This window comes from Pan paniscus, chromosome 7 (genome assembly GCF_029289425.2).
Source record: "Pan paniscus chromosome 7, NHGRI_mPanPan1-v2.0_pri, whole genome shotgun sequence".
Classification (NCBI taxonomy): domain Eukaryota; kingdom Metazoa; phylum Chordata; class Mammalia; order Primates; family Hominidae; genus Pan; species Pan paniscus.
Window position 1 is genome coordinate 162565612 of NC_073256.2, and position 70391 is coordinate 162636002.

The 70391-nt window shown below is 52.3% G+C and overlaps 2 protein-coding genes, 3 long non-coding RNA genes and 1 pseudogene across 5 annotated transcripts in view; all 6 read left to right on the forward strand.

Annotated features, from left to right (window-relative positions):
• The window catches only part of C7H8orf33 (chromosome 7 C8orf33 homolog), a 16631-nt gene extending 15141 nt beyond the window's left edge, over nt 1–1490 (forward strand). Inside the window, exon 6 of the mRNA XM_034966973.3 lies at nt 1–1490. This exon is cut by the window's left edge and continues 163 nt beyond it. The gene's annotated coding sequence lies outside the window, so the exon portion shown is untranslated.
• Nucleotides 1491–20724: 19234 nt separating this feature from the next.
• Nucleotides 20725–23450, forward strand: LOC129398496 (forkhead box protein D4-like 1; annotated as a pseudogene).
• A 135-nt stretch (nt 23451–23585) lies between these two features.
• LOC134730838 (fibrous sheath CABYR-binding protein-like) lies at nt 23586–30852 on the forward strand. The gene is made up of 2 exons (XM_063606515.1): nt 23586–25084; nt 25524–30852. Exon 2 carries the CDS (start codon nt 25572–25574, stop codon nt 27213–27215), a length of 1644 nt encoding a protein of 547 aa, XP_063462585.1. The 5' UTR covers nt 23586–25084; nt 25524–25571; the 3' UTR covers nt 27216–30852.
• Nucleotides 30853–41922: 11070 nt separating this feature from the next.
• Nucleotides 41923–45642, forward strand: LOC134730841 (uncharacterized). The gene is made up of 3 exons (XR_010112857.1): nt 41923–43199; nt 43980–44203; nt 45228–45642. It is a non-coding gene; the product is annotated as an uncharacterized LOC134730841 (long non-coding RNA).
• A 328-nt stretch (nt 45643–45970) lies between these two features.
• LOC134730842 (uncharacterized) lies at nt 45971–49499 on the forward strand. Its single transcript, XR_010112860.1, has 3 exons — nt 45971–47078; nt 47859–48082; nt 49084–49499. It is a non-coding gene; the product is annotated as an uncharacterized LOC134730842 (long non-coding RNA).
• Nucleotides 49500–62189: 12690 nt separating this feature from the next.
• LOC129397842 (uncharacterized) lies at nt 62190–65262 on the forward strand. Its single transcript, XR_008625498.2, has 3 exons — nt 62190–62826; nt 63607–63830; nt 64832–65262. It is a non-coding gene; the product is annotated as an uncharacterized LOC129397842 (long non-coding RNA).
• The last annotated feature ends 5129 nt before the right edge of the window (nt 65263–70391 follow it).

Here is a 70391-nt window from a genome sequence, read left to right on the forward strand (position 1 = left end):
ACGCTCCTGTAGGTGTCTGGAGACCCCTGTTGGGAGGTCTTGCCCAGTCAGGAGGAACAGGATAAGGGACTGCTTAAAGAAGCAGTCTGGCCGCCCTTTGGCAGAGCAGGTGTGCTGTGGTGACTGCCAGGATTCTCCAGAGCCAGCAGGCTGGAAAGGCTTAGTCGGCTGAACTGGGAAGACAGCAGCTACCCCTCTCCCTGGGGACTTCATGCCAGGGAGAAATCAGAGTTCTGTCCATAGAACTCTGGCTGGAGTTGCTAAAATTCCGATGGGGAGGCCCTGTCCGGTGAGGAGGGATGGATTTCGGTCTCACTTGAAGCAGCCTGGCCACGATCAGTCACAGCAGCTGTGCTGTGTTATGGGGGACCCCTCCTGGTCCCTGGTGCCAGCAGGCTAGAGCGGCCAACTCAAACCACAGATAGAGCGGCTGCCCTCCCCCGGGAACTCGGTCCATCTCCGGCTGTCTCCAGCCTGCTGCCGCTGGTCAGCTGGAATTCCAAGCCAATGGGACTTGTGAGGTGCTGTGGGAGTGGGGCCTCAGAATGATGTCACTTGGCTCCCTGGATTCAGCCCCCTTCCTAGGGGAATGCACGGATATATCTCCCGCTTTGCTGGAATTCTCGGGGCAGAGGATGCAAAACTCCTGGGCTTTCACGCATGCCCCAGTGAGCCAGCGAGCATTCCGCCGAGACTCCACACAGCTCTGTGCTTCAGACCCAAGGCCATGGCTGAGCTCACCAGGGGACCTCCCGATCTGCAGGTTGCAAAGATCCGTGGGAGAAGCATGGTTTCCCGGGCAGAGTCGCACAATCACTCACCGCCTCCCTTGGCTGCGAGTGGGGGCTCCCCTAGCTCCGTGCCACACCTGGGTGGGCCATCGCCCCACTTGCTTTTCCTCACTCCCCGTGGGTCGAGCTGTCTGGCTAGTCAGTCCCAATGCAAGAACCTGGATACCTCAACTGAAGGTGCAGAATTCACTCGCAGTTTTCACTGCTCTCCGTGAGAGCCGCAGGCCACAGCTGCTTCTAAGAGGCCAGCTTGGCCCCATCTAAAGTATGATTTCTTAATACATGAGATGTTTTAAATACATAACAATATTTATCACAAATAATATTTTGTCTCAATGTGATATAAAAATTGCTAATAAATCAATTCTTTTTTGGTTACCACAAAGCTATCTGGAAATGTAACATCTGCCATTTAGAAAATTTTTGTAGAGTTAACAGAACTTTACCTGAAGGGAGGCTGGCAATATGCATCATGATTTCAAATATTGTATTAATTGTTTTGTAATTTTGTGTTTTTTAAAACTAAACTTATTAAATTGGTTGTATATTACTTTAGGTAGCACTATTTGGTGATGAGAGAATAATAATTTGCAAAATATAAGAGTTCCTTATTATAAAAATGTCCTCTGTTTTATATTACTACCACTTCCTCTGAAAGTTTAAAATTGTAATTTTCTAATTAAAATATATATTCACAAATGTGACTTGTAAATGTGAATATTTATAATTTTAGGGTTTTTTTTTGCATTTGGTAGGGACAGGGTTTTCTGGTGTCTATTCTTCTTCAAAATAAAAGGTAGAGAGAATGGAATCAGGAAAGGTTAAAACACAAAGGAACACAATGATGATGATAGAGATTATTCATTTGCGGCTGGCCAGGGCCTAAAAATATCAAGAAGAAACATGATCAATAGAAAACCTGCATGTCCTTGAACATTATAGAATTTTTAATTTCTCTTAAAATTATTCATGATAAAAATCTCTGTACTTTGCACATTTAAGAGAGATAAAATCAGAGGGCAGAGGCCTCCCTGATCCTGATAAGAGCGCCCAAAGCACAAAGGATGTGTCTTTATCTCCTCCCAACTCCACGGTGGAAACAGTCTTTCTGGTTATCTTATCGCAGTGATGCACAGAGACATGATGGTCAAAGAGCTTGCACACTTTAAAAAAGAAATGTTGGCTGGGCGCGGTGGCTCACATCTGTTATCCCAGCACTTTGGGAGGCCGAGCCGGTGGATCACGAGGTCGGGAGTTTAAGACCAGCCTAGTCAAAATGGTGAAACCCCGTCTCTACTAAAAATACAAAAATTAGCTAGGCACGGTGGCAGGAACATGTAATCCCAGTTACTTGGGAGGCTGAGGCAGAGGAATCGCTTGAACCAGGGTGGTGGAGGTTGCAGTGAGCCAAGATCTAGCCACTGCATTCCAGCCTGGGCGACAGAGTGAGACTGTCTCAACAAAAAAAAAAGTTATATTATGTTGAGCTTAAAAAAATAAATGACATGATTTGTCTACAGATCTTTATTACTCTACCTCAATTACATTAAATTTATGAACAACTTAAATAATAACACACAGGGCTTCTATTGTTATTGTGATAATTTCTTTGTCAACATCATTTTTACCATATTGTATAAACAGCATTGTAAGACCTGTGACTGGTCATTGACAATATATACAATATGTGTATATTTGTACACAGGATCTAGCTCTGTCATTCTTGCTGGAGTGCAGTGGCACAATCACTGATCACTCCAGATTCAAACACCTAAGGTCAAGCCATTCTCCCACCTCATCCTCCCTAGTGGCTGGGACTACAGGCATATGCTGCCACAGTCGGCTGGTTTAAAAAGAAATTGTAGAGACAGGGTCTTGCTATGTTGCCCAGGCTAGTCTTGATCTCCTGGCCTCAAGCGATCCTCCAACACTGGCCTCCCAAAGTGCTGGGATTACAGGTTTGAGCCACCATGCCCTGCCTGCTCATATATTCTTCAATAGTGAGATAAGAAAAACCTATCACCAGGCAGGATTTTTAGAGGTTTCCAAAATTGGAACATATGACTTGTGATCAAGCCCTTCCATTGTTTTCTGTCTTTTATTTCTGCAATAACAGTTCTACTACTGTTTTTCTCAATGAGCTAAGAATTAAATGTCTCGAGATCATAAATGTCTATGTTTGTAAACATCATGATTCTGGCTGTACCCTGCATTAAGTTAAATTGTCAGAGAAATTGAGATGTATTTTAGTTATTTGGTTATTATAATTATTCTTTTGGCATTTCTGCATTTCACAAGGTTCTTTTCATGGAAATATCTAGTTAGAAAGAATAATACTTTTCTAAAATTGTGAGCTCAGTTTCTCAGGTTGCCAACTATTGCCACTGCACTAACCAACCTTCCTTCATCTGTCACATGAAACTCTCATAATCACTTTATGTTGTTGATAACCAGTCACAGGTCTTACAGTGCCGTTTATAGAATATGATCAAAGTAGTGTTGACTAAGAAATTATCAATATAATAATAAAACAGCCCAGTATTTTATTATATAAGTTGTATATATATTTAATTTAAGCCAGAGTACAAAGATCTGTAGACAAATCGTGCCATTTAAAAAAAATCTCAACAAATTTGACATTATTATGAAGATGAAGAAACAGATTTATCAAGCTCTCTTTTCTTTAAATTTTTTTTTATTATACTCTCTTTTATTATATTATTTATGCTCTTTTATTATACTCACGTCCTCAGGTGCAGGTGCTGGGCCCTCCTCCAACAGTGATCTCCGGCTCCCTCCCCACTCAGGGGCCACTCTGCTCTGGTACGGGCTCTGATGCCGGCCTGCAGCTCCCCTGCTCTTGGTTTCTGCCTGGTGTCACTTTCTTCCACGACACCCAGTCCCAGGATGACTGACGCCCAGGGAGATCTGTCGCCTCTCCACAGAGACCACGCGTGTTCACCCTCGGCAGCAACACGCTGCTCCTTCCTCAAGGCATCCTGAGGCATTGTGCATTTTCACCGTTTCTGGGATGTAAAGAAGGAGGAATATTTGTCAGATAGAGAGAATACTGATTCAGATGGTTGGTGGCTCAGATAGAGGTGGGGTTTGTTCCAGCCAGCAGCCCGTCCTGAGAACCAGGCTGGAAGAAACACCCTTCCCTGTGGCACCACAACACCTACACCGAGGTGTCTGTGCTGCCTGGAAAGCACAGCGGGTCTCCCCAGTGCTGGAGTCATCCGGAGAGCCAAGCACCTTCCAGGGGGGCCTTGAAGTGGGGGCGCCGGCCCCCCAGGGTGCCCAGGCCAGACCACCTCCTCTCAGGTGGTTCAGCAAGAGCTTCCTTCTGCCTCAGATCCTTCCAGGGTGTGGACTTTCTTTTCCTATGATTCTTTTCTGACTTCACCTTACGTTACTCCTCTCCATACCTAGATGGTAAGCCCGGTGAGGGCAGGGACCCAGCCTCCCTCATTTGCAAAGCAACCACAGTCCCTGCCTTTGAGCTGGGCTGTGGGTGCCAAGCTGGAGAGCATTTCGCCCTCTCCCACTGCTGCTGAACAGAAACCACAAATTTAGTGGTTTAAAATAGCACAGATTTCTTCTCTTGTAGAGCTGGAGGTCAGAAGTCCGAAATGAGTTTCACTGAGCCAAAGCCAGGGAGTCAGCGGGGCTGGTCCCTCTGGAGGCTGCAGAACACCTGCTCTGCACCTCCTCCGACCTCTGCAGCTACTCGGCACCCAGGACAGCTGTGCGGCCTCTGCTGTGTCTGAGCTGCTGTTGTTCCATGGCCCTCTCTGTGAGCTTGCTGCCTCCCTCTCATAAGTCATCTGGATGACCCAGAACAACCTCCCAATCTCTAGACACTTATCCCGACTCCATCCATAGAGCGCCTGCTGCATGTAAGGTAACGTGCACACGGGTTTGTGGGATTAGGATGTGCACACCTTTGGGGGCCTGATGTAGCTGACCATGCCCACATCTGGTGGGAACCCACCTTCAGGGTTTCTTCTCCTTGGACACAGGCTACAGCCCAAGCCAAATGTCCCAGAGCCTGGAGCAGGGCCCCCCTCCCCCACTTTCCCCAAAGAGGCTGGCGTGGGAACAAAGCCCCTGTGTGGTCAGGAGCTGGGAGGGCAAGATGACAGGACAACAGGACAAGAGGACAACAGAACAACAGGGCAACAGGGCTACAGCCATCCCAGCTGGAGAAGATTCTCAGGGCTGAGGTGGAGGAGGTCGGGCCTCAGCCGGGCTCAGAGTGGACCTGCTGGCCCTCCTGTCACAGGAGGGAGGGGCGGTGGGACGGGAAGAGAGGGCCTTGAGATCAAGCCGTGCCCTGCTGAAGCCTGGCGGAGGGGCTGTGCCTCTGGGCAGCTGGTGTGAGCTGTCGTCTCGTGCAGCTGGTCTAGGATGGGGCAGAGGCTCTGCCTTGACCTCTCCCACCCCTGGTGCCGTTTGCCCCTCCACTCCAGGTGAGCACAGCTGGAGCAGCAGCTACCTCGAGGATTGGTGGCCTTTGAGGTTTTCCCGATGGACTTTTCAGGCTTCTACCAGCGGGGCCCCGTGACTGCACTGCCTCCTGGGAGCTGCTACTGGGAGAGGCAGCGGTACAATCCCCCCTGCCTAGAGTCGACAAGGGGCTTCCCCCACTGAGCTGAGACAAGGCCTTCTGTCTGCATCATGAAGCTGCGATCGCAGCTTCCTACAGCTATGAAACTCCCAGCTCAACCCACCCAGACTCAGTTCTGTTCCCTGAGACCTTCGGTCACAATGGCACACCTCGCCTGGGGTGGAACCTCCTGCTGTTTACAGCGATGAGCCCAGGGTGAGCAGAGACAAAGCACCAAGACACGCTCGTCAGAGAAGGGCTGGGCAGGACAGACACAGGCGGACAGGGTGGCCAGAGAGGCCGTGAGAAACGGGCAAAACAGAGGGGGTGCATTTATCATCCCTTCCTCAGCACCTGACGCCAGGCAGGCCCTGTGCCTCCCCAGTCCAACTCTTCCAGGCATGGCAGATGCTTGATAATTCCTGCGACTGACCCAAAGGCTTCACAGGTCAGATTCCAGCCAGGCCGAGCCTGTGAAAAGACTTTCTTCAGAAAGTCCAGACCATGGTGATCATGGCCATTACGGCTGGAAATGTTGGAAGACCTGCAGGGCACTGGGCTTGTACCTTGGCCTCTTGGACATGCCCCCTCCTCCCTCGTCTCTCCCCAGGGAGAGTCAGTGATGGTTCACCTGGTGCCAGGCTGTTCCCCATCCAGCAGGAGCCATTAGGGAGGAGCAGGTGGGCTGGGCCCCACAGACTGAGAGAGTCAGGTCCCCAGCCCTGGAGAAGAGGGCACTTTAATGAGTGTATTTGGCCAATGGCCAGTCACTGAGGCTGTGGTCCTCCCCTGTCTCCGAGAAGCCCCAACATGGAAGGCTCAGGATAGAATATCCCCACAACCCTGCTCACCACCCTTCCCATGAGGCTCTGTCATGGGAGGCTGGATGCAGTGTGTCTTTAAAATGGTCTGCCCATCTCAGTCTCAAACTTTGGAAAGGGTTAACATAGCATTCCATGACCAGGATGCTGGGACTTTGAAGTTTCCCCTGCTAAACAGGACAGAGCCTCAAAAGAGCTCTTCCTCAAGCTGATTTAACCAGTCATTGGGTGGCACAGGCCATCAGCACTGAAGGCCGGCAGCAGAGAGATAAAGGGATGCAGCATCATTTATGCAAAAGCAGAATAAGATATTACCCCTTGCAGATGGCTTCTGGCATTTACCTTGTTGGATCTCATGTTAGCAACGACCGCCAACACTTCTGAACGGCAACACTTAACGAGAGTCTTTTCATTCTCCATGAAAAGAGTTGTCACAGAAAAATTTAAAGGGAAAGTGGCTTTAAACTGCCCATATCAAGTAGGAGTCTCTGGGGCTTGGCTGAGCCGGCGTTCCTCCTTTTAACTCTTCCATGTCGTTAGAGAGCCAGAGTTTGAAAGCCCTGGGACAGAAGAGGAGGAAGAAAGGGAAGACGAGGAGGACAAGGGGGAGGGAGAGGACAAGGAGGAGGCAGAGGAGGAGAATTAGGAAGAGGAGGAGGGGGATGAGGAGGAGGAAGAAGAAGACAAGGAGGAGGAGAGGGAGGAGGTGAAGGAGGAGGGGTCGGGGAGAAGGAGGAGGAGTCGGGGAGAAGGAGGAGGAGTCGGGGAGAAGGAGGAGAATGAGGAGGACAAGGAAGAGAATGAGGAGGGGGAGAAGGAGGAGGAGGAGGACTAGGAGGAAGAGGAGAATGACAAGAAGGAGGACAAGGAGGACAATGGATGAGGAGGAGGGAGAGGAGTAGGAGGGGTGGGAGAAGGAGAAGGGGGACAAGGGGGAGAAGAAGGAGTGGGGGAGATGGAGGGGCCAGAGGAGGAGGCAGCCGTGGTGGCTTGGGTGAGGCGTTGGATCCAGGGTGTCCTTGGCTGTTGCCTCCCTCTAGACCTCAGTCTCCTGTCCTGTGAAATGGGCAGGCACTGAGGACCCTGTAGCATCCCCAGCCCATGAGTGCTCACCCCCTTGATGAGCAGCATCACTAGCATGTAGAAATACGTTGGATTTAAGATATTTCCAAGCCATGGTCCTAAGTGGTGGCCACATTCCAGGCTCTCCCCAGAGGCGATGAGGAGCCAGTTGCTTGGCATAAGCCTCACTGTCGTGTTGTCAGCCTTTCCGCCTGCACCCTGGCGGGCGTGCAGGGCGTCCCGCTGAGATTTTCAGTTGCACTTCCTGATCACTACGAGGCTGAGCAGCTTTTCTCAAACTCATCAGCTATTTGTGTATCTTCCAAAGTGTTTGCTCAAGTTTTTGCCCATTTTTTAGCATTGGGCAGTAGTCTGTTGATTGCTGGGTTTCCAGAGTTGCTTACACATTCTTCATGGAGGTCTTTCATCAGGTGTCCCTGTTGTGTGTATTTTCACCCAATGACTTCCATTTTCTTGAGGTCCAATTTATCAATCTCCCTCCTTCCCCTGTGGCTGGTTTTTTTAAATGAAGTTTTTTTTATTTTAGAGCCATTTTGAGTTTACAGAATTGTTATAAAGATAGTGCCAGGTTCCCATATACTTCACACAGTTTCCTTATTATTAATGCCTTACATTATAATGGTACATTTGTCAGAATTAGCGAACAAACGTTGCTACATAATCATTGACTAAAGCCCACAGTTCATTTGGTTTGTTCTCGGGTGGCCGTTTTGTGGGCCGGGATCCCATCCAGGATCCCGTGTGACATTTGCTTGTCACATCTCCCTAGGGTCCTCTGGGCCGTGACAGTTTCTCAGACCTTCCTTGTTTTCTGTGATCTTGAAAGTTCTGAGAAGCTGGGCTCAGGCATTTAGGGGAGTGTCTGTCTGCCGGGATTCGTGTGAAGTCTTTTTTTCATGATCAGATTCCGGCTGTGGGCTCCTTGGAGGAAGAGCAGAGGTGAGGCGCTTCTCATCCCACCACATCAGGGGTCCTGCCTCGGCCCGGCTCGCTGCTGATGTTGACCTCGGCTACCTGGCAGAGTGTGCTGGCCAGGTTTCTCCAGCATGAAGTCACTCTCATTTCCCTCGTAAGTTATACTCTAGTTTATCAATCTTCTAGTTTATGGCTTGTGTCTTCTCTATGAAACCCTTGCCTAACCTCTCAGTTTCGAAGGTATGAGAAGGAGGAGTCAAGATTCTTTTTTCTTTTCATGTGGATATCCAGTTTTGTTTTATTTATTTATATATTTTATATTTTAGAGACAGGATCTCACTCTATTGCCCAAGCTGCGATCACAGCTTACTGCAGCCTAAAACCCCTGGGCTCAAGGGATCCTCGTGCCTCAGTGTGCACCTCCGTGCCTGGCCTACATCTCTGTGTAGAGACACAGAGTCTTATGACGTTGCCCACACTGGTCTCAAACTTCTGGGCCCAAGCAACCCTCCCACCTTGGCATCCCAAAGTCCTGGGACTACAGGCATGAGCCCCACTACGCCTGGCCTGATATCCAGTTATTTCAGTACCATGTTTCCCCCTGTGGTTTTGGTTTGCTTGTTGAAAATCATGGGATGGTGCCTGTCAGCCTATTTCTGGACTCTCTGCTCTATGCCAGTGAGCTATTTCTTTATGGCCTTACTGGTGCAAGATTTGACAACTCTTCTGATGGTGCTGTTCCTTTCCAGATGGCTGTGGCTGCCCTTAGACCTTCACTTCTCTATGAAATTCTAAATCATCCTGTTAATTTAGAGGAAAAGTCCACAGGGACTCCAACTGAGATTTCATTGAATGATTAGATCAATTTGTGAAGAATTAGACATGGTATATTTAGAGATATATCTCTCAGATAATTTTTGGTGTAGAGTTTTTCACATATATTGTGAAATTTATCCCTAAGTATTTGATTTTACTATTATAGATAGTATTTTTTACTTCATTTTAAATTAGTCATCAGCAGTATATAGAAATACAACCTATCTTTATATGTTGACCTGGTGTCCTGTGATGTTTTAAATTAGTCATCAGTACTATATAGAAATACAACTGATCTTTACATATTGACTTGGTGTCCTGTGATGTTGCAGAATTCACTTATTGGTTCAAGTTGATTTTTTGTGGATCCCTTAGGATTTGCTACCTCATTTCACCTGTAAATGAGGATAGTTTTACTTATTTCTTTCCAATATTTATACTTTTCTTTTCCTCATCTCTTTGCACTGGCTGGAACCTCCCAGCCCAATGCTCACTAGAAGAGATGAAAACAAAAACAGAAACCCTTCCCTTTCTCCCCGTTTTAGGGGGAGTTATTGAGTATTTCATCATTTGTTATGATGTTGGCTATAGAAAAAAAAAGTCTGTTTTAACAGTGCTAGCCACTGGGAGAGTAAGCACCTGCCCTTATCTGAAGGCAGGGACTTCTGAAGGCCTCTGTGCTGAGTTCCGAATGACTTCCAGGTCACAATTAGCTCCTGGATGTTTACAGATAGAGTTGCAGAGACGTTCCTGGGTCCCATGACCCTTGTTGCACCCCAGGCATGCAGAGGAGAAAGCAGCATCCTCAGGCCCAGCCCAGGTGAGTGTCCTGCCTCTCTCACTGTCAGGGACACCAGGAACTTGCAGCAATGGTCCTAACCTCTCCCTGCTCCTTCTCCACTTTATGGTCCTTACGACTAGGTGATCCCCTGCTCCAGGATCTCAACCATAAAGGGTAGAGAAGCATCTGCGTGAGGCAAAGGTGGACCTGAAAGCCAGGCCAGTGTTCGTCCCCACTCGGCCTTGTTGCTCCATCTCCTCCAGGCTAGGACCTGCATGTGTCAGGGAAGCAGCTGGCTGAGCTCATGGGGGCAGAGAACCACCAATGAGGTGGGGGAAGAAGGGCCATGCTTCATTTAGAGGGGCACACAGTGCAGAGGAGGCCAAGCCTAGCCAGGCAAGATGTGCATCCTGAGTGAGGCGGGTGAGACCACCTGCATTCAATGTGCCCTCTGTGTCTCCCCACTTCTCAACTCTTGTCACACACTGGATAAGCAGAGACAGGAGAGAATCACTCCATGTCATTGAATAAACCAGCTTAGAGCTCTGTCTGATAAAACCACAGTGAACAGAGAGGAAAAGAGCCTTCACGTTTTCATGTGTGGCCGGCCTGGGTGCAGCCTTCTGAGGGATCCCTGGAAGCCTCAAAGCTGTTTCATCTCGGGCCAGGTTTGGGGTCCTCTGATATTTGTTGATTCTCTACCATATGGGAGACCTAAAGGCTCAGAACATGAAAAATGTTGGGAGCTTTAAACTACTATCTTCTCTTTTCCTTTGGTATAATGCACGAGAGCAAAATGTACAAACGGATCGCCGTATATTCAAGGTACAGACCAAGGAATGAAACCCAGGGAGCAAAAGGCACGGCAGACAGCAGCAGGGCCAGGGCTGTGTCCAGTCCTCTGAAGACTGTGGGGTCTGCATAAAGGAGGCCCTGTCTCTTCCCCTTGGGCTGCTCGAACCGCACAAGCTGATGTCAGGAGTGACTAAATCTACCCTAATTAATAGACCATTTGACTCAAGTCCGAGCTAGGAAGCAAACACACAAAAGGGGTTCCTATAAAAACACCAGCAGAGGCGTGGAGCCGTTTTGGCGTGCCGTGGAGAGAGCTGACTCCTGGGTGCTGATCTCTTGAGGCCACATGAGGGCTCCATCCCTGGCTTGGCCACCCACACCTCCCGTGGGCCGGCACCTTCTTATCTGGATGAAAACAATTCCCACCTCACGGGAAAGTTTTAGGCAACATTGTTTATTGCCTGCAAATCTCCCTGTGTGGTCTTGCTGAGGGATCAGCAAAAGCAAGTTGCTTCTGCTCTCTGTTGACTTTGGCCAGAGCATCTTTTGATCGAGATTTGACCGAATCACCACCGTCTGACAGTTATGAAGGATTTGATTTATTCTGGACACTGGCCTTCTCCAAGCTGGCGGCTAATAAGGTCCTATAAATGTTGTTAGCTGTTGACTGTGGACCACATAATTTCTCAGAAATTCTGCACCTCTTTGGAGCACTAGCTGGGCGCTGCCTAGAGGAACTTTCTGATGGTGGAAATGTCAACAGATGTTTAGATGTTCAGGGGCACCCCATCCACCAGGCAAGCTCAAAGCAAATGTCCTTCTGGAGTGAGTGCATGAGTCCAGGAAGGCCAGGCGTGTCATTGTGTAGGGCCATGAGTCCACGAGGAAATAAGGTGCCAGTCCCCCTGCTCCTCACAGGGATGGACCGGGACTCACTTCCGACCAGTTAATTCATGGACTAGAGACTTGTGACCCACCTGAGGACGAAGTCCTCGCAGGACACTGGGTAGAATGGTAAAGACAAGCAGTGGCATGACCTCTAATGCCAGAGTAGGAACGTGTGCCCCATGCCCACCCGGGTCGCTAGGCCTTTACTGCAGCCGAGGCACTGCCTCTGTCTGGTCTTGGGTGCTGAGAGGCCGGGACCTGCTGCGGCCTGTTGGATGCAGCTCATGCTCCCTCCCGAGTCCGTGGCAGACAGCAGTAGGGGCTCAGGGCAGCAGAAGGTCCAGGGAGAGGAGGGGGTCCTCCCTGTCCAGGTGAAAGCCTTTGACCATCCCAAGAACCAGGGTGCCCAGTCGCCCTTCAGCACTGGGCCTTCCAGTGGGCCAAGGGAGACACTATCAGAACCTCATCATAGGCTGTTTAAGGCTTAAGTGAGGTTGACAGGTGAAATGCTGAGAACAGTGGCCCCTTGCAAGCGTTTTATAGAGGTAGTGTATTCTCTGTGTGGATGCAGGTGGGGAGAATTGGAAGGAAGGACACACGAGAGCCAGCCTGTGACACCTAAGGACAGAAACACCTCCCTCAGCCCAGCCGGCTGCTGACTCCATGCGAAGAGGGACACCGACCCTTACAATCTCACAGTGTCCTGCCCCTGCCCCTGCCCCTGTGAGGTGGGAATCATTATGCTTATTTCACAGACGCAGAAACTCAGAGGGCTTAAGGGTGATTGAAGGTTGCTCCAGGCCTGGACTCGAATCTGTGTCTTTGCCTCCTAGGGCGATGCTCCTTCCATCAAAACCAGAGTGTCCCAGCTCTAGATTCCCCACCCAATCCCCATGGCCCCCACTCACCACCTCCTGTGGCTGCCTCAGCACCTCCGTCGTGAATCCGTGCATCCCTTCAGACGACTGCCTTCCGATGCGGCCCCTGACCTGCACCCCCTCCCATCACTGAATAGGACTCCTTTTCTCCTGGGTTTCCTGTAGGAAGTTTCAAAATGCTCTCCAGGTTTTCTGTGGGTGGATTCTCTCTCTGGATCTTTCTGAGTCCTGTGTTTCACCACAGCTCCCCCCACACAGTTGAGCAGCTGTACCGTGGGGAGGCTTGGTCCTCTTGCCCCATTTGTGTGATGTCTATTGTAGTCATGCCAGGGTCCTGACGTCAGAGCTCCACCCTGACATGTGCTCATGCCGGTTTACAAACCCTCCCAGGACCAGGCCCCCATCCCTCTTCCAGGACAGGCTCTGGAGCTCCAGCTATTAACAGAAACATTCCAGCCAGCATCCCCAGTGACCCTCAGCCTCCCACGCCGCTGTGTCTTCATGACCACAGCCTGGCCACCACACAGCTCCCCCTTGAGGACTGTGACCACTTCCAGCCATTGTCTCTTTGGGCCATGCGGGATATATTCCCATTTCCCCATTCAGCTGGGAGATTTTACCAAGGGATTTTTCTCTCCTGGCTCCAATGCCAGCAAGACCATGAACAGCTGTGTCATTTTCACTTTCAAGCCTTAGCTTTTGTACATAAAAGAATACAGTTAATAATGATTTCCTCCTCCTGAGTTGCTATCGAATGAAATGAGGTTATGCACACACACGGCAAGGACCTGCGTCTGGCAGGAACAACATCTCGTTCATCGTCACGAGTGCTTCCCCTTGTGTCTTCCCTCCTGTGTGTGAGATGGGGGCTCCCAGGCCTCCCCAACAAAATACACTTTTCCAGCTTTTAGAGGCCAGCATTCCTAACTCCTTGCAATAAATCCCTATCACAGTACAAATGTAAACACATCATGGTATAACTCAAATCAACTGCCCCTGATTTTGCCATGTTTCAACCTTTTGTTGCCATCGGCCTCCTAAACAATGGCTTTAATGGAAACACAGGTATGTAAGCTTGGAAGCTGCTCAAACATCTCAGTCATTCAGAAATAAAACACTTGTTGAGCAGCTAGTCTGTGCCAGTTGTATTAGAGTTCTCCATAGAAACAGAACCAATAGGATGTACACAGAGAGAGGGATGAGCAGGGATTTTTCATGTGACTTGGCTCATGTGATTATGGAGGATGAGAAGTCCTGCTGCCATCTACAAGCTGGAGAACCAGGGAAGTTGCTTGTGTACGTCCCGGAGTCCAAAGGCCTGAGAACCCCGAGTTCTGATGTTTGGGGGCAGGAGAAAATGGATGTCTCAGATCCAGAATAAGGAAAGAATTCACCCATCCTCTGCCTTTTTGTTCTATCTGGGCCCTCAGCACTTTGGGGAGCGTGGATTTTCCCACTCACTCCCCTGATTCAAATGCTGATCTCTTCTGGAAACGCCCTCTCAGGCGCACTTAGAAAGCATGTTTTATCAGCTATCTGGGTTTTCCTCAGCCTAGTCAAGTTGACACCTAAAATTAACCAACCACTAGGCAATGCACTACCTAGGAATACAGAGCCAAGGAGGGTGGGATCTTCCCAGGCCTCAAGGTCTCTCATCTGCTGAGCAGACAGGCATGAGGCAGACTCTCACAAGTAATGAGGTTGGTGGCAAGGGCTACAAAAGAGAAAGACCTCTGCCGAATGCAAAGTTGCACTAAGTGCAAAGGTAAAGCCAAATCTGAACTGCAGAATTGTGGGCTGTGATGTTCACCCACACCCAAGTGGCTATGTTGCCACATCGGCTGCAAACACACGTGAATTTGGGCTGGGTATCAGGAAATGAAGTCATTCTGGGAATGGAAATGTAAGTTTCTTTAGGGAACTGTGAAAATCTGCATTGGAAAACAGATACTGCGAGAGAACAGGTTCTGCAGACCAGCAAACAGTCCAGACACTGGATTTCTTCCCTGCTCGCTGTCTGGCCGCAGCAGGGGACAGACAGGCAGAGCAGGAGTGTGTCAGAAGGTGTTTTCTAGGGGAAAGAAGGAATAAAAGAAGACCCAGAGGAGATGCAGTGACATTGGGAGGTTCAATAATTTCCCTGCAGTTGAGGGCCCCTGGACCACTGTTTCCCCAGCAGAGACAAGGTGGTGGCTGGCATGGAGGGAGCTTCCTTAGAAGAACCCAGAACCCATGTATTTCCCTGAGAAGCATCATGAAACCTCTCAGATCTCTAATCCCTGCACTGCCCTGGAGCATCAAGGCCCAGCGCTGCTGTTGAATATTGTGAATGTGGTTTTTCCTGACTCACCATAGAGTCAATAATTTCCAGTTTAAACGAGTTTGTTAAATATCCTTCCAGATTATGCCATTATCCAAGAAAGTCTTAGCTGGCTAAACTGGAGCAAGCAATTCTTTTAGGAATTTGGAGAGCAAGTTTATTGTCAGAATCTTGCAGCTGTGACAGACAAATGTCCACAGAGAGAAGAGATGCCTTTGAGAGGTAGTGAGCCTGATAACTGAGCACCAGGAGGGCTGCAGAGCCGGACAGCTCAGCCTCGGGATCCAGCCCAGCCTCTCCTTCCCCACAGTGAGCTCCTGCCAGACCGCAATACCCTCCAGCATTCCTGACATGAATCTGACCTGCGGGGAGGATCCGGGAGAGACCCAGCGCGGTGGAGCATCTCGGATGCCATGAGTTTCCCGGTAAGCAGCACCCAGGGGCAGCACCAGGGGGAGCAGCTTCTCAAGCTTCCAAGGGAGCATGTGGATCGATGAACAGCAGCCTCCTCTGACTTCTTCCTGGTGATCTGGGGAAGGAAGAGGCAGCGTCGGCGCTTGGCCGCATTGATATATGACACCTTGTCCCTCCTTTTCATCGCCCCCTTTTCTCCAAATCAGGATCGTAAGGCCCATTAACTAACTTCTACAGATTGCCACAAGCTCAAAACATAGTAATTGAGGGAAAGAACAGCATTGCTGATGTTATTCCTTCAATCATAACACAAAAATTCTGAGTGTGTGCCAGGAAATGTCCTACCCAATGGAGATTAAAATTTTAGAGGGAGGAGACACGCAATAAACACCTAAATAATTAAAACATGCAGTGTGCAAGGCAATGATAAGGGCTTTGAAGAAAAGTAAAGCAGAAAAGGGGTAGACAATGTGAAAGCAGGAAGCAAGTTCAAAGGTATGGCCAGGGCTTCCCAAGAGGTTGTCACCTGCACAGAGACTGAGACAGGCGAGGGCCAGGCGAGCTGGGCCTGGGAGAAGTGGGAGCACACCCGGATCATTCCAGGAGCAGGGAGGCCAGTGAGAACCATGAGCTGTGGAAGATGGAGTTGAGAGGCAATGGGGCAGGGCCGGCGGGGCCTTGCAGGCCACTTGGAGGCGTGGACAAGTTCCTGGATGTTTGGAGCAGAAAGCTGGCATTCCCCGACCTGTTTTAACAGGAACATTTTGGCCAATGTATTGGCCACAGATCCACGCTGTAGGCCTGATGAACAGAAGTCTGACTCATGTCACCACAATAGAGAGTCACAGCATCTCAATTCTCAGACTTAAACCAGTTTACAGACCCAGAGCCCCTGGAGGAAGGGCCCACCACACTGCCACCTGGTGAAACCATAGAGGCTTCACCTTCCTCCCAGCCTTCCCTGAAGACGCTGTGGCCGCTGTCTCCACTGTGGAAGGGAACTGATCAGACTCTCCAAGCGTTACTGGACACTAGCTCTGAAATGACACCAACTCCTGGAAACCCCAAATGTCACTGTGGTTCACAGTCAGGGTGGGGACTTTTGGGTCAGCAGAGTTTTGGCTCAGGTTTGATGCATAGTGGGGCCCACTGCGCCCACCCTGTGGTTATTTCCCCAGTTCCCAAATTCATGACTTGAACTGACATATTCAACAATGGGCAAAATCCTCACATTGGCTCTCCGGGCCACAGAGCAAGAGCTGTTATTGTCAGAAAGGCCAAACAGAGGCCGCTGGAACTGCGTCTTCCTATGAAAATAGCAAACTAAATGCAATACCATATCCCTGGAGGACTGCAGAGATGAGGGCCACCATCACAGACTTGAGGAGGCAGGGGTGGGATTCCTACCCCATCTCTGTACAGCTCACCTACTCGGCCCACACAGAAGGGAGACAGCTCTTGGAGAAGGACTGAGGATTATCATAAACTTAACCGGGGTCACTCTAGTTGCAGCTGCTGGTCCAGATTCAGTTTTGTTCCTGTTTTAAATCAACCAGTCCTCTGGCTCCTGGTCTGTAATGTGTATTGGTCACCCCAGGGGTGGATGAGCCTTGGCTGTTGGTTCTAATTCAGAAATTCCCAAGGAAGGTTCGTGGTTGGCCCAGTGTGGGGCAGACCCTCCCAAGAACCAATTGTCCTTGGAGAGGGTAGCAGAGCACTTTCCCCGGTTGAGGCCAGTGTGGGGCTCAGAGGATGTTTCAAAGGAGCACTTTGAAAGTCTTGGAAGAGGTGTGTGAAATCAAGAGCAGGGCTTCAGCCCACCGGCCCTCCACTGCTCAGTGCAGCTCATGCCCCATGACCTCCCAGGAAACGAGAAATGCCCATCCCAGGAGATCCCGTGCTCCACCGTAGTCAGAGCAGAGGAAGGCGCCTTCTGTGGCCAGGCCAGTTCACAACCAGCAGATTCCCCGAGTGCACAGGCAGGAGAGGGGCTGGCCGCTGCCTTCGCTCTCTTCTGAGCAGCACTGCCGTCTGAAGAGTCCAGCCCCCACACAGCTGAGGTGAGGGATGGTGCTTATGCGGAATGTCAAGTGAGATGCATTTGTTTTCAGCTTGGAAGACGCTGTTTACTGTTAATTTGACCAAGTGTTAGAGCGCATCTTGGAGAGAAGATAAGACATGGTCAGAGATGTAAAATGATACTCATTGTGCCTGTAGAGGCTGGGCTCAGGGCCCTGGTGCTTCTCCCAGCTCTGGGTGACCGTCTGCAATGGAGGGAGTGTGTGGGCTGGTTTGCCAATGGAGAGATTTGCCTCACGTCACCAGGAGCCTGGCCGAGCACCATGGTGACCGTGGCCGGGTAGAAGGAGATGGACGCCCACTTGTGCAATTTGCTTCCCTTCTTTCTCCAGGGGCCATTTCAGAATAAAATGTAATGGCCCTTTCTTGTTCAGTGTGGTCTCAAATGGAAGTTTCTTGCTTTGGATGCAGTTTCCATGGGAGGAGAGAGTGAAGGGTGCCACCCATGGTTCTTGTGTGGGAACAGGCTCTGTCTGGGCCTGGATCCCTGAGTCTCCCCAGGCCCCTGGATGGCCCCTAGCCTCCCTCAAACAGAGGGCATGAATGATGCTGCTTCCCCAGCAATTTGTCTGTTTTCTGAAAGTTGCTGGTGATTCTGCACAGTGCTTGGAAGTCCTCTCTGTGCTCAGAAGCACTTATGACTCAATGCAGCAGTGACCTGTCTCAGGGCACCAGCACAGCAGGGAGAGAAACTGAGGTGGTCAGGGTGGGGGGACCTCACCAGCGAGTCAGCAGGGTTGGTTCAGGCCAGAGTGTGGGGAAAGGCTCAAGGAATTAGAATTCTCACCTGATTGTGCCCCCAGCTGTGGACAGTGCCCTCAGCTTCCTTTTCTCTATGATGACACAGTTGGGAAAGCTGCTCTCCAGGGTCCCCTGGCAGCTCTGATGGCCGGGAACACCCACAGACTGGCCCCAATCAGAGACAGTCAGCAAGGTCACGCCGGCAGGGCTCAAAGAACCTCAGAGCTGAAGGGTAACACTGCACACTGTAACAGCTGCTTCCCCAGATGGTGACTAACGGCAGCTTCCAAGATCATTGCCTCACTGGTCTCAGCCCCGTAATAGGGAAATCCTCCTGCAAGCATGTGACTGTCCCCACCTGAGGAATGGGGGATGTTTATTAACCCCCATCATATAAGGAAGTGTTCATATTACAGACAGAAATGCCACATCTTGGCTAAAGGACGTGTCCGTTGAATCCCTTAAGTCTCCTGTGTTGCCGTCACTTACTGGGAGGTGTTCAGGTGGGACCTTGGGTCATGGCCCCTTGCTCTTTTGTTGCCACTCTTGATTTTTAAAAGCATCGTCTTGTTCAGTTAGTACACCTGAAATCTGCTTTTATACAAACGAATTAAAGCTCAGCCTTAGCCGTGGTCCAGTGGGGCCTGGGGAGCGCCTCTGCACGAGATGCATGGGGCAGACCCCACAGCACCTGGCAGGCCAGCACCCGGGGCCCAGCGGCCTAGTTTGGCCACAGCAGGGAACATGCTGCCTCCACCCCTTACCCGGCTGGACCACAGAGACCTAGATGGTAACTAAGCAGAGACTCATGTCCTTGCTGTCTTTCATGGCGTGATTAAAGGGCCCTGCCCCACCGGGCGCTGAGAGCTCTGAGAGGAATGTCTGCTCCTGGCTTCTCTGGAAGGTGGGGCCCAAGTGAGGCTGAGCTGTGTGCACCCTGCAGGACAAGCAAGCTCAGAGTGGTGGGGACAAAGCAAGGACAGAGCCTCACGACAACGGAGCAGGTTACAGAGCTGGCTGTGACTTCAGACGAGTCACGTGAGGCTGGCATGGCTCTGCTCCCTTGGGCCTGCAGTCTCCCAAGAAGCAGCAGGAAGAATCCACCCTTCAGAACAGCCTGCAAGGGAGAGCACCCTCCCTGCCTGCTCCTCTGTCCAGAAAGCTGCCTCCCCACCCTTCAGCAGTTCCAGGAGGGGCGACTCCTCCAGGCCTGAACTGAAGGGACTGGGAGTATGGAGCACTGAGCAAGAAGAAGGGAGGGGGGCTGAGAGGAGGGGGCAGTGCACATGTCTGTGCTCTCAGAAATGGTGGAAAGTGACAGCCCTGGCCCCTAGATGTCCAGAATTTAAGAAAGATTCTTGGAATTCACACACACAAGCACAGAAATGCACACCCAACACCCCTTAGCCCCTGCTGGTCATGAGACTTATTATTGGATACCTGGGAGTCTGCATGTGTCAGATCCCAGGGGTGACAAACCCGCTGGGCCCCCTTCCCATCACTCACTGTCCCCAGGACAGAGGCATCACCAGGCCTTTGTCCCTCTGCTGGGGCAGCTGGGTTGGTGGGGAATAGAGGGGCAAGGGAGAGACCTGGGGCTTCTTTTCTCCAGCGTCACTATGGGGGGATGAACATACTATGCATTTCTCCTCCTGTGATAATCAGGCCCCCAGGCCTGCCCCTGCACTGCAGCTCCCACCTGGTGCCTGGCTGCCTCAAGCCAGCAAGATGCCTCAGCCTCTGGAGGTGAAGAGGAAAGCTAGCTGTGCCCCCTCGTGGAGAGCTGCTGGTTTATTCCTTAGTGATGGGTCCTGAGCATTGGCCTGATTATTTTATAACAGACTGATATCTTTCTGGAGCCCCTGAAAACACAATTTGCTGCCATGAAGCATGCTGTTTCCTTGCTAAAACAGTAAGTTGTTTTCCCCAGCAATTCTAACAGGCAGAAAACCCCATGTCAGCACATCAGCATCCCTTCCCTTCCCCAGGAAGGTAAGAGGGCTGCAGGAGGAGGAAGGAAATGCTGGAAAGTGGCTCTTCCCCGGGTAGCAGTGGTCAGTCAGTCTGCATCCTCCTGGGAGCCTGGTTCCTGCAGTTCCCACGGCCGCGCTGGGTAAAGCTGGCAGGGAAGACAGACCTCTACCGGGGCAGGGCCCTGCAACTTCTTTCTCCTGTGTTAAACTGTTCTCAATGACAGAGGCTGCCATGATGGTGACACTGAAGAGCACTGGCAAACGCACTAGCTGAGTAACAGACACTGTAACCAGCTGGCTGCAGCATTCGGAGTGGGCAGGTGCTGCCTGACTGCATGGGCAGAGGGCCACCTGTCTTCTCTACACCTTCCTGGCATTTCAGAGCCCTGGCCGGAGCCTGCCTTCCTGGCCATGGTTGTGAGCAGGGAGGCCTGGGTGTACACGTGTCCATGTGTGGATCAGCAGAGGGGTAGAATGGGGCCTGTGTTTTTTTACCCCATCCCACCCGATGGCCTACACCGGAAAGTCATGTAGGAATGAGGAAGGTGACGAGGGTTCTTGCAGCTGACACCAGGCTGCCCAGCTTAGGTTGGGCCTGACCTCAGGACTGAGCCCAGCCCCCAGGGTAGCCCCAGTGCTCACCGTCATACCCCATGATGCCCTACTGTGTTCACAGGGGAATGAGGCAGCTCCCCACACACAGAGGGCTCCCAGGACAGGTCCTGCCAAGGGTGTGACTGATGACCTGCTCCCCGAGTCCAAAGTCCTGGCTGAGGTCCAGGCAGCTGTGTCAGGGAGGGTCACATGGCACAGGCCAGAAAGCCCCTGCCCATGGGGCTAGCATTTACCATCCACGAACGCGCTCCCTTTCAGGGTGCCTGATAGTGGTGAGGGTCAGATCGGGGATGATGGAAGTCATGGCCAGGGCAGGAGGTAAAGAGGATGCATGGCCTCCTGGCCTCGGAGAGTTTGCAAAGTGCCCCTCGGATCTGACACGGGCTGGAGAGCAGAGCACGCGGTCACTGCGCTTGGTGGCTCCTACCTGTGGGGGCTCCTCGCCGCTGGACCAGAGACAGCTTTCTGGGGGGCCTTCTGCTGCTCACTGATATCATAGAATGTTGAGTATCATACTTTCCTACCTCGCTTTTATTTGCGCGGGTTTAAATGCGCCTTAACAGAACCCGTGCAAAGGCTTGCCAACTGTCTGGCTGCACCGGATGAGTAGAGCATCTTCCTTGGTGGCAGGTGGGTGCGAGGAGGAGGGGGCTGGGCTTTTCTCCGGACGGGTGTTTGCCCAGAAGACCATCATCCCTGGACTACGTTAGGAGGAAGTGGCACCGCTCCGAGGTACGGGAAGAAGGGTTATAAAGGGGGGAGTCCACCACACATGGTCTTGAAGAAGCTTTTATAAAAGGCAAAGGCATCTTTGCCGGACGTTGTTGCAAAGGAGTAGAAACAAGCAGACGAAAACATCCCAAAGGGTAACCACTAGCGTTCCTGCTTCTTGCAACATTCATCCCAGGCTTCCAGCTCAGCCCGCCCCAGGCCAGGTGATCGGCCGCCACATCCCCTGCGACTGAAGCACCTGCTCCGCCATGAACTTGCCAAGAGCTGAGCGCCTTCGCTCCACACCGCAGCGCAGCCTCCGGGACTCCGATGGGGAAGACGGTAAAATCGATGTCCTGGGAGAGGAGGAAGATGAAGACGAGGTGGAAGACGAGGAGGAGGAGGCGAGCCAGCAGTTTCTAGAGCAGTGGCTCCAGCCGGGGCTGCAGGTGGCCCGGTGGGGCGGGGTTGCGCTTCCCCGAGAGCACATCGAGGGCGGCGGCGGCCCGAGCGACCCCTCAGAGTTTGGCACCAAGTTCAGGGCACCCCCAAGGTCTGCGGCGGCCTCTGAAGATGCCCGGCAGCCGGCAAAGCCCCCCTACTCGTACATCGCGCTCATCACCATGGCCATCCTGCAAAACCCGCACAAGCGCCTCACGCTCAGCGGCATCTGCGCCTTCATTAGTGGCCGCTTCCCCTACTACCGCCGCAAGTTCCCCGCCTGGCAGAACAGCATCCGCCACAACTTCTCGCTGAACGACTGCTTCGTTAAGATCCCCCGCGAGCCGGGCCACCCAGGCAAGGGCAACTACTGGAGCCTGGACCCCGCCTCCCAGGACATGTTCGACAATGGCAGCTTTCTCCGGCGTAGGAAGCGTTTCAAGCGCCACCAACTGACCCCGGGAGCCCACCTGCCCCACCCCTTCCCTCTACCTGCTGCACACGCCGCCCTGCACAACCCCCGCCCAGGCCCTCTGCTTGGGGCCCCTGCCCCGCCGCAGCCAGTCCTGGGGGCCTACCCCAACACCGCCCCCGGGAGACGCCCTTACACTCTGCTGCACCCGCATCCTCTTCGCTACCTACTGCTCTCGGCCCCCGTCTATGCCGGGGCACCGAAGAAAGCAGAAGGCGCGGACCTGGCGACCCCGGCACCCTTCCCGTGCTGCAGCCCTCACTTGGTCCTCAGCCTTGGGAGGAGGGCAAGGGTCTGGCGTCGCCACCGGGAGGCGGATGCATCTCTTTCAGCATTGAGAGTATTATGCAAGGGGTCAGGGGAGTGGGTACAGGGGCTGCGCAGAGTTTGTCCCCGACCGCGTGGAGCTACTGCCACCTGCTCCAGCGACCATCAAGCCTGTTGCATCCCCAGGCCGCTGCCCCTTTGCTGCAAGTGTCCGCCGCCGCCGCTGCTCGGACAATTTTGCAGCAATAGCAGCAGCATCAGGAGGAGGACTGCGCCAACGGCTGCGCTCCCACCAAGGGCGCGGTGCTGGGCGGGCACCTGTCGGCCGCGTCGGCGCTGCTGAGGTATCAGGCAGTGGCAGAGGGCTCTAGGCTGACATCGCTGGCTGCCCCTTTGGGCGGAGAGGGGACCTCACCAGTTTTTTTAGTATCGCCCACGCCCAGTTCCCTGGCCAAGTCCGCAGGGCCCTCCTAGAGCCAGGTGGGAGTGGGGAGCGACCCGCAGCTGCTCACTCCACCTTGCGCGGCCCATACTGGGCGTGTGCATCTGAATCCCGCTGGAGAGCAAACACGAACTTCTGTTCGCTGCAAAATGGTTAGAAAGAAACAGCTGGATTACGTTCCTCTAAAAACCACCTGAACGTAACCTTCGCAGGGCGTCAAGTCATCTTTTCTTGCCTTCGGTTGTGGCTTCTATGGCTTTCCCGATTTGCACATTTCCTGGGGTACTATGAACGTGAGTGGGGTATTTTGTTCTGGCATTAAAAGAAAAAGAAGCAAGCAAACAAAAACACAGCCTCCGATGCCAAACATGTTCCCCCTTCTTCACTTCCTTGGAACTGGAAGTATTATTCCTAAGTCTAGTGCAAAATGCTTCTACTCTCTGTGTCTTCCTGATAGGGATGTTTAATGTAAGTAGGATATTAATTTCAGAACATTGATTTCTTATCTGTGTGTCTGACGTGCCATCTTTAATGTTAAAATTAAGGTGTTAAAATTAAGCCTAGTTATATAGACGAAATAAAATGCTAAGTCACTACACTACATCGTTTATTTTCTATTATGTCTCATTCTTCCCTTTCTAAATGGAACTTTTTAAAACCTACATTATTTCCCCTCAAACAATTTATTTTCACAATTCATATTTATTATAGATAGCAGAAGTAATCCATTTTAATATGGCCTTTAAAAATTCCAAATATTTGAGGTTGAAAATGTCCTGGCTTTTAAAATAGGAAATTTACTATTTATGAGACTTCTAAAAGAAAAGAATAGGAGGGCATGTAAATATATTCTCCATTTATTTTTCATCACCCCCCAACAAGCTGGAAAACCATTTGAGATCAATTTGGAATGTAGTGGCCAACATGTACTCAGGGAAAATAAAAGGCTATATATATATATATATATATATATGTATATATATATGTATATATATATTTTAAGCACTAGAATTTTCAAAACTTATTTCTTAAAAAAAAAAAAACTCTGAAAAGACTTTGCAACTAGAAAGGTTTAAGTGTTACTCGGCGTCAGGGGACGGAGTGGGGGGAAACCAGACAAGAACGCCCATCATGAATTGCTCCCCACAAAGAAAACAAATTTCTAGGAACTTGGCCGTTTTCCCCTGTCCTGAGTGGGGTTCCCGATTCCGTGCCGCTTTGAGGGAAGCTGCTCTGTGAATGTGAGAAAGTTTTTCCCCCAGCCCCCATCTACTCCCCACCCCCAGCTATGAATTTCTTATTTCAGGAGGGAGGACAAACATGGAGACACACATTTTTACAGTAGTCTAATTGGCCGATTTTTCTCCCGCTTCTCTTCTCCATCCCGTCTCTTGGAATTTCTTGGCATGCCCTACCTGAGATCCCCTACGGGAGATTTCCTCTTGGCTCCTGCGGTTCTGAGGACGTTCTGAAAAGTTCCCAAGCCCCACCTTTGGTAGCTGCCCAGACCCCAGCTTCCAATTCTTCCCTCTTCTTTGCATGGGTAGCCGTCAGCCCCATAGCACCACCAGCGTCCAAAAGAGACCACTTTTAGCAAATCCGGCAGCGCTGGGGCAGTCTAAGAGTTTGGAAACAAACTGAGAATAGAGGGGTCCTATTTCATGCCAGGTTCTCGCTGGTTTACGTTCCAACTCCCCTCTGTCCGTTGTGCGAAAACGTCTCCAGGCCGACCTTCCTTCATTTATTGTCAACAAACGTCCTGGGAGAGCGGCTACGGCCGCTGAACCCAGAAGGGACTTTCTCTAGGCTTTCTTGGCACCCTCCCAATTATCTTCCTTCTCTTGCCCGAGGGCAGACCAACACAGCTACGAACATGGGTGACTGAGGGTCAGACCCCTTCCCGGAACTGCCTCCAAGCTCCTAATTTTTGCCTAATGTTAAACCATATCCAAAGATGAATATTTAAACCATCAATTCAGTGGCGGAGTAAATTAAACGTTATTCTCCGATCAAACAGGAGCTTCGGGTCCACCTGTTTGGAAGCACCCAGGCGGCTTGGAGAGGTCCGGCCTTCGGGTGCGACCCGCAGGGGTTGCCTTGCCCGGCTCGCGGAACGGACGTTTACCTGTCGCAGCTACGAACCCACCAACGACACCAAGCACTTGCCGGGCAGACCAGGCGTCGTGGAGGCGCCCCAGCCCCCCCACCGCCCCGCAACGACGCGTCCCAGAGGTGCGTAGTGCTTGGCGCGGTGACCAGACCTGGCCGCCTTCCTGACTGCACAGAGCGAGAGGCCACACTCTGGATCCCAGGCCGGGTCCCTGCGGTTCTGGGAGGGAGGTCCCGGACGCCTCCCAGATCTCGGGCTTCCGTAACCCTGAGGCTGGGTTTTAAAATCACGGCTCTTCCAAGTTACACGAAGAGTCCATGGTCAAGGGTCAGGGGTGGTCTTCGACCCTCGGGATCGTCTTCTTGAGAAATGGCTGAGAGCTAAGCCTAGAGCTGCCCAGGGAAGGAAGCCAAAGAGCTGGAGCCGAGCGCGAAGGGCTGGGAGGCGCGGGGAGGCCCCTTACCCCCGACCCCCCACCACACACACTGTCCTGCCCGCTAATAACGCTGATAATAGTAACAGTATCGGCCAACTCTTTCCCCCCTGCTCCTGGTCTGCCAGGCACCGGATCCTCCTTCAGCACTCCCAGCACTCCCTGAAGAAGACACTATGGAATTCTCCGTTTTCCAGACTAGAAATAAGGAACTCGGAGAAATTAAGAAACTCGCCCGACGACCCTCAGGCAGTAGCACCTGGCCAGGTTTGCTTTCTGAACCACTAACTCCACTCGCGCGCGCCACCTTTCCTGCCTGGGCCTCTTGCGGGTCACAGGGGTGGAAGCCTGACCTGGGCCAGGGCCCGGATTTCTTCCTCCTGGCCTCTGTGCCACCGCCCCCGGTGCCAGGAAGCGCTTTTCTCTCGCCGAGACCCAGACGCGCCGAAAGACTCGCGCGGTCAGTTCCCCGCCCCACGCCCTGGGCTGTGCGTGTTCTTGTCGCGCGGTCAGTTCCCCACGCCCCGGGCTGTGCGTGTTCTTGTCGCGCGGTCAGTTCCCCGCCCCACGCCCTGGGCTGTGCGTGTTCTTGTCGCGCGGTCAGTTCCCCGCCCCACGCCCTGGGCTGTGCGTGTTCTTGTCGCGCGGTCAGTTCCCCGCCCCACGCCCTGGGCTGTGCGTTTTCTTGTCGCGCGGTCAGTTCCCCGCCCCACGCCCCGGGCTGTGCGTTTTCTTGTCGCGCGGTCAGTTCCCCGCCCCACGCCCTGGGCTGTGCGTGTTCTTGTCGCGCGGTCAGTTCCCCGCCCCACGCCCTGGGCTGTGCGTGTTCTTGTCGCGCGGTCAGTTCCCCGCCCCACGCCCTGGGCTGTGCGTTTTCTTGTCGCGCGGTCAGTTCCCCGCCCCACGCCCTGGGCTGTGCGTGTTCTTGTCGCGCGGTCAGTTCCCCGCCCCGCGCCCTGGGCTGTGCGTGTTCTTGTCGCGCGGTCAGTTCCCCGCCCCGCGCCCTGGGCTGTGCGTGTTCTTGTCGCGCGGTCAGTTCCCCGCCCCGCGCCCTGGGCTGTGCGTTTTCTTGTCGCGCGGTCCGTTCCCCGCCCCACGCCCTGGGCTGTGCGTTTTCTTGTCGCGCGGTCCGTTCCCCGCCCCACGCCCTGGGCTGTGCGTTTTCTTGTCGCGCGGTCCGTTCCCCGCCCCACGCCCTGGGCTGTGCGTTTTCTTGTCGCGCGGTCCGTTCCCCGCCCCACGCCCTGGGCTGTGCGTTTTCTTGTCGCGCGGTCCGTTCCCCGCCCCACGCCCTGGGCTGTGCGTGTTCTTGTCGCGCGGTCAGTTCCCCGCCCCACGCCCTGGGCTGTGCGTTTTCTTGTCACGCGGTCCGTTCCCCGCCCCACGCGCTGGGCTGTGCGTTTTCTTGTCGCGCGGTCAGTTCCCCGCCCCACGCCCTGGGCTGTGCGTGTTCTTGTCGCGCGGTCCGTTCCCCGCCCCACGCCCTGGGCTGTGCGTGTTCTTGTCGCGCGGTCCGTTCCCCGCCCCACGCCCTGGGCTGTGCGTTTTCTTCTCGCGCGGTCCGTTCCCCGCCCCACGCCCTGGGCTGTGCGTTTTCTTCTCGCGCGGTCCGTTCCCCGCCCCACGCCCTGGGCTGTGCGTTTTCTTGTCGCGCGGTCCGTTCCCCTCCCCACGCCCTGGGCTGTGCGTTTTCTTGCCAGCCTCTGCCGCGTGCGGGCAACGGCGCCGCCAGACTCCCCCAGACCGCGCTCCGGCCCACGCCTGACCAGAGCACCTGCTCCACAGGGGAGCGTTCCGCGCGTCCTTCCTCCCTGGTGTGATTTTCGTTCTTTTTCCTCTCGTGGTCCCCAAGAACCCAGGCACCCCTCGACGTCGGTGCCGGCGGTACCGGGAATCCCTCCCCCGGACTCCCTGCGGGCCCGAAGCCACCTTCTAATCCCAGCCGCCTTCCCCGGGCGGCGGAGGTGGGCAGCTCCGGGCTCCGCGCCGCCCCGCGAAGCCGGAATCTCTCTTCGGAGTCTCGCTGCAGCTCTCCACTTCGTCGCCCCGCACTGGATCCTGGTAGCGTGAACCTTGCCCGGGACGCGGGCTGCGCTGGCCTGGGGGGAAGGTCCAAGAGACGCGGGGGCCGGGACGCGGGGCTGTCGCAACGACTGGCCCTCTGCGAACCCTCGGGCCGGCAGGTTCGGGACTAGCGGGGTGGGAGTGGAGGCGGTGGCCGCTGGAGAGTAGAGAGAACGTCCAGGAACCGGTGGACTAGGGGTCCCCGGCGGCCGGCCGAGAGTCGCAAGCAGAGGGGACTGTCGGTTGCCAGCAAGTCCCGAGCAGATGCCTTCTGGCAGGGCAGTCACATCCTACAGTGCCGATTCTGTGGACATTGAGTATCCAAAATGAATAAAATCTGTTTATACATTGGAAGGTAGCTTATGATTCCAAAATCTCATCTCCAGGCTGCCTAGATCACACGGCCCCGTTTCATTCATTTTTACTTAATAACGGTCGTTAGACAATTGAGAGAAACAGCAGAAACCACGAGAAAAATAATGGAATCCAACGGCGGTAAGGACTGACAAGGCTGGCGGGGAGATTTAGCAAATGGTGGCTTCTGAGAGTTTGCACCAGTGCTTCACCACGTTTTATTGGAAGTGTGGAGAGTCATGATTCTCATTCCTCCCCAGCCTTCCGGAAAAACGCTCAGAAATTTCTTTCCACATTGACATCTGATTACAGTCTAAATAGTAACCTTATTCTGATTGTTAATGTAACCTTCTCATAATCTCTACAAAAATACTTTAGTTTTTCTAGCTGTGTTTTCATGTAATCACTGAAATTATTTTTAATTGGTTTTAAGCATTCATTGATTCCATATACACCACCTGCAAAAAAGTTACATAGGTGATCGCTAACAATACTAGAATTCGCCCCATCCAAAGGAAACATTAGAGTAGAAAAAGAAAAAGGATTTGAGAATCCAGTATGAAATTCAGTTAATCATTACTTCCCTGTTACTCAACTACCTTAACATTGTCAGGTTTACCTGAACATAAACTTCATTTTCTTAATTGTTCTTAGAACGAAGGGATATGTTTATTGAAATCAGTAATTAAGAATATTTTGGGACAATTATGATTTACTTAGCCAGTGAAGCAGTTTCTATTCCCAAATCCAGGCAAAGAGAACAATAAGATTAAACGTAGCCTAAGAGATTTCCTTTTTGTCAAATAATGTGATTTTGCTATGTATAGAGGAGATGTCTATATGTAAGGGCATATTTATGACCAGTAGTTCCTAAAATTAAGGGGACTATTATTGTGTTACTCAAGGTATCAGTTGTATAGGATGCATTATGTCATATTTCAAACAATGTTTATAAAGAGTTTAGTATAATTAACCTGTATGTACTTCTCCTCTGGGCCAACCTTGTGTCTTCTTTATCTGCTGACAGTCCTCTCCCCACTGAATTATTTTGAATCAAATCCCAGATAGTCTATCATTGTATTGTATTTTTGAATATTTCTCTAAAAGATAATAATTCCATCAATGAGACTGAGTGCAGTGGCTCCTCCCTGTAATCCCAGCTCTTTGGGAGGCAGAGGTTGGAGGATCACTTTAGGCCAGGAGTTCAAGACCACCCTGAGCAACATAGCAAGACCCCATTTATAAAAAAGAAGATTCCCATCAATGTAACCACAATACCATTATCACACCTAAATAATCCATTAATAGCATCGGTTTATCCAGGCAATATTTAAATATCTTCAATTGTGTAAAAACTTTTTGTTTAGTTGGTTGGTTTGAATTAGAATGCTAATAAGGGTTACGTATTGTGTTTGGTTGATATGGGCTATTATATCTCTTTTAGATTTCCTCAATCCTCTTTTTTTGTTTCCCTTGCATTTTTTATGGGAGAAACTGAACTGTTTGTTCTGAAGAAGTTGACATTCTGGACTTTGTAGCTGCAGGTAATAGTTTTTTGGCAAGATATTCCCAGGGATAAGGTCGTTTATTCAGACTTTTGAATATTGGCAAATAATAATATTGTTTGTAGAGGGAGAAGGATTAGTCAAGATATTTTGAAGAATCAACTATTGGAAAAACAAATTTTTATCAGAGTAAGCATGGATCTGGTAAAGATCATATGAAATTTTCCTAAATGCAAATACAATCTAAAATTGTAATGTCTTACAATTAAAAAATAGATTATTTTCCATATATTTATAGAAATATAAATGATCAATCAACTATTTCATTGACAATTTTAAATCTAGTTTTATCTTGAGGGGAATAAAGTTTTTTATATCTTTAGTATTTTAGTTGAAGATCCAAAGACATTTTTGTTAAAACTTTAGGTTTTATATTGTTTTGTGTTTTAAAACATAAAATCTAAAATGTGGTAATATCCATGAGGTGCAGATAGAATAATAGCACAAATTCTATGTTCATGAAAATTCATTTTAGGATAACTTAATTAAAAGGACTCAGGATTTGAATGATATTAGATTAGACAGAAAAAAGTTCACTTGAGTGTAAGACATAAGTAATAAAAACCAAAGGTAGCTAACTTTTTTAGGCTTCTTCTTTCTTTAAAGAGTATGTATATGAAATAAAATTTCCATGTCCATGTCCAATTTTCCATGGTACATAGGGCTTCTATAATTTCATCTATTTCATCCTGCAGTTATTTTCACGGGTTTCTGTGTCCACCACTATCTGGAATCTCTGAGATGGTGAAAACGAAATCTTATTCTTCTTTATATTTCAAACAATTCCTAGCACATTATCAAAAATACCTGATAAAATTTATTGTGTCTGTAATACTGGTAAGCATGTAAAAGGGTGGTAAATATATAGGCTTTAAGTTTAGATAGATCTAAATATTATTAAAATTACCAAATTATTGTTTTTAAAAAGTATTAGTTTCCTAGGACAAATAGAGATTTTTAGATAAGGCTGGATTTGTAATACTTTAAGCAACAGGTCACAGTGCTTAAGTATTTAATGCCGATTTGGCAAGCAGCTGATGTTTTACATAATGCTGTCGGGTATTTTATATTTGCGTGTATTTTCTGGTGCACTGGATCCAGCACTTCATGTCACGTCATATATCTGTTTATAATGTATACAAATGTATTTTCATATATATTTGATGTTTGATGGCTTTGAAACTTTAATCTTGAAATAGATTTTAAATTTTTATTAAAACTATTTAAATAATTACCGTAAGGAAAGAGCTCTTATTAGTTGAAAGAAAATGTAGATTCATGTTTCCTTGGAGACTAGTCTAGTTTCCAAGGATAGACGGCAGTGGGGAGTTGGGTATCTAGATGGAATTTCTGTTGGTTTGGATTCCAGCTCTGCTGCTTACCAGCTTTGTGACCTCAGGCAAACAACTTAACCTCTCCAAGCCTCAATTTCCCCATCTATATAATGGTGATATTTATAAGTTTCACCTTATAGGGCCATGGTGGGGATCCCATGAAATAGTGAATGTGAAGTGCTTAGCACAGTGCCTGGCACATACTCAATGCTCTATGCATGTCAGCTAGTACTTAATGATGCTAATAAACATGTTATGTCCCAAAGCACGGGCGGGATCTTGCCTGACGTCCTTCTCTCTGCGTCCTGGTCAGTCTCCACATGGTGGGCATCCTTTATTTCTGGTCACACACGGGTAGTACACAGAGCATGCTGTTTCTTTCCTGCCAGAAGGTTCCTGCTGCAGCTCTCCTGCTAGTTTAGCTTAGCCTTCTGGTTTGAGGGATGAGTCACATGTACCATCACTTCCCAGGACTAACAGGACCTTTCAGGAAAGCTATCCCTGCTTACACAGAGAATTGCCCTTGCCTAACACTGAAGCCTGGCAGAGTAACATGAAATAACCACAGCAATTCTAAAATTAGAATTAGCATGCCTAGAATAACAGGTATAACCTTCTCTTGTACTTTACCACTTGCTTCATTTCTGCTCAGCCTAATTTTCACTTGATGTGTAGATTTATTTTTTGTTCACCCATCCAGAAAATGTTGACTGAGGAATTACTCTGTGTTAGGTGCTGTTGTAGGAGCAAGGGATACAATGATGATCAAGGCAGATGCAGCCGTTACCTTCAGGTTGTGGAGTCCGGATACAGACTGGAGGCAGGCAGCTGTAAGATGTGCGACAAATGCTGCGCTGGATCAGCCCATGGTATTAGGAGAGCAGGTAAGGAAGGGTGGGGACGGGAGCGGACAACCTGGAGGAAGAGGCACCTAAGCAGAGTCCGGAAGGCTGAGGAGGAGTCAGCAAGGAAAAGAGAGGGGAATCATGACATGCCATCTCAACTGTAGGGCACGGCTAGCTGGCTGACTTAGCTGCTGTAACACCGGATTTTTGCAAGACTCCCTGAGTATTTCTCGTGGACTTGCGAACAAATCTGAGCAAGAAAACCACGTAATTTCTTTTATGCCCTGCCCAAGAAAGCCACCTGGAGGGGCAAGGGGACCTTAGCAGAAAGAAGCTGGAGGTGGGGGGAGAGCAGGGTGATATTACTCTCCATATGGTGGGGGGTGGACACCTCCCTGTCATATGGCTCGTAATATCCAGCGGGGGAGAGGGGGTTGACTTTCCCCTACGCTATTGGTAATATCACCCCCCTCTCTCCCGCTAAATATTAAGTACAATATCACAGGTGGGGTGTACACCCCCGGCGATGTTTGAAGTAATATCAACTTCTCCCCCTCTGGATGTTAGAAACAATATCACGGGGGTGTACACCCCCCTGCGATCCTGGGAGTAACATCATCCTCTTTCCCCCGGATATTAGGAACAATATCACGGGGAGGGGTGTGCACACCCCCCTGCGATCCTGGGAGTAACATCATCCTCTTTCCCCCGGATATTAGGAACAATATCACGGGGAGGGAGGTGCACACCCCCTGCGACATTGAAAGTCATATCATCTTCTTTCTCCCCGGATATTAGGAACAATATCACAGAAGGTGTTTACAACTTTTGCAATGTTGGGAGTAATATCATCCTCTCTCACCCTAGATATTCAGAACAACATCACATGGGAATTGTACCCTTCTGTTTATTGAGAGTAATATCATCCTCTCCCTTTCTGTATATTAGTAACAATATCACAGAGGGCTGTGTACACCCCCAGGAATGCTTTGAGTAATATTATCCTCTCTCTGCCTGGATATTTGGAACAATATGACAGGAGTTGTGTACACCCACTGTGATATTCGGTTTAATATCAACTTCTATCCCCTGGATATTGGGAGTAATATCTATCTTTAGCCCCTGGATACTAGGGACAATATCACAGGAGGGCTGTATACACACGGCGCTATTGGGAGTAATATCATTTTCTCCACCCCTTGATATTAGGTACAATATAACAGTGGGGATGTGTACCCCCTGGGATATTGGGAGTAATATTAATCTCTTCCCCTGTGGATATTTAGAACAATATCACAGGGGCAGTGTACACCCTCTGAGATATTGCGAGTAATATCGTTCTCACCCCGCCGCCCCCACCCCAGATATTAGGAACAATATAACAGGCAGATAATACACCTGCCGCAACATTGAAAGTAATATCATCCTTTTCCCCCTGGATATTAGGAACAATATCTTATGGGGGGTTTACAGCCCATTCCATTTTGGGAGTAATATCAACTTCTTCATTGCTGGAAATAAGAAACAATATAGCAGTTCTGGTGTACACACCCTGTGATATGGGCAGTAATATCATAGACTCTCCCCCGGCGTATTAGGAACAATATCAAAAAGGGGTGTATACCCACAGCGATTTTGGGATTAATATCATACTCTCCCCCCTGGATATTAGGAACCATATCAAAGAAGGAGTGTCTACCCCTTGCGATAATGACAGTAATATCATCCTCTCCCTCCCTGGATATTAAGAACAATAAAACAGAATTGGTGTACACCCACTACGATCATGGGAGTAATGTCATCCTCTAACCCCTGGATATTAAAAACAATATCACAGAGGAGGTGTACACCCCTCGCGATATGGCCAGTAATATCATCGTCTCCTCCACTGCGTATTAGGAACAATATCAAAGGGGTGTGTACACCTCCTGCGCTATTGGGAGTAATGTCATTCTCTTTTCCCCTGAATATGAGGAATAATATCACTGATGGGGTGTACAACTCCTACGATATAGGCAGTAATATCATCCTCTCCCAACATGGATATTAGGAACAAAATAACAGGACATGTACACCCCCTGCGATCCTGGGAATAATATCATCCTCTCTCCCACTTAATATTAGAAACCATATCCCAGGAAGAGTGTAAACCCTCTGAGATATTGAGAGTAATATCATCCACTCCCTACCTAAATATTAAAAACAATGTCACGGGAGGGGTGTACACCCCTACAATATTGGGAGTAATATCATCCTCTCCCTCCCTAGTTATTAGAAACAATATAAAAGGGGTCACGTACACCCCCTGTGATATTGGGAGTAATATCATTCTAATCCCCCCTGGATATTAGGAAGAATATTATACAGGGGCTGTACACCCCTTGACATATTGTGAGTCATATCATTTCTCTTCCCTTGGACATTAGGGACAACATCACGGGGGGGGGGTGTCCCCTGTTATATTGAAATTATTATCATCCTCTCCCAAACTGAATATTAAAAACAATGTCACGGGGGTGTTGTGACCCCAGCAATATGGACAGTACTATCGTTGTCTCCCTCCCTAAATATTAAGAACAGTATCACAAGAGGGGTGTACACCCCCTGCGATATGGCCAGTAATATCATCGTCTCTACCTTTGGATACTAGGAACAACATCACAGAGGGTGTGTACACCCCCTGCGATATTGGGCGTAATGTGAGCCTCTCTCCCCCTGGATATGAGGAACAATATCCCTGGTCGGGGGAGGTGGAGTACATTAAGAACAATATCTGAAGGAGGTGGGTGTACACCCCCTGAGATATTGGGTGTAGTATCATCCTCTCTTTCCTAGGATATTAAGAACAATATCACAGGAGGGGTGTACAGCCCCTGCGATATTGGGAGTAATATCATCCCCTCCCCCTCTCTATATAAGGAACAATATCCCAGGGTGGGTGTACATCCCCTGCGATATTGGGTGTAATGTCATCATCTCCCAACGTGGATATTGGGAATAATGCCACAGGGGGGTGTACACCTTCTTCGATATTGGGAGTAGTATCGTCCTCTCCCCTCGGGATTGTAGGCAAAATATGGAAGGGGTTTTACAACTCATGCGATATGGGCAGTAATATCATCCTCTCCACCTAGATATTAGGAACTATATCACAGGCAGCTGTACACTTGTTACGATATTTGGAGTAATATCATCCTCTCCCATCATGGATATTAAGAACAATATTCCAAAGGAGGTGTACACCCCCTGCAATATTGACAGTAATATTATGCTCTCCCCTTCGGGATATTAGGAACAATATCGCAGGAGGTGTGTACAACCCCTGTGATATTGGGAGTCATATCGTCTTCTCCCCCTGAATATAAGGAACAATGTCACAGGAGGATGTACACCCCCTGGGATATTGGGAGTAATATCATTTTCTCCCCCTCGAGATATTTGGAACAATATCACAGTGGGTGTGTACAGCCGCTGCGACATTGCCACTAGTATCATCCTCTCCCTCCCAGGATATAAGGAACAATGTCACAAGGGGTGTACACCCCCTGCGATATTGGGGGTAATATCTTCCTCTCCCCCGCTGGCTATTAGGAACAGTGTCACAGAAGGGGTGTCCACTCCCTGCTATATTGGGAGTGAGATCATCCTCTCTGTCCCTGGATATTAGGAACAATATCCCTAGGGAGTGTACACCTCCTGCAATATTGAGACTAACATCATCCTCTCGCCCCCTGGATATTAGGATCAATATCACAGGGGTGGTGTACATCCCCTGCGAAACTGGAAGAAATATCATCCTCTCCACCTTTGGATGATAGGGACAATATCACGGGGGAAGTCTACGCCCCCTGCGATATTGGGAGTCATATCATCCTCTCCCACCCAGGATATTAGGAAAAAAGATGACCGAAGGGATGTATACCCACTGCGATATTTTTCATAATGTCATCCTCTACTCCCTGGCAATTAGGAATAACATCATAGAGGGGTGTACACGTTCTGTGATATTGGGAGTAACATCCTCTACCCCTCGGATATCGGGAACAATTATATTAAGTATTAATATTCATAAATATAACAATTAATAGAAATCATCGATATAAATAATTACTATAAAGATAGTAAAAGTTAATACGGATTAAAAATATTAACGGTTACTATTAATAATTAATAGCAACCTCACTATTAATAATAACATAATGATATCGGTAATTAATGTTACTTAATTAAATCAATAAGTGATGTTGGTAATAAAACAATAATTAATATTAAGATTAATAACTAATATTGAAAAATGACAATACTAATAATTAATTTTAATCATGCATAATCATATTTAAAATAATCATTAATGATTAATAACGTTATACTATTATTTAATATTACCATTGATAATTATTAAGACTGATGTTTAATAATTAGTAATATTATTAAGACTGATGCTTAATAATTAATCATATTATTTCTCCTAATACCGTAGGGGGTGTACACCTACCCGTGATATTGTTCCTAATATCCAGGGATGGAGAGCATGATATTAGTTTTAATATCTCAGTAGGTGTACACTCACCCTGTGACACTGATCCTAATATCCAGGGGATAGAGTATGACATGACTCCCAACATAGCAATGAATGTACAGCCACCCAGTGATATTGCTCCTAATATTCACGGAAGAAGAGTATGATATTACTCCCAATATCGCAGGGAGTGTACACCTCTTCTGTGACATTGTTCCTGGTATCCCGCGGGGGAGAGGATGATAATAATTAAAGTATCGCAGGCTGTGTTCACTCACCCTGTGATATTGTTATAAATATCCTGAAAGGGAGAGGACGATATTACTTCCTATAACAGATAGATATTACTCCCCATAACAGAGCAGGAGGTGTACACCCACCGTGTGATACTGTTCCTAATATTCAGAGGCAGAGAGGTCGATATTACTCTCAATATCGCAGGAAGTGTACACCCCCGTGTGAGGTGGTCCTTAATAATATTCCAAGGCAGAGGGGTGATATTACTACATTTATCGCAGAAAGTGTACACCCCCCCAGGGATGTTGTTCCCATGATCCTGGAGAGAAGAGGATGATATTAGTTTAAATATGACAGAAGGTGTACACGCCTCCACTGATATTGTTTCTAATTTCAGTGTGGGAGAGGAGGATATGACACCCAATATCGCAGGGAGTAGAAACACACCTGTGATACAGTTCTTAATATTCAGGGTGGAAGAGGATGATATTACTCCCAATACAGACGGGTGTACAACCTCTGCACACCGAGGGTGTACACCCATCTGTCAAACAGCACATAATTTCCAGAGGGGGAGATATTACCCGCAATATAGTAAACAGGCTGTGAGTCCACCGTGGATCGTAATAACTCGGGAGGGAGAGGAGGTGGCTCTTACTCCCCATATCGCGGGGGGTGCCTCACCCCACTGCGAGGTGGATCATAATAGCGAGGGGGGGAGAAGGCGTGGCTGTTACTCCCCATATCGCGGAGGGTGCCTCACCCCCCTGACATGTGGATCGTAATAAATAGCCAGGGGGGGGAAAGGGGGTGGCTTTTACTCCCCATATCTCAGGGGGTGCCTCACACCCGTGCAATGTGGATCATAATAAATAGCTGGGGGGGAAAGGGGGTGGCCCTTACTCCCCATACCGCGGGGGGTGCCTCACCCCCTGCGATGTGACCTGTGTCCGTTGTGAGCATTCTCTTTTTTCCTGCTATTAGGAACAACTTCACAGAGTGTGTGTACACAGCCTGCGATATGAAAACTAATATCCTCTGCACCTCCGCATGTACGGACCATATCACACAATGGGTGCACACTTTTTGCGGGATTTGGGGTCATGTCATCCTGTGTTTCCCTAAATAGTCGGGGAAATATCACAGGCCTATTCGGAGGCACATCCTACTTTTGCTACTGGAAATTAGAAGTAATATCACAGATGGGGTGTAAAGCCGCTGTCATATTTGAAGTAATATCATGCTCTCCCCCACTAGTTGTGACGCACAGTATCACAGGGGGTATATACCTTCTGCGGTATTGGGAGTAATATCATCATCTCTTCCTTTACATGATAGGAACAACATCAGAGACGGGGTGTACACCCCGTGTGTTTTTGAAAGCAATGTCATTCACTCTTCTTCTAGATTTTACGATTCATATCACAGGCGGGGTGTGCACCCCTTCTTATATTGGGAGTCATCGGATCCTTTTTCAAGCTGTAGATTTAGAACAATATCCCATGGGGCTGTACATGTCTTCGATACTGGTCGTAATATCATCTTGTCCTTTCCTGGATACAAGAAAAAATATCACAGACGAGGTGTACACCCCTTGTAATATTGGGAGTAATATCACCTCTCCCCATGTGGTTATTAAGGACAAAATCACAGGGTGGTGTACAGTTCCTACTTTATTGAGAGTAATATCATCCACTCACCCCCTGGATATCAGGAGCCACATCACAGAAGATTTGTACAACCCCTTCGATATTGTTAGCAATATCACCATCTTCCCACCTAGATATTAGGAACAATACCCCGGGGGGCTTGGGGGTGTACACCCACTGCGAGATCCAGAGTAATATCAGCCTTTTCCCGCTGGATATTAGGAAGTATATCACAGGTGTGTGTGCACCTTCTGCGATATTGGGAGTAATATCAGCCTCTACCCCGCTGCATATTAGGAACAATATACGGGGGGCGTGGGGGTTACGCTCCCTGCGATATTGAGAGTAATGTTATTCTCTTCTCCCTGTACATTAGGAACCATATACAGGGGACGTGGGGGTTACGCTCCCTGCGATATTGAGAGTAATGTTATTCTCTTCTCCCTGTACATTAGGAACTATATCACGGGGTCTGTACACCTTCTGCCATGTTGGGATTAACGTAATCCTCTCCCCCCATTGAATATCATAAACAATATCACAGGAGGGGGTACACCCTCTGCGATATGGCCAGTAATATCATCGTCTCTACCTTTGGATACTAGGAACAACATCACAGAGGGTGTGTACACCCCCTGCGATATTGGGCGTAATGTGAGCCTCTCTGCCCCTGGATATGAGGAACAACATCCCTGGTCGGGGGAGGTGGAGTACATTAAGAACAATATCTGAAGGAGGTGGGTGTACACCCCCTGAGATATTGGGTGTAAAATCATCCTCTCTTTCCTAGGATATTAAGAACAATATCACAGGAGGGGTGTACAGCCCCTGCGATATTGGGAGTAATATCATCCCCTCCCCCTCTCTATATAAGGAACAATATCCCGGGGTGGGTGTACATCCCCTGCCATATTGGGCTTAATGTCATCATCTCCCAACGTGGATATTGGGAATAATGTCCCAGGGGGGTGTACACCTTCTTCGATATTGGGAGTAGTATCGTCCTCTCCCCTCGGGATTGTAGGCAAAATATGGAAGAGGTTTTACAGCTCATGCGATATGGGCAGTAATATCATCCTCTCTCCACCTAGATATTAGGAACTATATCACAGGTGGCTGTACACTTCTTGCGATATTGGGAGTAATATCATCCTCTCCCATCATGGATATTAAGAACAATATTACCAAAGAGGTGTACACCCCCTGCGATATTGACAGTAATATTTGGCTCTCCCCTTCGGGTTATTAGGAACAATGTCGCAGGAGGTGTGCACAACCCCTGCGATATTGGGAGTCATATCATCTTCTCCCCCTGAATATAAGAAACAATATCACAGTGGGTGCGTACAGCCGCTGCGACGTTGCCACCAGTATCATCCTCTCCCTCCCAGGATATAAGGAACAATGTCACAAGGGGGCGCACACCCCCTGCGATATTGGGGGTAATATCTTCCTCTGCCCCGCTGGCTATTAGGAACAATGTCACAGAAGGGGTGTCCACTCCCTGCTATATTGGGAGTGAGATCTTCCTCTCCATCCCTGAATATTAGGAACAATATCCCTAGGGAGTGTACACCTCCTGCAATAGTGAGACTAAGATCATCCTCTCGCCCCCTGGATATTAGGATCAATATCATAGGGGTGGTGTACACCCCCTGTGAAATTGGAAGAAATATCATCCTCTCCACCTTTGGACGTTAGGGACAGTATCACGGGGGAGGTCTACGCCCCCTGCGATATTGGGAGTCATATCATCCGCTCCCACCCAGGACATTAGGAACAAGATGACTGAACGGAGGTACACCCGCAGCGATATTTTCAATCATGTCATCGTCTACGCCCTGGCAATTAGGAGAAACATCATAGAGGGGTATACACTTTCAGCGACATCGGGAGTAATATCCTCTCCCCCACAGATATCGGGAACAGTTATATTAATTATTAATATTAATAAATATATTAATAATTAATAGTAATCATCGATATTAATAATTGCAATAGAGATAGTAAAAGTTAATACGGATTAAAAATATTAACAATTACTATTAATAATAACAATATCACTATTAATAATAAAATAATGATATTATTAATCAATGTTACATAAATCAGTCATAAGTGATGGTAATAAAACAATAATTAATATTAAGATTAATAACTAATATTATTGAAAAATGACATTAATACAGATAATTTTAATCATGCATAATCGTACATTTAAAATAATCATTAATGATTAATAACGTTATACTATTAATTAATATTACCATTGATAATTATTAAGACTGATGTTTAACAATTAATAATATTATTAAGATTGATGCTTAATAATTAATCGTATTATTTCTCCTAATACCGCAGGGGGTGTACACCTACCCGTGATATTGTTCCTAATATCCAGGGATGGAGAGCATGATATTAGTTTTAATATCTCAGTAGGTGTACACTCACCCTGTGACACTGATCCTAATATCCAGGGAGTAGAGTATGACATGACTCCCAACATAGCAATGAATGTACAGCCACCCGGTGATATTGCTCCTAATATTCACGGAAGAAGCGTAGGTTATTACTTCCAAAATCGCAGGGAGTGTACACCTCTTCTGTGATATTGTTCCTGGTATCCCGAGGGGGAGAGGATGATAATAATTCCAGTATCGCAGGCTGTGATCACCCACCCTGTGATATTGTTATTAACATCCTGAAAGGGAGAGGATGATATTACTCCCCGTAATAGATAGATATTACTCCCCATAACAGAGCAGGAGGTGTACACCCACCCTGTGATATTGTTCCTAATATTCAGAGGCCGAGAGGTCGATATTACTCCCAATATGGCAGGAAGTGTACACCCCCGTGTGAGATGTTCCTTAATAATATTTCAAGGCGGAGGGGGAGATATTGCTCCCAATATCGCAGAAAGTGTACCCCCCAGGGATATTGTTCTCATGATCCTGGAGGGAAGAGGATGATGTCACTTTAAATATCACAGAAGGTGTGCACGCCCTCACTGATATCGGTTCTAATTTCCACGTGGGAGAGGAGGATGTGACGCCCAATCACACCTGCAGTAGAAACACAGCTATGATACTGTTCTTCATATTCAGGGAGGAGGACGATGATATTACTCCCAAAACAGACGGCTGTACACCCTCTGCACACCGAGGGTGTACCCCCATCTGTGAAATAGTTTATAATTTCCAGAGGGGGAGATGATATCACTCCGAATACCGTAAACAGGCTGTGAGTCCACCGCGGATCCTAAAAACCAGGGAGGGAAGAGGGGCTGGCACTTACTCCCTGCATCGCGGGGGGTGTCTCACCCCCTTGCGATGGGGGTCCTAAGAGCCAGTGGGGGATGAGGGGCTGGCTCTCAGTCCCTGCCTCGCGGGTGGTCCTTCCCCCCGCTGCGATGGGGGTCCTAAGAGCAAGGGGGGTAAGTGGGGCTGGCTCTCTGTCCCCGCCTCGCCAGGGGTACCTTGCACCCTTGCGATGGGGGTCCTAGGAGCCAGGGGGGGAAGAGGGGCTGGCTCTTACACCCCGCATCAAGGGGGGTCCCGGCGATGGGGGTCCTAAGAGCCATGGGGGAAGAGGGGCTGCCTCTCAGTCCCCGCCTCGCGGGGGGTGCCTCCTCCCCCTGCGATGGGGTCCTAAGAGCCAGAGGGGGAAAGGAGCTGGCTGTCAGTCCCTGTCTCGCGGGGGTGCCTCCCCCCTCCGGGATGGGGGTCCTAAGAGCCAGTGGGGGATGAGGGGCTGGCTCTCAGTCCCAGCCTCGCAGGGGTGCCTCCCCCCCAGGCTATGGGGATCCTAAGAGCCAGGGGGGTAAGAGGGGCAGGCTCTCATTCCCCGCCTCGTGGGGTGTGGCTACCTCCCATGCGATGAGGGTCCTTAGAGCCAGGAGGGGAAGAGGGGCTGGTTCTCAGTCCCCACCTCGCGGGGGATGCCTCCCCGTGCTGCAATGGGGGGGGTCCTAAAGGCCAGGGGGTGAAGAGGGGCTGGCTCTCAGTCCCCACCTCGTGAGGGGTGCCTCCCCCCCTGCGATGGGGGTCCTAAGGGCCAGTGGGGGAAGAGGGGCTGGCTCTGAGACCCCGCCTCACTGGGGGTGCCTCCCCCCCCGCGATGGGGGTCCTAAGGGCCAGTGGGGGAAGAGGGGCTGGCTCTGAGACCCCGCCTCGCGGGGGGTGCCTCCCCCCCCTGCGATGGGGGTCCTAAGGGCCAGTGGGGGAAGAGGGGCTGGCTCTGAGAACCCGCCTCACGGGGGGTGCCTTCCCCCCCTGCGATGGGGGTCCTAAGGGCCAGTGGGGGAAGAGGGGCTGGCTCTCTGTACCCGCCTTGCGGGGGGTGCCTCCCCCCCTGTGATGGGGGTCCTAAGAGCCAGGAGCAGAAGAGGGGCTGGCTCTCTATACCCGCCTCGCGGGGGGTGCCTCCCCCCCTGCGATGGGGGTCCTAAGGGCCAGTGGGGGAAGAGGGGCTGGCTCTGAGACCCCGCCTCGCTGGAGGTGCCTCCTCCCCCTGCGATGTGGGTCCTAAGAGCCAGGGGGGGATGAGGGGCTGGCTCTCAGTGCCCGCCTCTCGGGGAGTGCCTCCCCTTCCTGTGATGGGGGTCCTAAGAGCCAGGAGGGGAAGAGGGGCTGGCTTTCAGTCACCACAGCTTGGGGGGCCTTTATGTTCTGGTTTTTCCCAAGAGTCAGCTGATTTGCTTCTTGTACTAGCAGGGCAGTTGCTGCCAAGGCCCTCAAACAGGGGGGCCATCCTTTAGAAACCCTGTCTAGCTGTTTAGAGAGGTAGGCCACCGGCCTCAGCCATGGCCCCACAGTTTGGGTTTAAAGTCCAGCTGCCATCTTTTCTCTGACGCATACAGTGGAAAAGGCTTTGTGAGATCCGCTAGCCCCTGGGCTGGGGCTTTCAGAAGTTTTTCCTTTAAGTCATGAAAGACTTGCTGTTGTTGGAATCCCCATTCCAAATGTTCCCGGTCCCCGCCCCCTTTGTGATGTCATACAAAGGCGTGGCTAATACTGCAAAGTTGGGCTCCGCAGTCTACAAAACCCCACAGCTCCTAGGAATTCTCTCACCAGCCTTCTGCCCTTAGGCTCCGGAAGATTGCAAATGACCTGCTTTCTTTCGGATCCCGGGCTGCTTTCGGACACCTGTCGAATAGTAAATCCCAAGTAAGCTACCTGCGGTCGTCGGCAGATCTGAGTTTTCTTCTTGGACACCTAATACCCACAGCCCTCCAGGTTGGTCCTAAGGGTCTTAGAATCCTCGATGGGGGTCATAAGCCAGGGGGGGAAGAGGGACTGGCTCTCAGTCCCCGCCTCGCGGGGTGTGCCTCCCCCGTGTGATGGGGATCCTCAGAGTTGGGCGAGGAAGAAGGGCTGGCTCTCAGTCCCCGCCTCGCGGGGCGTGCCTCCCCCGTGTGATGGGGATCCTCAGAGTTGGGCGAGGAAGAAGGGCTGGCTCTCAGCCACCGCCTCGCGGGGGGTGCCTCCCCTCCCTGCGATGGGGGTCCTAAGAGCCAGGGGGGAAAGAGCGGCTGGCTCTCAGTCCCCTCCTCGCGGGGGGTGCCTCCCCCCCTGCGATGGGGGTCCTAAGAGAAATGGAGGGAAGAGGGGCTGGCTCTCAGTGCCTGCCATGAGGGGGTGCCTCCCCCCCTGCGATGGGGGTCCCAAGAGCCAGGGGGGGAAGAGCGGCTGGCTCTAAGTCCGCGCCTCGCCAGGGGTGCATCCCCCCACTGCGATGGGGGTCCTAAGAGCCAGGGGGGAAGAGGGGCTGGCTCAGTCCCCGCCTCGCGGGGGGTGGCTCGCTCCGCTGAGATGGGCATCCTAAGAGCCAGGGGAGAAAGAGGGGCAGAGGATGATAATTTCAGCATCGCAGGCTGTGTTCACCCAGCCTGTTAAATTGTTATTAGTATCCTGAAAGGGAGAGGATGATATTACTCCCCATAACAGACAGATATGACTCCCCATCATAGAGCACGAGGTGTACACCCGCCCTGTGATTTTCTTCCTCATATTCAGAGACCGAGAGGTTGATGTCACTCCCAATATCGGAGGAAGTATACACCCCCGTGTGAGATGTTCCTTAACGATATTCCACGGCGGAGGGGGTGATATGAGTACATACATGGCAGAAAGTGGAAACCCCCCAGGGATATTATTCCCACGATCCTGGAGGGAAGAAGATGATGTTACTTTCAATATGACAGAAGGTGGATGAAGTGGTGGACTGCCCCTCCACACCTGTGAGTATTTCTAGTTGGGTGGGACGAGAGACTGAGAAAAGAAATAAGACACAGAGAGAAAGTGTAAAGATACAACAGTGGGTCCAGGGGACCGGCGCTCAGCACACCAAGGACCTGCACCGGCACCAGCCTCTGAGTTCCCTCAGTTGTTATTGATTATGATTTTCATGATTTTAGCAGAAAGGAATGTAGTAGGAGAGCAGGGTGATGATAAGGAGAGAGTCAGCAGAAGACATGTGAGCAAAAGAATCTATGTCATAATTAGGTTCAAGGGAAGGTACTATGACTGGACGTGCACGTAAGCCAGATTTGTTTCTCTGCACCCAAACATCTCAGTGGAGTAAAGAAGAACAAGGCAGTGTTACTGCAAACATGTCTCGCCTCCCGCCACAGGGCAGCTTTTCTCCTATCTCAGAGTTGAACGAATGTACAATCGGGTTTTACACCGAGACATTCAGTTCCCAGGGGCAAGCAGGAGACAGTGGCCTTCCTCCATCTCAGCTGCAAGAGGCTTTCCTCTTTTACTAATCCACCTCAGCACAGACCCATTACGGGTGTCGGGCTGGGGGACAGTCAGGTCTTTCTCATCCCATGAGGCTATATTTCAGACTATCAGATGGGGAGAGAGCTTGGACCATACCCTGCTTTCAAGGGCAGAGGTCCCTGCGGCTTTCCACAGTGCATTGTGTCCCCGGTTTATTGAGACTAGACAATGGCGATGACTTTTACCAAGTATACTGCTGGTAAACATTTCGTTAACAAGGCACGTCCTGCACAGCCCTGCATCCCTTGAACTTTGATTTTATACAACACATGTTTTTGTGAGCTCCAGGTTGGGTCAAAGTGGCTGGGGCCAAGCGGCTAGGGCAAAGCTACAAATTAACAACATCTCAGCAAAGCAATTGTTTAAAAATGGAGTCTCTTATGTCTTTTCAAAATGGTCTTTTTCAAAATGGAGTCTCTTATGTCTTTCCTTTCTACATGGACACAGTGACAGTCTGATCTCTCTTTCTTTTCCCTACAGGTGGACACGCCCCCACTGATATTCCTTCTAATTGCAACGTGGGAGAGGAGGATATGACACGCGATATCGCAGGGAGTAGAAACACCCCTGTGATACTGTTCTTCATATTCAGGGAGGAAGAGGATGATATTACTCCCAATACAGACGGGTGTACACCCTCTGTACACCGAGGGTGTACACCCGTCTGTGAAAGAGTTCGTAATCTCCAGAGGGGGAGATGATATTACTCACAATATGGTAAAGAGGCTGTGAGTCCACGGAGGATCCTCAGAGCCAGCGGGGGAAGAGGGGCTGGCTCTCAGTCCCCGCCTCGCGGGGGTGCCTCCCCCCACTGCGATGGGGGTCCTAAGAGCCAGTGGGGGAAGAGGGGCTGGCTCTGAGACCCCGCCTCGCGGGGGGTGCCTCCCCCCCCTGCGATGGGGTTCCTAAGAGCCAGTGGTGGAAGAGGGGCTGGCTCTGAGACCCCGCCTCGCGGGGGGTGCCTCCCCCCACTGCGATGGGGTTCCTAAGAGCCAGTGGGGGAAGAGGGGCTGGCTCTGAGACCCCGCCTCGCGGGGGGTGCCTCCCCCCCTGCGAAGGGGTTCCTAAGAGCCAGTGGGGGAAGAGGGGCTGGCTCTGAGACCCCGCATCGCTGGGGGTGCCTCCCCCCCCTTCGATGGGGGTCCTAAGAGCCAGTGGGGGAAGAGGGGCTGGCTCTGAGACCCCGCCTCACGGGGGGTGCCTCCCCCCCCTGCGATGGGGTTCCTAAGGGCCAGTGGGGGAAGAGGGGCTGGCTCTCTGTACCCGCCTCGCGGGGGGTGCCTCCCCCCCTGTGATGGGGGTCCTTAGAGCCAGGAGCAGAAGAGGGGCTGGCTCTCTGTACCCGCCTCGCGGGGGGTGCCTCCCCCCCTGCGATGGGGGTCCTAAGGGCCAGTGGGGGAAGAGGGGCTGGCTCTCTGTACCCGCCTTGCGGGGGGTGCCTCCCCCCCTGTGATGGGGGTCCTAAGAGCCAGGAGCAGAAGAGGGGCTGGCTCTCTATACCCGCCTCGCGGGGGGTGCCTCCCCCCCTGCGATGGGGGTCCTAAGGGCCACTGGGGGAAGAGGGGCTGGCTCTGAGACCCCGCCTCGCTGGAGGTGCCTCCTCCCCCTGCGATGTGGGTCCTAAGAGCCAGGGGGGGATGAGGGGCTGGCTCTCAGTGCCCGCCTCTCGGGGAGTGCCTCCCCTTCCTGTGATGGGGGTCCTAAGAGCCAGGAGGGGAAGAGGGGCTGGCTTTCAGTCACCACAGCTTGGGGGGCCTTTATGTTCTGGTTTTTCCCAAGAGTCAGCTGATTTGCTTCTTGTACTAGCAGGGCAGTTGCTGCCAAGGCCCTCAAACAGGGGGGCCATCCTTTAGAAACCCTGTCTAGCTGTTTAGAGAGGTAGGCCACCGGCCTCAGCCATGGCCCCACAGTTTGGGTTTAAAGTCCAGCTGCCATCTTTTCTCTGACGCATACAGTGGAAAAGGCTTTGTGAGATCCGCTAGCCCCTGGGCTGGGGCTTTCAGAAGTTTTTCCTTTAAGTCATGAAAGACTTGCTGTTGTTGGAATCCCCATTCCAAATGTTCCCGGTCCCCGCCCCCTTTGTGATGTCATACAAAGGCGTGGCTAATACTGCAAAGTTGGGCTCCGCAGTCTACAAAACCCCACAGCTCCTAGGAATTCTCTCACCAGCCTTCTGCCCTTAGGCTCCGGAAGATTGCAAATGACCTGCTTTCTTTCGGATCCCGGGCTGCTTTCGGACACCTGTCGAATAGTAAATCCCAAGTAAGCTACCTGCGGTCGTCGGCAGATCTGAGTTTTCTTCTTGGACACCTAATACCCACAGCCCTCCAGGTTGGTCCTAAGGGTCTTAGAATCCTCGATGGGGGTCATAAGCCAGGGGGGGAAGAGGGACTGGCTCTCAGTCCCCGCCTCGCGGGGTGTGCCTCCCCCGTGTGATGGGGATCCTCAGAGTTGGGCGAGGAAGAAGGGCTGGCTCTCAGTCCCCGCCTCGCGGGGCGTGCCTCCCCCGTGTGATGGGGATCCTCAGAGTTGGGCGAGGAAGAAGGGCTGGCTCTCAGCCACCGCCTCGCGGGGGGTGCCTCCCCTCCCTGCGATGGGGGTCCTAAGAGCCAGGGGGGAAAGAGCGGCTGGCTCTCAGTCCCCTCCTCGCGGGGGGTGCCTCCCCCCCTGCGATGGGGGTCCTAAGAGAAATGGAGGGAAGAGGGGCTGGCTCTCAGTGCCTGCCATGAGGGGGTGCCTCCCCCCCTGCGATGGGGGTCCCAAGAGCCAGGGGGGGAAGAGCGGCTGGCTCTAAGTCCGCGCCTCGCCAGGGGTGCATCCCCCCACTGCGATGGGGGTCCTAAGAGCCAGGGGGGAAGAGGGGCTGGCTCAGTCCCCGCCTCGCGGGGGGTGGCTCGCTCCGCTGAGATGGGCATCCTAAGAGCCAGGGGAGAAAGAGGGGCAGAGGATGATAATTTCAGCATCGCAGGCTGTGTTCACCCAGCCTGTTAAATTGTTATTAGTATCCTGAAAGGGAGAGGATGATATTACTCCCCATAACAGACAGATATGACTCCCCATCATAGAGCACGAGGTGTACACCCGCCCTGTGATTTTCTTCCTCATATTCAGAGACCGAGAGGTTGATGTCACTCCCAATATCGGAGGAAGTATACAGCCCCGTGTGAGATGTTCCTTAATGATATTCCACGGCGGAGGGGGTGATATGAGTACATACATGGCAGAAAGTGGAAACCCCCCAGGGATATTATTCCCACGATCCTGGAGGGAAGAAGATGATGTTACTTTCAATATGACAGAAGGTGGATGAAGTGGTGGACTGCCCCTCCACACCTGTGAGTATTTCTAGTTGGGTGGGACGAGAGACTGAGAAAAGAAATAAGACACAGAGAGAAAGTGTAAAGATACAACAGTGGGTCCAGGGGACCGGCGCTCAGCACACCAAGGACCTGCACCGGCACCAGCCTCTGAGTTCCCTCAGTTGTTATTGATTATGATTTTCATGATTTTAGCAGAAAGGAATGTAGTAGGAGAGCAGGGTGATGATAAGGAGAGAGTCAGCAGAAGACATGTGAGCAAAAGAATCTATGTCATAATTAGGTTCAAGGGAAGGTACTATGACTGGACGTGCACGTAAGCCAGATTTGTTTCTCTGCACCCAAACATCTCAGTGGAGTAAAGAAGAACAAGGCAGTGTTACTGCAAACATGTCTCGCCTCCCGCCACAGGGCAGCTTTTCTCCTATCTCAGAGTTGAACGAATGTACAATCGGGTTTTACACCGAGACATTCAGTTCCCAGGGGCAAGCAGGAGACAGTGGCCTTCCTCCATCTCAGCTGCAAGAGGCTTTCCTCTTTTACTAATCCACCTCAGCACAGACCCATTACGGGTGTCGGGCTGGGGGACAGTCAGGTCTTTCTCATCCCATGAGGCTATATTTCAGACTATCAGATGGGGAGAGAGCTTGGACCATACCCTGCTTTCAAGGGCAGAGGTCCCTGCGGCTTTCCACAGTGCATTGTGTCCCCGGTTTATTGAGACTAGACAATGGCGATGACTTTTACCAAGTATACTGCTGGTAAACATTTCGTTAACAAGGCACGTCCTGCACAGCCCTGCATCCCTTGAACTTTGATTTTATACAACACATGTTTTTGTGAGCTCCAGGTTGGGTCAAAGTGGCTGGGGCCAAGCGGCTAGGGCAAAGCTACAAATTAACAACATCTCAGCAAAGCAATTGTTTAAAGGACAGGTCTTTTTCAAAATGGAGTCTCTTATGTCTTTCCTTTCTACATGGACACAGTGACAGTCTGATCTCTCTTTCTTTTCCCTACAGGTGGACACGCCCCCACTGATATTCCTTCTAATTGCAACGTGGGAGAGGAGGATATGACACGCGATATCGCAGGGAGTAGAAACACCCCTGTGATACTGTTCTTCATATTCAGGGAGGAAGAGGATGATATTACTCCCAATACAGACGGGTGTACACCCTCTGTACACCGAGGGTGTACACCCGTCTGTGAAAGAGTTCGTAATCTCCAGAGGGGGAGATGATATTACTCACAATATGGTAAAGAGGCTGTGAGTCCACGGAGGATTCTCAGAGCCAGCGGGGGAAGAGGGGCTGGCTCTCAGTCCCCGCCTCGCGGGGGTGCCTCCCCCCACTGCGATGGGGGTCCTAAGAGCCAGTGGGGGAAGAGGGGCTGGCTCTGAGACCCCGCCTCGCGGGGGGTGCCTCCCCCCCCTGCGATGGGGTTCCTAAGAGCCAGTGGTGGAAGAGGGGCTGGCTCTGAGACCCCGCCTCGCGGGGGGTGCCTCCCCCCACTGCGATGGGGTTCCTAAGAGCCAGTGGGGGAAGAGGGGCTGGCTCTGAGACCCCGCCTCGCGGGGGGTGCCTCCCCCCCCTGCGAAGGGGTTCCTAAGAGCCAGTGGGGGAAGAGGGGCTGGCTCTGAGACCCCGCATCGCTGGGGGTGCCTCCCCCCCCTTCGATGGGGGTCCTAAGAGCCAGTGGGGGAAGAGGGGCTGGCTCTGAGACCCCGCCTCACGGGGGGTGCCTCCCCCCCCTGCGATGGGGGTCCTAAGGGCCAGTGGGGGAAGAGGGGCTGGCTCTGAGACCCCGCCTCGCGGGGGGTGCCTCCCCCCCCTGCGATGGGGTTCCTAAGGGCCAGTGGGGGAAGAGGGGCTGGTTCTCTGTACCCGCCTCGCGGGGGGTGCCTCCCCCACTGCGATGGGGGTCCTAAGGGCCAGTGGGGGAAGAGGGGCTGGCTCTCTGTACCCGCCTTGCGGGGGGTGCCTCCCCCCCTGTGATGGGGGTCCTAAGAGCCAGGAGCAGAAGAGGGGCTGGCTCTGTATACCTGCCTCGCGGGGGGTGCCTCCCCCCCTGCGATGGGGGTCCTAAGGGCCAGTGGGGGAAGAGGGGCTGGCTCTGAGACCCCGCCTCGCGGGGGGTGCCTCCCCCCCCTGCGATGGGGTTCCTAAGGGCCAGTGGGGGAAGAGGGGCTGGCTCTCTGTACCCGCCTCACGGGGGGTGCCTCCCCCCCTGTGATGGGGGTCCTTAGAGCCAGGAGCAGAAGAGGGGCTGGCTCTCTGTACCCACCTCGCGGGGCTGCCTCCCCCACCCGCGATGGGGGTCCTAAGAGCCAGAAGGCTTAGAGGGGCTGGCTCTCAGTCCCCGCCTCGTGGGGGGTGCCTCCTCTCCCTGCGACGGGGGTCCTAAAGGCCAGTGGGGGAAGAGGGGCTGGCTCTGAGACCACGCCTCGCTGGGGTGCCTCCCCCCACTGCGATGGGGGTCCTAAGGGCCAGTGGGGGAAGAGGGGCTGGCTCTGAGACCCCGCCTCGCTGGGGGTGCCTCCTCCCCCTGCGACGGGGGTCCTAAGAGCCAGGGGGGGAAGAGGGGCTGGCTCTCAGTCCCCGCCTCGCGGGGAGTGCCTCCCCTTCCTGCGATGGGGGTCCTAAGAGCCAGGAGGGGAAGAGGGGCTGGCTTTCAGTCACCACAGCTTGGGGGGCCTTTATGTTCTGGTTTTACCCAAGAGTCAGCTGATTTGCTTCTTGTACTAGCAGGGCAGTTGCTGCCAAGGCCCTCAAACAGGGGGGCCATCCTTTAGAAACCCTGTCTAGCTGTTTAGAGAGGTAGGCCACCGGCCTCAGCCATGGCCCCACAGTTTGGGTTTAAAGTCCAGCTGCCATCTTTTCTCTGACACATACAGTGGAAAAGGCTTTGTGAGATCCGCTAGCCCCTGGGCTGGGGCTTTCAGAAGTTTTTCCTTTAAGTCATGAAAGACTTGCTGTTGTTGGAATCCCCATTCCAAATGTTCCCGGTCCCCGCCCCCTTTGTGACGTCATAGAAAGGCGTGGCTAATACTGCAAAGTTGGGCTCCGCAGTCTACAAAACCCCACAGCTCCTAGGAATTCTCTCACCAGCCTTCTGCCCTTAGGCTCCGGAAGATTGCAAATGACCTGCTTTCTTTCGGATCCCGGGCTGCTTTCGGACACCTGTCGAATAGTAAATCCCAAGTAAGCTACCTGCGGTCGTCGGCAGATCTGAGTTTTCTTCTTGGACACCTAATACCCACAGCCCTCCAGGTTGGTCCTAAGGGTCTTAGAATCCTCGATGGGGGTCATAAGCCAGGGGGGGAAGAGGGACTGGCTCTCAGTCCCCGCCTCGCGGGGTGTGCCTCCCCCGTGTGATGGGGATCCTCAGAGTTGGGCGAGGAAGAAGGGCTGGCTCTCAGTCCCCGCCTCGCGGGGCGTGCCTCCCCCGTGTGATGGGGATCCTCAGAGTTGGGCGAGGAAGAAGGGCTGGCTCTCAGCCACCGCCTCGCGGGGGGTGCCTCCCCTCCCTGCGATGGGGGTCCTAAGAGCCAGGGGGGAAAGAGCGGCTGGCTCTCAGTCCCCTCCTCGCGGGGGGTGCCTCCCCCCCTGCGATGGGGGTCCTAAGAGAAATGGAGGGAAGAGGGGCTGGCTCTCAGTGCCTGCCATGAGGGGGTGCCTCCCCCCCTGCGATGGGGGTCCCAAGAGCCAGGGGGGGAAGAGCGGCTGGCTCTAAGTCCGCGCCTCGCCAGGGGTGCATCCCCCCACTGCGATGGGGGTCCTAAGAGCCAGGGGGGAAGAGGGGCTGGCTCAGTCCCCGCCTCGCGGGGGGTGGCTCGCTCCGCTGAGATGGGCATCCTAAGAGCCAGGGGAGAAAGAGGGGCAGAGGATGATAATTTCAGCATCGCAGGCTGTGTTCACCCAGCCTGTTAAATTGTTATTAGTATCCTGAAAGGGAGAGGATGATATTACTCCCCATAACAGACAGATATGACTCCCCATCATAGAGCACGAGGTGTACACCCGCCCTGTGATTTTCTTCCTCATATTCAGAGACCGAGAGGTTGATGTCACTCCCAATATCGGAGGAAGTATACAGCCCCGTGTGAGATGTTCCTTAATGATATTCCACGGCGGAGGGGGTGATATGAGTACATACATGGCAGAAAGTGGAAACCCCCCAGGGATATTATTCCCACGATCCTGGAGGGAAGAAGATGATGTTACTTTCAATATGACAGAAGGTGGATGAAGTGGTGGACTGCCCCTCCACACCTGTGAGTATTTCTAGTTGGGTGGGACGAGAGACTGAGAAAAGAAATAAGACACAGAGAGAAAGTGTAAAGATACAACAGTGGGTCCAGGGGACCGGCGCTCAGCACACCAAGGACCTGCACCGGCACCAGCCTCTGAGTTCCCTCAGTTGTTATTGATTATGATTTTCATGATTTTAGCAGAAAGGAATGTAGTAGGAGAGCAGGGTGATGATAAGGAGAGAGTCAGCAGAAGACATGTGAGCAAAAGAATCCATGTCATAATTAGGTTCAAGGGAAGGTACTATGACTGCACGTGCACGTAAGCCAGATTTGTTTCTCTGCACCCAAACATCTCAGTGGAGTAAAGAAGAACAAGGCAGTGTTACTGCAAACATGTCTCGCCTCCCGCCACAGGGCAGCTTTTCTCCTATCTCAGAGTTGAACGAATGTACAATCGGGTTGTACACCGAGACATTCAGTTCCCAGGGGCAAGCAGGAGACAGTGGCCTTCCTCCATCTCAGCTGCAAGAGGCTTTCCTCTTTTACTAATCCACCTCAGCACAGACCCATTACGGGTGTCGGGCTGGGGGACAGTCAGGTCTTTCTCATCCCATGAGGCTATATTTCAGACTATCAGATGGGGAGAGAGCTTGGACCATACCCTGCTTTCAAGGGCAGAGGTCCCTGCGGCTTTCCACAGTGCATTGTGTCCCCGGTTTATTGAGACTAGACAATGGCGATGACTTTTACCAAGTATACTGCTGGTAAACATTTCATTAACAAGGCACGTCCTGCACAGCCCTGCATCCCTTGAACTTTGATTTTATACAACACATGTTTTTGTGAGCTCCAGGTTGGGTCAAAGTGGCTGGGGCCAAGCGGCTAGGGCAAAGCTACAAATTAACAACATCTCAGCAAAGCAATTGTTTAAAGGACAGGTCTTTTTCAAAATGGAGTCTCTTATGTCTTTCCTTTCTACATGGACACAGTGACAGTCTGATCTCTCTTTCTTTTCCCTACAGGTGGACACGCCCCCACTGATATTCCTTCTAATTGCAACGTGGGAGAGGAGGATATGACACGCGATATCGCAGGGAGTAGAAACACCCCTGTGATACTGTTCTTCATATTCAGGGAGGAAGAGGATGATATTACTCCCAATACAGACGGGTGTACACCCTCTGTACACCGAGGGTGTACACCCGTCTGTGAAAGAGTTCGTAATCTCCAGAGGGGGAGATGATATTACTCACAATATGGTAAAGAGGCTGTGAGTCCACGGAGGATCCTCAGAGCCAGCGGGGGAAGAGGGGCTGGCTCTCAGTCCCCGCCTCGCGGGGGTGCCTCCCCCCACTGCGATGGGGTTCCTAAGAGCCAGTGGGGGAAGAGGGGCTGGCTCTGAGACCCCGCCTCGCGGGGGGTGCCTCCCCCCCCTGCGAAGGGGTTCCTAAGAGCCAGTGGGGGAAGAGGGGCTGGCTCTGAGACCCCGCCTCGCTGGGGGTGCCTCCCCCCCCTTCGATGGGGGTCCTAAGAGCCAGTGGGGGAAGAGGGGCTGGCTCTGAGACCCCGCCTCACGGGGGGTGCCTCCCCCCCCTGCGATGGGGGTCCTAAGGGCCAGTGGGGGAAGAGGGGCTGGCTCTGAGACCCCGCCTCGCGGGGGGTGCCTCCCCCCCTGCGATGGGGTTCCTAAGGGCCAGTGGGGGAAGAGGGGCTGGCTCTCTGTACCCGCCTCGCGGGGGGTGCCTCCCCCCCTGTGATGGGGTTCCTTAGAGCCAGGAGCAGAAGAGGGGCTGGCTCTCTGTACCCACCTCGCGGGGCTGCCTCCCCCCCCCGCGATGGGGGTCCTAAGAGCCAGAAGGCTTAGAGGGGCTGGCTCTCAGTCCCCGCCTCGTGGGGGGTGCCTCCTCTCCCTGCGACGGGGGTCCTAAAGGCCAGTGGGGGAAGAGGGGCTGGCTCTGAGACCACGTCTCGCTGGGGTGCCTCCCCCCACTGCGATGGGGGTCCTAAGGGCCAGTGGGGGAAGAGGGGCTGGCTCTGAGACCCCGCCTCGCTGGGGGTGCCTCCTCCCCCTGCGACGGGGGTCCTAAGAGCCAGTGGGGGAAGAGGGGCTGGCTCTCAGTCCCCGCCTCGCGGGGAGTGCCTCCCCTTCCTGCGATGGGGGTCCTAAGAGCCAGGAGGGGAAGAGGGGCTGGCTTTCAGTCACCACAGCTTGGGGGGCCTTTATGTTCTGGTTTTACCCAAGAGTCAGCTGATTTGCTTCTTGTACTAGCAGGGCAGTTGCTGCCAAGGCCCTCAAACAGGGGGGCCATCCTTTAGAAACCCTGTCTAGCTGTTTAGAGAGGTAGGCCACTGGCCTCAGCCATGGCCCCACAGTTTGGGTTTAAAGTCCAGCTGCCATCTTTTCTCTGACGCATACAGTGGAAAAGGCTTTGTGAGATCCGCTAGCCCCTGGGCTGGGGCTTTCAGAAGTTTTTCCTTTAAGTCATGAAAGACTTGCTGTTGTTGGAATCCCCATTCCAAATGTTCCCGGTCCCCGCCCCCTTTGTGATGTCATACAAAGGCGTGGCTAATACTGCAAAGTTGGGCTCCGCAGTCTACAAAACCCCACAGCTCCTAGGAATTCTCTCACCAGCCTTCTGCCCTTAGGCTCCGGAAGATTGCAAATGACCTGCTTTCTTTCGGATCCCGGGCTGCTTTCGGACACCTGTCGAATAGTAAATCCCAAGTAAGCTACCTGCGGTCGTCGGCAGATCTGAGTTTTCTTCTTGGACACCTAATACCCACAGCCCTCCAGGTTGGTCCTAAGGGTCTTAGAATCCTCGATGGGGGTCATAAGCCAGGGGGGGAAGAGGGACTGGCTCTCAGTCCCCGCCTCGCGGGGTGTGCCTCCCCCGTGTGATGGGGATCCTCAGAGTTGGGCGAGGAAGAAGGGCTGGCTCTCAGTCCCCGCCTCGCGGGGCGTGCCTCCCCCGTGTGATGGGGATCCTCAGAGTTGGGCGAGGAAGAAGGGCTGGCTCTCAGCCACCGCCTCGCGGGGGGTGCCTCCCCTCCCTGCGATGGGGGTCCTAAGAGCCAGGGGGGAAAGAGCGGCTGGCTCTCAGTCCCCTCCTCGCGGGGGGTGCCTCCCCCCCTGCGATGGGGGTCCTAAGAGAAATGGAGGGAAGAGGGGCTGGCTCTCAGTGCCTGCCATGAGGGGGTGCCTCCCCCCCTGCGATGGGGGTCCCAAGAGCCAGGGGGGGAAGAGCGGCTGGCTCTAAGTCCGCGCCTCGCCAGGGGTGCATCCCCCCACTGCGATGGGGGTCCTAAGAGCCAGGGGGGAAGAGGGGCTGGCTCAGTCCCCGCCTCGCGGGGGGTGGCTCGCTCCGCTGAGATGGGCATCCTAAGAGCCAGGGGAGAAAGAGGGGCAGAGGATGATAATTTCAGCATCGCAGGCTGTGTTCACCCAGCCTGTTAAATTGTTATTAGTATCCTGAAAGGGAGAGGATGATATTACTCCCCATAACAGACAGATATGACTCCCCATCATAGAGCACGAGGTGTACACCCGCCCTGTGATTTTCTTCCTCATATTCAGAGACCGAGAGGTTGATGTCACTCCCAATATCGGAGGAAGTATACAGCCCCGTGTGAGATGTTCCTTAATGATATTCCACGGCGGAGGGGGTGATATGAGTACATACATGGCAGAAAGTGGAAACCCCCCAGGGATATTATTCCCACGATCCTGGAGGGAAGAAGATGATGTTACTTTCAATATGACAGAAGGTGGATGAAGTGGTGGACTGCCCCTCCACACCTGTGAGTATTTCTAGTTGGGTGGGACGAGAGACTGAGAAAAGAAATAAGACACAGAGAGAAAGTGTAAAGATACAACAGTGGGTCCAGGGGACCGGCGCTCAGCACACCAAGGACCTGCACCGGCACCAGCCTCTGAGTTCCCTCAGTTGTTATTGATTATGATTTTCATGATTTTAGCAGAAAGGAATGTAGTAGGAGAGCAGGGTGATGATAAGGAGAGAGTCAGCAGAAGACATGTGAGCAAAAGAATCTATGTCATAATTAGGTTCAAGGGAAGGTACTATGACTGGACGTGCACGTAAGCCAGATTTGTTTCTCTGCACCCAAACATCTCAGTGGAGTAAAGAAGAACAAGGCAGTGTTACTGCAAACATGTCTCGCCTCCCGCCACAGGGCAGCTTTTCTCCTATCTCAGAGTTGAACGAATGTACAATCGGGTTTTACACCGAGACATTCAGTTCCCAGGGGCAAGCAGGAGACAGTGGCCTTCCTCCATCTCAGCTGCAAGAGGCTTTCCTCTTTTACTAATCCACCTCAGCACAGACCCATTACGGGTGTCGGGCTGGGGGACAGTCAGGTCTTTCTCATCCCATGAGGCTATATTTCAGACTATCAGATGGGGAGAGAGCTTGGACCATACCCTGCTTTCAAGGGCAGAGGTCCCTGCGGCTTTCCACAGTGCATTGTGTCCCCGGTTTATTGAGACTAGACAATGGCGATGACTTTTACCAAGTATACTGCTGGTAAACATTTCGTTAACAAGGCACGTCCTGCACAGCCCTGCATCCCTTGAACTTTGATTTTATACAACACATGTTTTTGTGAGCTCCAGGTTGGGTCAAAGTGGCTGGGGCCAAGCGGCTAGGGCAAAGCTACAAATTAACAACATCTCAGCAAAGCAATTGTTTAAAGGACAGGTCTTTTTCAAAATGGAGTCTCTTATGTCTTTCCTTTCTACATGGACACAGTGACAGTCTGATCTCTCTTTCTTTTCCCTACAGGTGGACACGCCCCCACTGATATTCCTTCTAATTGCAACGTGGGAGAGGAGGATATGACACGCGATATCGCAGGGAGTAGAAACACCCCTGTGATACTGTTCTTCATATTCAGGGAGGAAGAGGATGATATTACTCCCAATACAGACGGGTGTACACCCTCTGTACACCGAGGGTGTACACCCGTCTGTGAAAGAGTTCGTAATCTCCAGAGGGGGAGATGATATTACTCACAATATGGTAAAGAGGCTGTGAGTCCACGGAGGATCCTCAGAGCCAGCGGGGGAAGAGGGGCTGGCTCTCAGTCCCCGCCTCGCGGGGGTGCCTCCCCCCACTGCGATGGGGGTCCTAAGAGCCAGTGGGGGAAGAGGGGCTGGCTCTGAGACCCCGCCTCGCGGGGGGTGCCTCCCCCCACTGCGATGGGGTTCCTAAGAGCCAGTGGGGGAAGAGGGGCTGGCTCTGAGACCCCGCCTCGCGGGGGGTGCCTCCCCCCCCTGCGAAGGGGTTCCTAAGAGCCAGTGGGGGAAGAGGGGCTGGCTCTGAGACCCCGCCTCGCTGGGGGTGCCTCCCCCCCCTTCGATGGGGGTCCTAAGAGCCAGTGGGGGAAGAGGGGCTGGCTCTGAGACCCCGCCTCACGGGGGGTGCCTCCCCCCCCTGCGATGGGGGTCCTAAGGGCCAGTGGGGGAAGAGGGGCTGGCTCTGAGACCCCGCCTCGCGGGGGGTGCCTCCCCCCCCTGCGATGGGGTTCCTAAGGGCCAGTGGGGGAAGAGGGGCTGGCTCTCTGTACCCGCCTCGCGGGGGGTGCCTCCCCCCCTGTGATGGGGGTCCTTAGAGCCAGGAGCAGAAGAGGGGCTGGCTCTCTGTACCCACCTCGCGGGGCTGCCTCCCCCCCCCGCGATGGGGGTCCGAAGAGCCAGAAGGCTTAGAGGGGCTGGCTCTCAGTCCCCGCCTCGTGGGGGGTGCCTCCTCTCCCTGCGACGGGGGTCCTAAAGGCCAGTGGGGGAAGAGGGGCTGGCTCTGAGACCACGCCTCGCTGGGGTGCCTCCCCCCACTGCGATGGGGGTCCTAAGGGCCAGTGGGGGAAGAGGGGCTGGCTCTGAGACCCCGCCTCGCTGGGGGTGCCTCCTCCCCCTGCGACGGGGGTCCTAAGAGCCAGTGGGGGAAGAGGGGCTGGCTCTCAGTCCCCGCCTCGCGGGGAGTGCCTCCCCTTCCTGCGATGGGGGTCCTAAGAGCCAGGAGGGGAAGAGGGGCTGGCTTTCAGTCACCACAGCTTGGGGGGCCTTTATGTTCTGGTTTTACCCAAGAGTCAGCTGATTTGCTTCTTGTACTAGCAGGGCAGTTGCTGCCAAGGCCCTCAAACAGGGGGGCCATCCTTTAGAAACCCTGTCTAGCTGTTTAGAGAGGTAGGCCACTGGCCTCAGCCATGGCCCCACAGTTTGGGTTTAAAGTCCAGCTGCCATCTTTTCTCTGACGCATACAGTGGAAAAGGCTTTGTGAGATCCGCTAGCCCCTGGGCTGGGGCTTTCAGAAGTTTTTCCTTTAAGTCATGAAAGACTTGCTGTTGTTGGAATCCCCATTCCAAATGTTCCCGGTCCCCGCCCCCTTTGTGATGTCATACAAAGGCGTGGCTAATACTGCAAAGTTGGGCTCCGCAGTCTACAAAACCCCACAGCTCCTAGGAATTCTCTCACCAGCCTTCTGCCCTTAGGCTCCGGAAGATTGCAAATGACCTGCTTTCTTTCGGATCCCGGGCTGCTTTCGGACACCTGTCGAATAGTAAATCCCAAGTAAGCTACCTGCGGTCGTCGGCAGATCTGAGTTTTCTTCTTGGACACCTAATACCCACAGCCCTCCAGGTTGGTCCTAAGGGTCTTAGAATCCTCGATGGGGGTCATAAGCCAGGGGGGGAAGAGGGACTGGCTCTCAGTCCCCGCCTCGCGGGGTGTGCCTCCCCCGTGTGATGGGGATCCTCAGAGTTGGGCGAGGAAGAAGGGCTGGCTCTCAGTCCCCGCCTCGCGGGGCGTGCCTCCCCCGTGTGATGGGGATCCTCAGAGTTGGGCGAGGAAGAAGGGCTGGCTCTCAGCCACCGCCTCGCGGGGGGTGCCTCCCCTCCCTGCGATGGGGGTCCTAAGAGCCAGGGGGGAAAGAGCGGCTGGCTCTCAGTCCCCTCCTCGCGGGGGGTGCCTCCCCCCCTGCGATGGGGGTCCTAAGAGAAATGGAGGGAAGAGGGGCTGGCTCTCAGTGCCTGCCATGAGGGGGTGCCTCCCCCCCTGCGATGGGGGTCCCAAGAGCCAGGGGGGGAAGAGCGGCTGGCTCTAAGTCCGCGCCTCGCCAGGGGTGCATCCCCCCACTGCGATGGGGGTCCTAAGAGCCAGGGGGGAAGAGGGGCTGGCTCAGTCCCCGCCTCGCGGGGGGTGGCTCGCTCCGCTGAGATGGGCATCCTAAGAGCCAGGGGAGAAAGAGGGGCAGAGGATGATAATTTCAGCATCGCAGGCTGTGTTCACCCAGCCTGTTAAATTGTTATTAGTATCCTGAAAGGGAGAGGATGATATTACTCCCCATAACAGACAGATATGACTCCCCATCATAGAGCACGAGGTGTACACCCGCCCTGTGATTTTCTTCCTCATATTCAGAGACCGAGAGGTTGATGTCACTCCCAATATCGGAGGAAGTATACAGCCCCGTGTGAGATGTTCCTTAATGATATTCCACGGCGGAGGGGGTGATATGAGTACATACATGGCAGAAAGTGGAAACCCCCCAGGGATATTATTCCCACGATCCTGGAGGGAAGAAGATGATGTTACTTTCAATATGACAGAAGGTGGATGAAGTGGTGGACTGCCCCTCCACACCTGTGAGTATTTCTAGTTGGGTGGGACGAGAGACTGAGAAAAGAAATAAGACACAGAGAGAAAGTGTAAAGATACAACAGTGGGTCCAGGGGACCGGCGCTCAGCACACCAAGGACCTGCACCGGCACCAGCCTCTGAGTTCCCTCAGTTGTTATTGATTATGATTTTCATGATTTTAGCAGAAAGGAATGTAGTAGGAGAGCAGGGTGATGATAAGGAGAGAGTCAGCAGAAGACACGTGAGCAAAAGAATCTATGTCATAATTAGGTTCAAGGGAAGGTACTATGACTGGACGTGCACGTAAGCCAGATTTGTTTCTCTGCACCCAAACATCTCAGTGGAGTAAAGAAGAACAAGGCAGTGTTACTGCAAACATGTCTCGCCTCCCGCCACAGGGCAGCTTTTCTCCTATCTCAGAGTTGAACGAATGTACAATCGGGTTTTACACCGAGACATTCAGTTCCCAGGGGCAAGCAGGAGACAGTGGCCTTCCTCCATCTCAGCTGCAAGAGGCTTTCCTCTTTTACTAATCCACCTCAGCACAGACCCATTACGGGTGTCGGGCTGGGGGACAGTCAGGTCTTTCTCATCCCATGAGGCTATATTTCAGACTATCAGATGGGGAGAGAGCTTGGACCATACCCTGCTTTCAAGGGCAGAGGTCCCTGCGGCTTTCCACAGTGCATTGTGTCCCCGGTTTATTGAGACTAGACAATGGCGATGACTTTTACCAAGTATACTGCTGGTAAACATTTCGTTAACAAGGCACGTCCTGCACAGCCCTGCATCCCTTGAACTTTGATTTTATACAACACATGTTTTTGTGAGCTCCAGGTTGGGTCAAAGTGGCTGGGGCCAAGCGGCTAGGGCAAAGCTACAAATTAACAACATCTCAGCAAAGCAATTGTTTAAAGGACAGGTCTTTTTCAAAATGGAGTCTCTTATGTCTTTCCTTTCTACATGGACACAGTGACAGTCTGATCTCTCTTTCTTTTCCCTACAGGTGGACACGCCCCCACTGATATTCCTTCTAATTGCAACGTGGGAGAGGAGGATATGACACGCGATATCGCAGGGAGTAGAAACACCCCTGTGATACTGTTCTTCATATTCAGGGAGGAAGAGGATGATATTACTCCCAATACAGACGGGTGTACACCCTCTGTACACCGAGGGTGTACACCCGTCTGTGAAAGAGTTCGTAATCTCCAGAGGGGGAGATGATATTACTCACAATATGGTAAAGAGGCTGTGAGTCCACGGAGGATCCTCAGAGCCAGCGGGGGAAGAGGGGCTGGCTCTCAGTCCCCGCCTCGCGGGGGTGCCTCCCCCCACTGCGATGGGGGTCCTAAGAGCCAGTGGGGGAAGAGGGGCTGGCTCTGAGACCCCGCCTCGCGGGGGGTGCCTCCCCCCACTGCGATGGGGTTCCTAAGAGCCAGTGGGGGAAGAGGGGCTGGCTCTGAGACCCCGCCTCGCGGGGGGTGCCTCCCCCCCCTGCGAAGGGGTTCCTAAGAGCCAGTGGGGGAAGAGGGGCTGGCTCTGAGACCCCGCCTCGCTGGGGGTGCCTCCCCCCCCTTCGATGGGGGTCCTAAGAGCCAGTGGGGGAAGAGGGGCTGGCTCTGAGACCCCGCCTCACGGGGGGTGCCTCCCCCCCCTGCGATGGGGGTCCTAAGGGCCAGTGGGGGAAGAGGGGCTGGCTCTGAGACCCCGCCTCGCGGGGGGTGCCTCCCCCCCCTGCGATGGGGTTCCTAAGGGCCAGTGGGGGAAGAGGGGCTGGCTCTCTGTACCCGCCTCGCGGGGGGTGCCTCCCCCCCTGTGATGGGGGTCCTTAGAGCCAGGAGCAGAAGAGGGGCTGGCTCTCTGTACCCACCTCGCGGGGCTGCCTCCCCCCCCCGCGATGGGGGTCCGAAGAGCCAGAAGGCTTAGAGGGGCTGGCTCTCAGTCCCCGCCTCGTGGGGGGTGCCTCCTCTCCCTGCGACGGGGGTCCTAAAGGCCAGTGGGGGAAGAGGGGCTGGCTCTGAGACCACGCCTCGCTGGGGTGCCTCCCCCCACTGCGATGGGGGTCCTAAGGGCCAGTGGGGGAAGAGGGGCTGGCTCTGAGACCCCGCCTCGCTGGGGGTGCCTCCTCCCCCTGCGACGGGGGTCCTAAGAGCCAGTGGGGGAAGAGGGGCTGGCTCTCAGTCCCCGCCTCGCGGGGAGTGCCTCCCCTTCCTGCGATGGGGGTCCTAAGAGCCAGGAGGGGAAGAGGGGCTGGCTTTCAGTCACCACAGCTTGGGGGGCCTTTATGTTCTGGTTTTACCCAAGAGTCAGCTGATTTGCTTCTTGTACTAGCAGGGCAGTTGCTGCCAAGGCCCTCAAACAGGGGGGCCATCCTTTAGAAACCCTGTCTAGCTGTTTAGAGAGGTAGGCCACTGGCCTCAGCCATGGCCCCACAGTTTGGGTTTAAAGTCCAGCTGCCATCTTTTCTCTGACGCATACAGTGGAAAAGGCTTTGTGAGATCCGCTAGCCCCTGGGCTGGGGCTTTCAGAAGTTTTTCCTTTAAGTCATGAAAGACTTGCTGTTGTTGGAATCCCCATTCCAAATGTTCCCGGTCCCCGCCCCCTTTGTGATGTCATACAAAGGCGTGGCTAATACTGCAAAGTTGGGCTCCGCAGTCTACAAAACCCCACAGCTCCTAGGAATTCTCTCACCAGCCTTCTGCCCTTAGGCTCCGGAAGATTGCAAATGACCTGCTTTCTTTCGGATCCCGGGCTGCTTTCGGACACCTGTCGAATAGTAAATCCCAAGTAAGCTACCTGCGGTCGTCGGCAGATCTGAGTTTTCTTCTTGGACACCTAATACCCACAGCCCTCCAGGTTGGTCCTAAGGGTCTTAGAATCCTCGATGGGGGTCATAAGCCAGGGGGGGAAGAGGGACTGGCTCTCAGTCCCCGCCTCGCGGGGTGTGCCTCCCCCGTGTGATGGGGATCCTCAGAGTTGGGCGAGGAAGAAGGGCTGGCTCTCAGTCCCCGCCTCGCGGGGCGTGCCTCCCCCGTGTGATGGGGATCCTCAGAGTTGGGCGAGGAAGAAGGGCTGGCTCTCAGCCACCGCCTCGCGGGGGGTGCCTCCCCTCCCTGCGATGGGGGTCCTAAGAGCCAGGGGGGAAAGAGCGGCTGGCTCTCAGTCCCCTCCTCGCGGGGGGTGCCTCCCCCCCTGCGATGGGGGTCCTAAGAGAAATGGAGGGAAGAGGGGCTGGCTCTCAGTGCCTGCCATGAGGGGGTGCCTCCCCCCCTGCGATGGGGGTCCCAAGAGCCAGGGGGGGAAGAGCGGCTGGCTCTAAGTCCGCGCCTCGCCAGGGGTGCATCCCCCCACTGCGATGGGGGTCCTAAGAGCCAGGGGGGAAGAGGGGCTGGCTCAGTCCCCGCCTCGCGGGGGGTGGCTCGCTCCGCTGAGATGGGCATCCTAAGAGCCAGGGGAGAAAGAGGGGCAGAGGATGATAATTTCAGCATCGCAGGCTGTGTTCACCCAGCCTGTTAAATTGTTATTAGTATCCTGAAAGGGAGAGGATGATATTACTCCCCATAACAGACAGATATGACTCCCCATCATAGAGCACGAGGTGTACACCCGCCCTGTGATTTTCTTCCTCATATTCAGAGACCGAGAGGTTGATGTCACTCCCAATATCGGAGGAAGTATACAGCCCCGTGTGAGATGTTCCTTAATGATATTCCACGGCGGAGGGGGTGATATGAGTACATACATGGCAGAAAGTGGAAACCCCCCAGGGATATTATTCCCACGATCCTGGAGGGAAGAAGATGATGTTACTTTCAATATGACAGAAGGTGGATGAAGTGGTGGACTGCCCCTCCACACCTGTGAGTATTTCTAGTTGGGTGGGACGAGAGACTGAGAAAAGAAATAAGACACAGAGAGAAAGTGTAAAGATACAACAGTGGGTCCAGGGGACCGGCGCTCAGCACACCAAGGACCTGCACCGGCACCAGCCTCTGAGTTCCCTCAGTTGTTATTGATTATGATTTTCATGATTTTAGCAGAAAGGAATGTAGTAGGAGAGCAGGGTGATGATAAGGAGAGAGTCAGCAGAAGACATGTGAGCAAAAGAATCTATGTCATAATTAGGTTCAAGGGAAGGTACTATGACTGGACGTGCACGTAAGCCAGATTTGTTTCTCTGCACCCAAACATCTCAGTGGAGTAAAGAAGAACAAGGCAGTGTTACTGCAAACATGTCTCGCCTCCCGCCACAGGGCAGCTTTTCTCCTATCTCAGAGTTGAACGAATGTACAATCGGGTTTTACACCGAGACATTCAGTTCCCAGGGGCAAGCAGGAGACAGTGGCCTTCCTCCATCTCAGCTGCAAGAGGCTTTCCTCTTTTACTAATCCACCTCAGCACAGACCCATTACGGGTGTCGGGCTGGGGGACAGTCAGGTCTTTCTCATCCCATGAGGCTATATTTCAGACTATCAGATGGGGAGAGAGCTTGGACCATACCCTGCTTTCAAGGGCAGAGGTCCCTGCGGCTTTCCACAGTGCATTGTGTCCCCGGTTTATTGAGACTAGACAATGGCGATGACTTTTACCAAGTATACTGCTGGTAAACATTTCGTTAACAAGGCACGTCCTGCACAGCCCTGCATCCCTTGAACTTTGATTTTATACAACACATGTTTTTGTGAGCTCCAGGTTGGGTCAAAGTGGCTGGGGCCAAGCGGCTAGGGCAAAGCTACAAATTAACAACATCTCAGCAAAGCAATTGTTTAAAGGACAGGTCTTTTTCAAAATGGAGTCTCTTATGTCTTTCCTTTCTACATGGACACAGTGACAGTCTGATCTCTCTTTCTTTTCCCTACAGGTGGACACGCCCCCACTGATATTCCTTCTAATTGCAACGTGGGAGAGGAGGATATGACACGCGATATCGCAGGGAGTAGAAACACCCCTGTGATACTGTTCTTCATATTCAGGGAGGAAGAGGATGATATTACTCCCAATACAGACGGGTGTACACCCTCTGTACACCGAGGGTGTACACCCGTCTGTGAAAGAGTTCGTAATCTCCAGAGGGGGAGATGATATTACTCACAATATGGTAAAGAGGCTGTGAGTCCACGGAGGATCCTCAGAGCCAGCGGGGGAAGAGGGGCTGGCTCTCAGTCCCCGCCTCGCGGGGGTGCCTCCCCCCACTGCGATGGGGGTCCTAAGAGCCAGTGGGGGAAGAGGGGCTGGCTCTGAGACCCCGCCTCGCGGGGGGTGCCTCCCCCCCCTGCGATGGGGTTCCTAAGAGCCAGTGGTGGAAGAGGGGCTGGCTCTGAGACCCCGCCTCGCGGGGGGTGCCTCCCCCCACTGCGATGGGGTTCCTAAGAGCCAGTGGGGGAAGAGGGGCTGGCTCTGAGACCCCGCCTCGCGGGGGGTGCCTCCCCCCCCTGCGAAGGGGTTCCTAAGAGCCAGTGGGGGAAGAGGGGCTGGCTCTGAGACCCCGCCTCGCTGGGGGTGCCTCCCCCCCCTTCGATGGGGGTCCTAAGAGCCAGTGGGGGAAGAGGTGCTGGCTCTGAGACCCCGCCTCACGGGGGGTGCCTCCCCCCCCTGCGACGGGGGTCCTAAGGGCCAGCGGGGGAAGAGGGGCTGGCTGTGAGACCCCGCCTCACGGGGGGTGCCTCCCCCCCCTGCGATGGGGGTCCTAAGGGCCAGTGGGGGAAGAGGGGCTGGCTCTGAGACCCCGCCTCGCGGGGGTTGCCTCCCCCCCCTGCGATGGGGGTCCTAAAGGCCAGTGGGGGAAGAGGGTCTGGCTCTGAGACCACGCCTCGCTGGGGTGCCTCCCCCCACTGCGATGGGGGTCCTAAGGGCCAGTGGGGAAGAGGGGCTGGCTCTCTGTACCCGCCTCGCGGGGGGTGCCTCCCCCCCCGTGATGGGGGTCCTTAGAGCCAGGAGCAGAAGAGGGCCTGGCTCTCTGTACCCGCCTCACGGGGGGTGCCTCCCCCCCCGCGATGGGGGTCCGAAGAGCCAGAAGGCTTAGAGGGGCTGGCTCTGAGTCCCCGCCTCGTGGTGGGTGCCTCCTCTCCCTGCGACGGGGGTCCTAAAGGCCAGTGGGGGAAGAGGGTCTGGCTCTGAGACCACGCCTCGCTGGGGTGCCTCCCCCCACTGCGATGGGGGTCCTAAGGGCCAGTGGTTGAAGAGGGGCTGGCTCTGAGACCCCGCCTCGCTGGGGGTGCCTCCTCCCCCTGCGACGGGGGTCCTAAGGGCCAGTGGGGGAAGAGGGGCTGGCTCTGAGACCACGCCTCGCGAGGTGCCTCCCCACCTTGCGATCGGGGTCCCAAGAGCCAGGGGGGAAGAGGGGCTGACTCTCTTTGTGGATGATTCTTTTTCCATTCTCAGGCAGTTTTCTTTTTTCTTTCTTTTCTTTTTGAGACTGAATCTTGCTCTGTTGCCCATGCTTTGCTGGATCTCGGGTGACTGCAACCACTGCCTCCGAGGTTCAAGAGATCCTCCTGCCTCAGCCTCCTGAGTAGCTGGGACTAGAGGTGTGTGTCACCACACCCAGCTAATTTTTGTATTTTTATTAGAGATGGGGTTTCACCATGTTTGCCAGGATGGTCTCTATCTCCTGACCTCGTTATCCACCCACCTCACCCTCCCGAAGTGCTGGGATTGCAGGTACGAGCCACTGGGTCCACCCTCTCAGGTGATTTTCATACCTGCATACTCTGATCACTACTCTGTTAAACAGTCAAGGAGGGTAAGTATTATCTGCAGATTTTCAGAGCTCTGTCTCTGTACAGCCCTCTCCTCCTCAATATTCTGCCCTATGAATTCTAGCCACATTGGCCTTCCCAGACTCATAGTTCTGTCCTCTCAACTCAGGAAGATCTCTGAGCTCCATCTGCATTCTTTCTTCCTGTGCTGTGGCGTGGAAAGTTTTCTAAGGTGTTTGGGAAGTCAATTGTGGGGCTAGCCTCATACGTTTCTCATTTCTTGAGGATCACTGCCTTTTGATGCTTGATTCCAGTGATTGATTCCCTTTGTTGCTTGAGGGCCATAGTTTCATATATTTTGTCCAGTATTTTTGTTGTTTTAGGTCAGAAAGTAATTTTGGTCTCTGTTACTCCATCTTGGCCAGAAGTGTAAGACCTAAGCATTTACACATCCAAATACTGCACACATAATTTTAGTTTAAGCTACTTTTTAAAAAATCTCCTTCATTTTCCATTTAGCATTGTATTTAGGGTATTACATTGGTTTTTTTGAAATTCTGTTATTGGCAGTTTCTATTGCCTATCAATCCCATTTAAAGATAGTGCATAGGGTATTCTAAAATAGCTGTTAAGCAAAGAGAAAATTGGGCCTGATAGGGTGAGAATCACAGCTCTAATACCTAGAGTGACCTTATAATGTGTTGTCCAAAGGAGTTATTTTTGACAGTGAAAGAAGGTGTTGTTAGTAGTTATATCAGGACTATGGCCTAAACCAGGACTATCCCAAGCAGCCTGGGACATATTTGTACCCCATCTCTATTTAATGCCTTTATACAATTCTTTACTTAATTCTACCAGCCTTTATTGAGCCTGCTTTCTTTGTCTAGCTGAGTGCCACGTGCTGACATCACTAAGATCAATACAGCAAACTCTGAAAGATGGACAGAGAGACAGGAGATGGTCCTTTATAATGCAGTATGATCTGTGCTGCAATAGAGGTGAGCACAAGGGCCTTACGAAGGCTCAATGAAGAGCATGCTTGACTGCAGGGGAGGGTACTTAGGTTAGAAAAGATGAGTCGAAGTATGTTCATAGGGAGCATGGGAGGAGAGGTGGTGGGAAAGGTGTTCCAGACACTGTGTGTCAAGGCCAAGAGCCAGGGGAACACAGGTGGGGCTTCTTTTTTTTTCTTCTAAGATGGAAGAGTGTTCTGATCGGCTGGAAAACAACGCACATGGGAAGCTGTACAGAAATGAGTGGGGAAAGGTAATACTTAACAGCAATAGCAGTTAATATTTAGTGCCCACTTACGACATGCTGGACACAGTTCCGGGTACTCTGAACATATTCACTCATTTAATCTTTACAACAACCCTATGAGGCAGGTACTATTTTTATCCCCATTTTCAGGTGAGGAATCTGAGGCACAGAGAGAGTAAGTATGTTGCCCAGGGCCACGCACCAAGTATGTGGTAGGTCCTGGAGTTGAATGCAGAGCCCCTCCACTCTAAACTCCTGAAAGCCAGATGCTACGAGGCGTTGTTATTCCAAGTGGAGGAATGCTAAGGACAGCATCCTGCAGGTGACCAGGAAACCCTGAAGCATTCAAAGCAGGGGAATGGCTTAAAACAAGGTGGTATAAGAAAGTGCTCCCAGAGCAGCATGAAAGTCTGGTGTAGTGGAGGTCTCCGCTAGCCACAAGAGGTGGTAAGAGGCTGAGCTGAAGCAGCTGCAGCAGGGATGCAGAGGATACATTCCCCAAACCCTTATGGGCAGAGTCCTTTGGCTTCAGTGACCACGGCCAAGAGTGCAGAGGAGAAGCCCAAGAAGATGCCAGGTGTCTGGCTTATGCCCCTGTGTGAACGTGAAGCCTCTCATTGACATGCAGGTTACAGGAGGAAAAGCAGGTTTATTTGGGAAGGCTTCTAGACCATGACTTCCATTTTAGCCATGTAGTTTTTGAAGTGCTTGTACAAGTTCTAGGTGGAAATGTCCAGGAGCCAGTGGGGAACTCAAAGTAGATCTCAGGAGAGAGGCTTAGGCCAGAGGGCTTGGGGAATCATCAGCATGGGGGTGGGAGGAGAGCTGGTATTTGGATGAGATTGCGGTGGAGCAGGAACAGAGTGGGAAAAGGCGGTGATGAACCCAGGGACTCCAGTATGCAGTAGCTGGCTGTGAGATTAGGAAGCAATGAAAGAGGCCGAGAAGGATGTGGGGGAGAAGCATCAATAAGGAATAAATGAGTTGCACGTGCTCCAGAGAGGCCAAATAAAGACTGGATTTGGCTCTCGCAGGTCATACACGAAAGAATCTCGGAACCAAAAGGAAAACAGTGGTGGTTTAAAGGGTATATTCAGTTTCTAGGTCTGCTGTCACAAAATACCAGAAACTGGGTGTCTTATTAAAACAACAGAAATTTTTTCTCTCACAGTTTTGGAAGCTAGAAGTTCAAAACGAGGTGTTGGCAGCACCATGCTCTCTCTGAAGATGCTAGGAAGAATCTGCTCCATGCCTTTCCATTCGCTTCTGGGGTTTCCTGCAAGCCCTGACATTCCTTGGCTTATGGATGCATCACCCCAGTTTCCGCCCCCATCATCACATGGCCTCCTCTCTGTGTGTGCCTCTGTGTTCCCTCTATTCTTCTTCTAAGGACACCGACACCAGTCACAGTGGATTAAGGGTCCACTCCTAACTAATTACATCTGCAACAACCCTATTTCCAAATAAAGTCACATTCTAAGATTCCTAGGGAGAACATGAATTTTTGGGGGTGTGTGGATACTGTTCAACCTGGGACATGGAGTAAATAAATGGCAAGGAAGATTACAGATGACTTTAAGCTAAAGAGGGAGATAGGGTTAAATGTAGGACTTTTTTTTTTTTTTCCAGGACGGGAGAGGTTTAAACATGTTACTACATTGAATAAATGAAATAACCATGAACATGGAGTGGCTAAATATTCTGAACTAAGTGCAAGTAATTGATAGCGCAAGCTCCCAAGGGGCTGGGGCCTGGAGCGCAGATGGATGGATCCACTGTGGGCAGAACTGGGGCGTGGGAGGGGTGTGCCGATGCAGATGTGTTTGAGAGTGGGGGGCCAGAAGCTGATTGGGGTGAAGCGTGACAGTGCAGCTCCAAGCCCGCTGGAGGTGTTCACCAAGCAACTCAAGAGCAGATGGCAGAACGAGCAGGTAAAATAACAGCTTGTGAAATCAACCCTACTTTGTGGGGAGAGGATTGGTTAAGGATTCTAGCCATGAGAACCAAGAAGAGGAGGATAATCTGTTCATGCCTATTATGGGGCTTTGGGGGAGCAGTTTCAGCCTCAACCTGGAGAATGTTTTAGAAGGCCAGAGAAAGGAACCCTGCAAATCATGTGAGCTGGCCCCTCACTTTGAGATGAAGTGTCCATACAGCAGTGACGCCACCCTCTGTAGTGGTTCTAGAGTGTGGCAATCTGGAGGGGTCATTATGGAAAAGAGCTGAAGCATAAGAATGTAGACCCAATACTGAGATAGAAAGAGGATTCTCTGAGATGACTTAGGCAGGGTGATGGTGGTGGAGGTGGGTGTAAGAAGCCCTCTGCTGCCTCAGTCCGAGCATGGAATTCAATTGGTCAAGAGCAGAGCCAATCACCATTTAGGCCCCCTTGTTAGCCTTAATTTATTCCTCAGGTATGGAGAATACTCCTCAAGATGCATTCAGAGTGTAAGCTACCTCTTC

Bases quoted from the DNA above. Each gene is read 5' to 3' on its own strand.
- LOC134730838 (XM_063606515.1), top strand. From the start codon at position 25,572: ATGGAATTCTCCGTTTTCCAGACTAGAAATAAGGAACTCGGAGAAATT.